Here is a 71,075-nt window from a genome sequence, read left to right on the forward strand (position 1 = left end):
GCATCATGTTCATTGGGAAGATGGCTTTTGTCTGTGTGTGCTAATTAGGGACAGTCAGACATAGGCGTGCTGGTGGTTGGTTTGTTTTGTAGGTGCGGATGCTGAGGTGGGTCTGGTATTGACCATCTCTGAGTAGGTTTATCTTTCAGCCACGACCAGGCCGAGAGCTCAAAAGTGAATGACATCTGTGCTCCTGGGATGTACTTAAAAAGATTAACAGATTGTAACCTAAAAGCATTGCATAACACTAAGAGTGGATGTCTGACAGTCCCCTAATACCTTGTTCAACTGTGTTCAGACAGAACAATTTGTTAAAATGGAGTAAGCACAGAGAGCTCTTTTTTTCTAAGAAAAAAAATCTCAGTTTGTAAGTCTTTCTAGGACATGGCAGGAACAAAAGGTCACTCACAGTCAGGCCTGTATCCGGAACTCCGAGGTGTCCTCTTAACCAGGAGACTGTAACAGAATAATATGGAACATTAGTCAGAGACTGAATTTTGACATCAATCAAATGAAAAACAAGATTGAAACCATTACAGTGCAGTTTGCAGAAAATCAACAAAATGTGTTAAACAAAAAAACAATACAGATGGACCAGCTACACAGAGATATACAGCAAAGTAAATCATTATATTCGACTGAGGCTACAATGGACTTTTGGACTTTGGGCTGGTATTAAATATGACATTGTCATCGTCCATAAACAAACCATGAAGACCATCGGACGTATTGTTAGATGCTGTGACCACCATGTCTATAATAGCAAGACGGATGTCAAAATGATGTCAGCCTAGAACTCCCCTCTCATTTTTGCCGCATATAGTCAGGCCTTCCAGAAAAGCCTTTTTCGAAATGAAGCTGGCCATCATCACAGGCACTTTGTGCATTCAGCGTTCACTGACAGCCAATATTAGCTCAGTTACTCTGTGCAGTCTACTCAGCGTTTGCATCTTTTGCTTGGCATCAGTGTATATAAAGGCAGGAGAGGAGATGCTGGCTTGCTGCCACAGCGTAAGTTACTGGCACGCCAAATCAAGTCTAATGCTTCACTCTGAGGCCCACACACCATCAGGTCTAAACTTAGTGCAGTCAAGAAGAGGAGGGGGAGTGGGTTGCCATTTAACCATTAATGCTCTCAGCAACGTGCACTCTCGCTTTTAATTCCATCCGCTATATGGGATCCTTGTCATGTGACACGGTGACTCGTTGCGGACAAATGCCCCAGCTCTTCTTTCCCGTTTTGTCAGCATTTACATCCAAGCTGGGAATATAAAACTCCCCATCCTTATTCAAATATGTTATACAATACACGTCCATCCCTATTCAAATACATTATAATACACTTCCATTATTCACTGTTTGGTGATCTTAAGAGGCCCTACAAACTGATGAAATTAGATGATCAGTACTAGGGCTGGGACAACGCGTCGACGTAATCGATGACGTCGACGCAAAAAATACGTCGACGCAAAATATGAGCGTCGATTCGTCAAGCATAACGTGTGCTGCTAAATATTTTTAATTTTACACCTTCAGTGTTTTTCATACGTTGACTAATCTGTGGCTGGGCACCACGAAATCAAAACCGGCCACCACACATTGATGTTCTATGTTGTAGGCCTGCTATTTAAATTAAAGATAAGATAAAATAATTTCATTGAGCTGCACTTGCCACTTACTCACACATCCTTTCCTCGCCCCGCCCGCTCTCTCTCGTAACGAGCCCGCTGCTCCTCCTCTGCATGTGCATTTAACAAAATATTCACGATTGTTGAAGGATTGTTGTTGCCACATAGAAGCACTGCATAGAACACAGTGGGCTACATTGCTATTAAATCCGCTTAGCATCGTGACCATGCTGCGCAAATTTGTTCAAAACCGCTGCATTAAAGTTAAAGTAAACTCTGCTATGGTCTTATCACAACATAGTACATTGAGGAGACTAAACGAAGTTAAGTTACAGTATGCAATCAAGCAGTAACCTTATCTCAAAACTAACGTTAGAATACTGTTTGGATGTCAAGTTTAGCATGCTTACTTGCAGCTGCTTGTATTACTCATGCAGGGCTCATTTTATTGACTCTGTTTGCAAAATCCAGATGGAAATGGAAAAGTGTTTTCCAAGACTCAAAAGTGCTTGTCCAAAGGAGAAATACAAACTGTTATTTGAACTACGTTATGAATTGCATCCACACATGATTCCCACAAGAACGTCTTAAAATGACTAACTGAAACTTTATTGAATGCTACCTCTGACTCTGACTAAGAATACATTACTTTGCACTTGTAGTTACTTGCACTTCAGTCTTTTATTTTGGAATCTTAATAGCAATAAACATATATTGCAATGTTAAATAATTCATGTTTTTTCATTCTGATATGTAAATAAACATGTATAAGTTGCTATTAGTGAATTAATGGGGAGATAATCGAATCGAAATCGAATCGGACTGAAAAAATGAATCGTTAGATTAATCGATGCATCGAAAAAATTATCGCTAGATTAATCGTTTAAAAAATAATCGTTTATCCCAGCCCTAATCAGTACCAAGGCATTTGGTATGAGTGTTCAGTGCATTCAGTACAAGCTGATCAGAAATAGGTGGTCATACCTGACTACTTTCACCATTTTGGGATTATAATCATTCAGCAGTGATAGCAGAGTCTCCATGGTTCTGCCTGTTTCCACAATGTCCTGAAACACATACCATAAGACAGACAGCTGTAGCCATACCACATCTTAGGCCTACATAAAAGAGAATTTGTTACCACACAAATGATAATCTTACCTCAACAATCAGCACATTCTGTGGAAAGAAAGACAGTTGCATCAGATTCAACCATGAGTACAACAGTCAAAAATGCTAGAGGTTTACAGCTGTTAAACTAAACTTACCTTCCCTGTCAGGGCAGACAACTCATCGCCACCTATAACTTTCACTTTGTTTGTTGACCGGTCATTCTATAAGAGCAGAACCAGAAGAGAGAAAATGAGAGAAGGTTCATGCTCTGTGCGCTCAACATGCAAACTCTGTGTTCAGTTCAGTTCTTTTACAGAACTAAATGTAGCATTGTAATTTACAGAACAGAGAATATGTGTGAACACAGAATGAACAATGATAGGCTACTGCTGTTCAATGATTTTTCAAGTCAAGAGGGAAAAGAAATAGAAATGTAGATGGGGCACTCACTGAGTAGCTCTTAAGTCTAATGAAATCCACAGTCAACGGTACAGACTTATCGCAGTTCTGATTAAGTGCCTTGATGAAATCTAGCAGGTCAGCAAAGAATTTATAACCACCTTTGAGCACACAAAGAGCAACTATATGATGTCCTCCCATGTCTCGAATGATATCTCGGGCCAAGCGTTCAGTCCTAAGTAGAATTACACAAAACAAAGATGGGGGAAATGTTGACAGAGAGGACAATGAGTATAGGTAAATCAAATGGTTTCACCTGGAATTTACAGTGTAAACAATATAATTCACTCCACAAAATTTCTGAGGCGATGAGTTCCCTGTGCTCTTTCACTCACCCCTCCTTCCTTCCCTCTCCCTCTCTCACTCACTCACACACACACACACACACACATTTTCAATTCAGGTAGCCTATAGATGAAATAATATTGCAGTCGAAACGGCATATGGTCTTATTACAAAACAAGCAGTTCAGTAGCAACCATCTAGCCTACAACATCGACGATTTAGCATATATCAAACGTGAGATGTGATCAGTCCACTATACCTATCCATGATGAGACCGTGCGGAATGATGACACGGTCTAAATCCTCTTCGTAGTGTTTGGGGACACAAAAGAGACCCAGCTCGTGTCCCTTTTCATCGTCCGATATCTGCAAAGAGGAATACAAATTTGGCTTTACAAACCCAACTAATTTCTGAAGACTTGTCAAGCAGCTATTTCTAAGGACAGCGCAGCCCGTGTGTGTGTTGGGCTAAGTAGCTTGACAGGTTTAACCAATGGCGTCCTCTGTGAAATAAACTGGTTAAGGTACCGTTTTGATTCTGTTCAAACTAACACATGCATGCTAGTATCCATGTGTGGAACATATGGTGCATTGCAGTCTGGCAATATTCGGCTTGCCTACCTATTTGTTTCAGCTCAACTTGTCTGCTGATACTGTGTAGCCAACATCTAGCAGCTTCGATTCGCATGTAACAAGCCACAGGTAACGTAGTCTAGGCTACATTGTTCATGAAAATAGTCGTTGAAGAACCACACCTTATGAAGATATTTACGGTCGTTCAGTGTTACTAGGACTATCACCAGCAATAGATCCATTTAACCAACCAAAGGTGGAGCCTAGGCTAGCCTACAACACATTATGCCCCATCATTGAAAACGCAGCATCTTACCTGTAAAAAGGACGCCATCCTTGCAGGAGCTCGCCCTTGAACTGTAAACTACGATACTGTTTGTGGAGTCATAACCCGTCAAAACAGGGCAGAGCCTTCAGTTAGCCTACGCCTTCAAGCATCGACTACTTACTTAGCGTGGTCAAGGGTGTGTGATGCTCCCTGCAGTTTTAAACCCCCACGTCACAATCCAGTTTACCTAATAATCTGATTTAGACGCTCCAACCTGTGCTTTAGCTACAAGGCTACGCCTTTATCGACCACACACACTGACAGTTTCAGAATGTGCCCGTTGTCTATTATTCAATTGTCATTTTCCCTGTCATTTGTCATGCCTGGACCTATACCACAATCCAGCCAAACATCTCATTCAGACACTGTCCAACTTAATAAATTACACTGACTGCGCTTGTGACTGCCGCAACATGAGCAATTGTACCCATGTGATCATCCGTCCTTCCCAATGTTGTCTCTGTTTCTCAATCACGCAGCACATGTCTTTGTCAGTTCACATTTCCAGTCTCCTACTTGTGTCCCTGTCATAGCCTACACACACAGAGAGAGAGAGAGAGAGATTTGCACACAGTCTTGGCTGTTTACCAGTTAGTCAATTAGCCTAACAGTAGCCTAGCCTATTTGACCCCAACCCTATGGCAGGGATGGGCAAAATACATTAAAATGTATTTTAAAATAAAATATCAAATATACCCTAATTTTCAGTATCAAAATAAAGTACATACTGTACATACATACATAAAATCACAAATATCTGTTTATTTAATCTATTCCTTCATCAGTACATTGACTGTTGATTTAAGTGGATTAAGTGTTGTTTGAGAGCAACAGCTTTTCTCTGCCTACAAGAACTGCCATGCATCTGCAAAGTCAACAGATCAACTATGCTGAACAGGGCAACCACATAACCGGTTCCAGGCGTTTCGATTGGATGATCATGTCAATTTGCCGACTGATGATTAAAGTTCTCAAAAAAAATAAGTAGCCCAATGTTAAAGGGAACATGCCAGAACAACAATACTCAACCTTTTATTTTACTATTTAATTTGCCCTTTTTTACTTTCATTTACAAAAATCCCCTCTTTAATGTCAAAGTGAATGCAGATTTCTACAAAGTAATGTTAATTAATTAAAAATATTTAATAGAAAACAAGCGATTGCATAAAATTAGCCCCCTTTAAGTCTCCATTTAGTAGATGCACCTTTCGCCACAATAGGAGCCTGCGTGGATAGGTCTCAGCTAGTCTTGCACATCTGGATATTGCAATTTTACTCCATTTGTCTTTACAAAACTACTCAAGCCCTGTCAGGTTGGAAGGGGATCGGGTGTGAACAGCCCTTTTCAAGTCCACAGATTTTCTATAATTGAGGTCTGGGCTTTGACTTGGCCACTCCAGAACATTCACCTTGTTGTCTTTAAAGGAGAATTCCGGTGTGATATTGACCTAAAGTGTGTTGAAACATGATACCGAGTGTGAACGTATGTCTCATAGACCATCTCGGCTTGTCCCCTGCACTCCAAAATCTGGCGCTAGTTAGCCGATGCTACCAACAGCTTTTTAAATGGTGGTGCTTCGGCATCGGGCTAGCCATGCAAATAAATCACTGTTTTACACCGTTTACGAGGCTCAATGTATCTCCACACTTCATTGGTAGACTTCTGAGGGCCCTGACGTTTAAAACGAGACATTGAGAACTTTGAAAAAGCACTGGTAGTTTACTTACAAGACGATTTATACAGACAGTATCTTCACGAAGTTTAGCGTTTGCAGCCAGCTTGAATTTAGTCACGATAAGTCGCGCGACAAGTAAGAATGAACAGGTATGATAAGGCAGTGGTTCTTAAACTTTTTGTCTGGCGACCCCACAAAAAAGTATGGCGAGGTCTGGCGACCCCACTTTCCCCAAACCCATTCCTCCCAAGTCCTTACTCAAATACCCCCCTCAAACGTTAACAAATAAATCAAGCAAAAACTAGAAAGCAAAGTCATTTGTTTTATTTACTCCATATGAACAAGAACCGAGAAAACCAAACAATCACGATTAAACAAGTGTAGGCTGCCGCCATATCAGATCAGAGCGCTATGTGCGGTTTACTGGTTTACTATCTTTAACAATTTCAATGGGAAGGGTGGGCATGCTTCCTTGAATATATAGCAAGTTAATTCTAGGAGGAATGCTGCATACGGCGACACGGAGATTTTCCTCCACGGTGCTGAGCCGACATCTGTATTTTGAGATGTCGTTTCATTTTGACAGGTTTTAAGCTTTCATTCACCAGAACATCGCCGCAAATCACACATTGTGGGTGGTCGAGGTTATCTTTAACTTGGCAAGTGAATGCATATTTCAGAAATTATTTCTGATAAAGCCGACGCGCCGTTTGTTCTTTTTTATTCTCACCGGCCTGTAGACTTGTCCCATCCAAGGATCACGGAGGAGTAGACGCACTGGTAGATGGCAATTCCGAGCTTTTGTTAATTTTTTTAAGCAGCCACCTGTCCATTTTGGCTAGTAGGCTACCTATGTCTTGTTTTGTTTTACTTAAAATAGCGGGAACAAGTTGAGTTTGCATAGTGGGAGCAGATAGTTACATTATTTCTATCAGCGGACCAGTAGCCCATAGACTGAACCAGATTTCTTAACTGCGTGTAAATAAGAAAAAGGCAGAATTATTATTTTCCTTTGCTTCACCTAATAATAATTTCAGACTGAATACAGAAAATAATTGGCGACCCCACGGAAGTTTTTGGCGACCCCATTTGGGGTCGGGACCCCTAGTTTAAGAATCACTGTGATAAGGGATCAAATTCCAAAAATAATTCCGTGGAAATGCATGGATTCCAGTTGCTGCTACTGGAAGAAACTGGAATACATGCATTTCCACTGAATTATTTTTGGAATCTGCTCCCTTATCATACCTGTTCATTCTTACTCGTCGCTCGACTTATCGTGACTAAATTCAAGATGGCTGCAAACGCTAAACTTCGTGAAGATACTGTCTGTATAAATTGTCTTGTAAGTAAACTACCAGTGCTTTTTCAAAGTTCTCAATGTCTCGTTTTAAATGTCAGGGCCCTCGGAAGTCTACCAATGAAGTGTGGAGATACAATGAGCCTCGTAAATGGTGTAAAACAGTGATTTATTTGCATGGCTAGCCCGATGCCAAAGCACCACCATTGAAAAAGCTGTTGGTAGTATCGGCTAACTAGCGCCAGATTTTGGAGTGCAGGGGACAAGCGAGATGGGCTATGAGACGTACGTTCACACTCGGTATTATGTTTCAACACACTTTAGGTCAATATCACACCGGAATTCTCCTTTAAACCATTTCTGTGTAGTTTTTCGCTGTATGCTTCGGCTCATTGTCTTGCTGGAAACTAAATATTCTCCCAGGTTCTCTTGCAGACTGAATCAGATTGTCCTCCAGGATTTCCATATATTTTGCTCAATTCATTTTACCTTTACCTTTACAAGCCTTCCAGGCCTGCTGTCGAGAAGTATCCCCACACCATGATGCTACCACCACCATGCTTCAAATTAGAGATGCATTTTTGGTGTGTTTTTTGGTAATGTGCAGTGTTTGTCTGCCAAACATAGCATCTAGTCTGATGGCCAAAAAGCGCAGATTTGGTCTCATCAGACCAAAGAACCTTCTTCCATTTGACCTTGGATCCTTCCATATGTCTTTGGGTGAACTTTAGTCGATATTTAATAACAGTTTTGCCACTCACCCATAGACGTTTGACTGGTGAAGAACTCAGGCAAAAGTTGTTGTAGGCCTATGCATAGTTTATCCCATCTCACCTGCTGGAGCTTTTAAAGGGATACGCCACCATTTGGGGAATTACACTCATTTTCCACCTCCCCTCGAATTAAACAATTGGTTTTTACCTTTCCCCAGTTCATCCAGCTATTCTCTGAGTCTGGCGATACCACTTTTAGCTCCAGCCTAGCATAGATCATTGAATCGGATTAGACCTTAGCATCTTGGCCGCTAGCATCACGCTTAAAAGTGACTAAGATTTCCAGTAATTTTCCTATTTAAAACTTGTCTCTTCTCAAGTTAGAAAGTGTAATAAGACTAACGGGAAATGAAACGTGGCGATTTCCTAGGCTGATTTGACATGGAACTATACTCTCATTCCGGCCCACTGATCTATAAAGAAGTTCTTTATAGATCAGTGTTCCGGCCTAATAATCAAGGAACGTTACGAACGTAGGCCTACCATGGGCACATCAGCACAATGATATCACACAGCACCTGAAAATAGTCCCCTTTGGCTATAACTTCGTCTTCCAGCAACAAGTTTGAGCTGCAGCAGACAAATTAGGAAGTGACTGGATTATTACGAATGAATGAGTAAAATGTAACAAATTGCTTTACGGCACTATACACGCCAGGCAGGGGCGGAGCTACGTGGTGGCCGGGGGGGGGGCACTGCCACCACTGGTCAAAACTCGGCCGCCCTGCTTGCCCCCCCCCCCCCAGCTTCCTTCAGTGAAAAGTAAAAAAAAAAAACGATTACTGACTGTATTGGAACATTAATACATTTCAAGTGTGGAAGCAGCTTGCCCTTCACTTGCCAGCAAAGCAGGGACTGAACAGGGATTGAAAGTGGCCATCTGTTAAAAACACTTGACAGTAGACTACTACTTAACCTCAGTAACAACAGGTGAGTTGATGATGAGTTGGAACATTAATGTTAATAAGATGTTAGAATGTGTCACGAATCATGGCAAAGTGAGCTGCGTTCGGCTGGGGCTGTTAGGTAAAGGCTAGTCTCTGACATTGACGCATGGGGCTGATCAAAAATAAGCGGATTCCTGCGGTAACACGGTTACAAAAATATTTCGATAATATTCGGGTGAAATGTAAGCAAGCATATTAGGCACATATATCCTGACAGCTCCAATAAAAGTAGACTAATATGCCCTAATTTAAAATATGTTTGTTTGTTTTCTGTGCTTTCAGACATGATTCATCTTCAATAGCACAATGGCTTAATTTCTTAATTCCGAGCTAGACAGTCAGCCTTAGTGAAAGGCTAAATCTAAACAATTACAATAAATAATTTCACTATTCCCATGTTAAAGTACTTGGAGTGGATATCAGAAAGAAATATAGTTTTTGCCATCAGTATAAGATTAAATATTTGCATACAATATTAGTATTTATTATTGTTGTTAGTATACATGGATTTCTATGGAACGTCACGAAAACATGCGTGCGCAACCAAGAGGCAGAAAGCACCACAGAACAGCATAGAGAAATGCAAAAGAGCAAAAGAATAAAATGAGTTTTTGTGCTGAAAACTGCACCAATTCGAAATCACGATGGCTAGAGAATGTTAAATATGTTCAATATCCCTAATGGAATGCATGTCTTCGCCAAAAATGACAAAATACGATGTTATATTAATAATCCAAATAAACGTCAAACTTTAAAATATAGTCTGAAATGAGATGTTATTATCATTGAGACAACAGGGGTATACAAAAAAATCCGATTGTAGCTTACAGCAGCCGACTATTTAGGTTAAGTTTATAACGTTGTGGACTGCCACCAAGCGTCTTCTGCCTCGCGGCTGCGCGCGCATCTAGTTTTGTTGGTAAACGGGAAACCCATGTATTTATTAGTGTTATTGTTGTTCTTTGAGTTAACGTCATTTGAATAAGACTGATTAAGTAAGGTGCATTATCATAATGTACTTTTTTATAGCATTGGCCTATTTATGGAAAATGTATTGAAGTGGACAACAAACTGTTTAATGGAAAGCTTCAGTGTTACAACTAGGCCTATTATGATGTTCAAACTGTGGAGTTTTGTTGGTAGGCTGTTACTTGGTTTCGTGGCATATTTGAAGTATTTCCTCTGCTAAATAAGTTCAACCAGGTCAACTATATTTCTGAACTTATATATTTATTGGAAATGTGGACAGTATTTCAAATACCCACCATACCATTTACATTAAGATTATGATAATTGTTGTTTCTTCAATGCCACATTTGTTTAAGCAATATAGCACGGGTGTTGTTCGGCCGTAGCCGGAGGCCGAGTGGCGCAGGCAACAACAGCCGTGGGAATATCCATGACCAATCCCACGATCACGAGTGCTATATTGCTTTTATACAACAATTCTACCACAAACTAAATAATCTGAAAACACCCCAATATTGTTTGAAAATGTTAATATCGACATCGTTCTTACGCATCAAAAAATAGTTCCCTTTTCAATAGACAGCGTCTTGGTTGCTAGGTTAACCAACATTCCAGATCCCTCCTTTACGTGTCTTCTTGAAAGAAAATGTGAAAGTCGGGCTGAAATCACATTCATATCTAGGTTTGCTGCATGCATGTTACAAGGACACTGGGCCATGTCATGTAAGGGACATGGTACTGCAAAAAACGGAAATATAGCCTACATTGCAGAACCACTCAACTTTATGAATTTATGGTGAATAAATGTTACACTACTGTGCACAGCCTGACGTGACGATGCTAGCGTGTTAGCAGCAGTTAGCTAACTATGCTAACGTTAGTTATCTACACGTCTCCTCCAAGTGACAATATTATACACAATGCTGGCAATGCTGAGAACAACTAGATGTACCGCGTAGCGGTACAAAATATGACCGCCGCTCAGTCCTGCACATCCATTCCGCGAAAATAAATCATATTAATGAATTTGTCTCCATCTTCTACTCCATCCCCCACTCTTGAAACTTTTGTGTATGCTTGTTTCGAATGTGTGTTTGCACACATTCCGCACACAAAGTAGCCTACTGGCGCTGCAAAGGTGAATAGATTTGTTTCTGGGCCAAAAAATCTGTAACATTGTTATAAAACCTTTAAAATCTCTAAACAATCACAAGTAGGGCAGTTCATCATAGTCCATCCATTGCAACTGGACTGATGAAAGGTACACCTGTAGGCTACATTGTATTTGGGAAAAGCAGAAGGTAGCAGCATAATGTATTTATTTATTTATTATTAAACTAAAACAATCCCTGTCAGTTCCATGCAGTTTTCAACAGCTATCAAGAAGAGAGGTCATGTCATGGATTTTTGTGAATGTTTCTTCTTCTACATATGCATAGGTTTAGTCATCTAGTTCAAATTATATTCAGCTTTATTGTCAATGCACAAATTAAATACCAGTAGTCTAAAACAAAATGCCGTTTTACCCAGTGGTGCAAATAACTGACATGTCCAAAAGGGCCTTCATGAAATGCGTTGCGAGACTGTTCATACACATTTTAACGGGCAAAGTTGAAGAGCTACTCTCCGTTATTGTTTGTGCAAATAATATGCTGATTCATGTTCCCTTGCATTTTGCAACCATGAGGTCCATGGTTAAGCTCAATCTTTTGACGCAATCTTTTGATTTTCACCCAGCCTAGTCCATGGTAGGCGCCCGATAGAAATATTGTTTAATTTTGCGATTGAGATATCCACGCACTGGCGCCCCCCCTGCGACGTGTTCGCCCCCCGGTTTTAGAGCTATTCTAAATGCAAAAATGCATAGACATTGCATGACAAAACCGTGACTGTTAACAAACTATAAGCTATATAAGGTAGGCCCTATGCTAGGCCTATTACACGACACAAATTGTCACCAGGCTATGCTGGCGACCCAAATAAAATCTCCGTTGGAACCAATGGCTTACACCTTACAGTATCAAGCTGCCACCTCTTGGCGAAAAGTTAATAGTTTTGCATATCAGTAGTAATACATTTCACGTAGCTGTGAATCACGGAAAGGGCGAATGAAGTGGACACTTCTAAATGGAACCCAACCCACTGTACAGTAACTCAAGGTCTGTGGCTAAAGCAGCCATAATGAAAGCGTTATCATTGTTTGGATACTTCACACACACGTGTTTTTTAATCGCATAGACTACAACTACCAAGCTGGAATCAAAGCACATCGACTCCCCTCTCACACCCTAAACACGCACTTCGAACAAACAAAAAGCGCCTCAGTCTCACGGAATAGCCATAGGCAAAACTGTATCTGACCGGTGTAACGTTGGTACTAAATCATCCATCGCAAAGAATGATTTTTGTAGCACGTGCAACAAATATGTGTAGGTACAGCCCTGCCCTGAATACATCTCAACGTGCGCTCTAAAACATCTGGTTTAAATGGAGATGTAGATCATCACGGGATCATAGACAGGTTATCTTTCAGGTAGCCTAGGCCTATATATTTTCCATTAAAAAACCATCACGTAGCGAACGTGTTGTGGCTAACTCACTTAGCTCCTGTTAGTAGCCTAGGTTATGGTCATAAGCAAATGAGATGACAGTCGAAAGATACAATTAGTGCTGTTATCGATTTGCTTGGTAGCCTATAAACGCATTTATGGTTTTCTACAAATACATCAATAATCAAATTGGCCTCCATCACTCAACCATGCTAACGGTAACATTATTTTACCTACGTTCTGCTATTGATAGGATTAACGTAGCCTACCTGCAGTAAAAAACAAGCATGTCCGATAAACATTCTCAGATTTATTTCGGCTTCAAGAGGAAATGGGAATTACATTTCATGCAGAAATCATCCTACCCTTAGACGTTCTCTGCGGTAAACTACTGTAGCCTACAGTCTTGTCCTTGTAGGAAGCATAGTGTCTTTCTAACCCACTTTAGATTAACTTCCAACAAAATTACGTCTCACTGCAACGATGCGCCATCTAGTGGACAAACGACTACTTATCGCCAATACTGGAAATGCAGCCATGATGATGATGATGAATATTTATTTTGGCTTTCTTTTAATCCTACTGAATTTGTAATTATGTATCAGCCGTTCTAATACCGATAGTATGTGGGTGCCTGTGTGTGTGTGTGCATGTGTATATGTGTGCACCACCATCTACAGGCCAATGAGTGTAGAGTCACTAAATGTACACATAACTTAATTTTTTAGACCCCCCCATGGATGAAATTCTACGAAACTTGGCATACCCCCAGAGAATGTCAGGTTAATCATACACATAAAATTTGGTGCAGTTCTGAACGTCTTTACTGAAGAGAGGGGCGATTAAAGCAGAATGATATTGCATTTTCATTTTTTACCGGGGGGGTGCAAATCACAAATGAGTGATTATGGGCTGAGTTGATGTGGGCCCTTGAGACCAACATACCATAAAAATTTCTTCATCCTCGGTGCCACGGTTCAGGTAGTTATTTAGGAAAAACTGCATTTTTTGGGTTTCGGGGGGCCCAGCGCGGAGGGGGAGTGGCCCCCGGGGACCAAACGAAATTTTTCCGTAAAAGTCTAGTGGGGCTACATACCCACCAAATTTCATGTGCCCCGGTGTTTCGGTGCCCCGGGTATCGTTGACCAAAATTTCAGGAAGTAGATGACGGAAAAAAAAAAAAAAAAAAAAAAAAAACTTTGACAATCCCTATATGACCGCTTCGCTAGCTTCGCTAGCGGCGGTCATAATTAGCATCCTCGTTTATCTTACTTACATTAAGTTGACTGTGTGGCTTAATCCACAGATGTGGTGAAGCACTGTTTCGTTATGGTTTGCTAAGGAGTAACCCTTTGCTTGAAATAGTGGAGAGCTGGGATGAGAATATTGTGTCAAATCTTCGCATTGTATAGCGGAGTGATTTATTATTAGCTGTGCAAAGTCTGAGTTGAAATGTCCAGGGATATTCCAACTCATGGAACGTCTCTCGGCCAATCAGAAACAAATAAATAGTTCCATAGAACCCAATTGTTGAATGTCCTAGACTCCCAGTGTGCTCCAATTTTCTCCCTAAAGTAAAATATTGTTAATGTGATGTGTTGAAGTGGTGCAGTTTTAAAATGAAATTTAAATTTCAGGATGAAAATGACTGAAAGGTGTGTTTTGTACTAACAGATGGTATTTTCGAACTTTTTGCAATTCCAGGTTCTCCTTTAGCTAATCATTAAGAACGACATACAGTATATAATGTATATAATCATAATATAATCACATACTGAATTTTACAGAGTGGGCTATCATGATTCAGTGATAGATAGATAGATATATAGTAGGGATGTCCGATATTGGCTTTTTTGCCGATATCCGATATGCCGATATTGTCCAACTCTCAAATTTCGATTCCGATATCAGCCGATACCGATGTCGATATATGGGTTATTTTTCCTCAAAACTAATTTAGGTAACATCACATATCTCCTGTTGTGGAATTAACACAACATGCTTAATGTTATTGTGATGCCCCACTGGATGCATTCTTGAATGCAACAAGGCTTTCCAAATGTTAACATTGTCTGTGCAAAATAAGAAAAATACTTGCAACATAGCAGAATGTAAAGCCAACTAAAATAACAGGCATAGTGTATGACAGGCTACCCTTTTTCTGTGTTAAATGAGCCTGCATTTGTAGGATGCTTCATGAACTGTTTCTTTAACTAAAACTCAATCACCTTAATTGAATGAATGCACAAATATGAGTCAATTACAATGTGGCAAGCAACTATACTGCACAATTTTGAAAACATTTGTTTGAGCTACAAAAAATACTTCTGGCTTGAGGTGAAGTACAAAAAATAAAACATTTTAAGGTGTACAAATCTAAGCAGCCTTTGTCCCTAGCCCATTACTTGGGCTAATGCAATCATTGAAATTATAAACTGGGCTCAATCAGCACTGCTCTACATGAGCAACAACAAAGAGATGCAACATTAAGGTAGTGTGCAATAAGAACAAGGAAGGCACAAAGTTTCAGTCCAGACCTTCCAGAGTAGTAAACAAAGTCCTCCTTTAGTATTAGTCCAATGAACGGGGCTAAAAGACTGACTGGCCTTCATAACGGGCCATACCCACAATCAGGCTTGGAATTTCACCATTTTAGGGGCAAGGCCACTTGGCCTTCAGTTGGGCATATTTGGTGGGGGGCACAAAGGCCAAAGTTAACTATAGTAGGCTATAAAAATTATCAAAGTTGTATTCACTGCAGTAGACCTGCATCACTGTATGAAACATTACAAAAACATAAAACATGACATATTACATATAACTGTAAATCATCTGATCATCTAATATTTTCAGATATCTAGGCTATATTTAACATTTATTTTATATTTGGCCTGTTATGAAATCATGTATTGAACAATTTAAGCACAGCTCAGCTTTAAGAAACTCAGATGCATGCTTAGCATTTTGTGATCATTAAGGCTACTTTCACAAACTCTTATAGTCAGCTGTCCTCTGATTTACCGATATCTATAGGCGACATTTGTAATATTTGTTTTGTATTTGGCCCATTATGAAATAATGTGGAACAATTTAAACAGGTCCGTGTAACGATTTGCAGTGCTTTGTTCTATTTGCTCCATCCATCTGATCCAAATAAAAAATGTGTTCAATAATCCAATTTTCAATTTTTTTTAACTGGTCAGCAAATAGATAATTGCTGCTATTTTCTAAATGTGTCATTAGTCACGCAAGATAAAGAAAACAGAAACTGGATAGGAAACAAAAGTAAAATTCAGTTAATATTGGATTTTTGCCGGGTTTTTTTTAATGTTTGGGGGGGGGGGGGCTGATACATATTGGCGCGCGGTGTTGTAATCACATTTTATCAGCGGATGTAGAGATAGAGGGCTATCAAACACAGTTCAGCTTGCATCAAGGTGCCAAGCGATTGATAATGTCAGCTCGAGATCAGAACCTCAGATGCAGAGGGAGACATTGCTGTGTCCTGACACTTATGAGTAGGCCTACCTATGTTCTGGGAGGCTTTGAAGACCTACATGAGCATTACCAATGGACTTGAGCCCTAGCCTACAGGCCAATGTAGGCTATTTGCTGTTGAAATTAATAAATGGATAAACTGATAAATTAGGCTCACTGTTGTGTCTTCGTTTAGCCTAATGAAACCTAGTCTATAGTGTAAAGCGTTAAATAAGCAAAAATGCCATGTCAAACAGTGCTTGGGGTATAGCCTGCCCGGTATAGCCAAGACTGACGTCGATGGCAAAGCATTCTGCTTTGGGGAATTATTTGGTATGGCATGGCCATGGTATTCAAATAGGCCTACTGTAGATATGTTCAACATAGGCTGAAAGTTATGTTTAACGTGCCTTGTTTTAGTTATTAATCTCTAAAGTAATGTCAAAATCACAAACAACTTCAGGCAGCGCTCTCTTCCACCATCTAGCCTGGCCCAGCAAGATGGTGTTCTCCCCCCGGTGCTCGTGGTTCAGTCCAACCACAAGCGCAAAAAAGGGAAATTGGAAAATTGACGCATCATTTCAATTTTTAACTTCTGAACAGAAAACCGTAACTCTGCTCAATTGAAAATCAAAATAAGCAACAATAACCCATTTACTGTGCCGTCCTAAAGAATGGATAACGGATTTTTCAGCCTATTTTTTATATTTTTTCATGTGAATTCTGCAAATAGAACATAGCACTGCAAAGCGTTACACGGACCTAAACACAGTGTAAAACTTAAATCCCAAATTTGGAGACATCCATGTATGTTGAAATTTACTGCAAATTCAAAACGGGATTAGTCTAGAACGGCTAACTGTACAGGGGACTGATTTACACCTTTCTGTTCGGTAAGGTCTGCTGTTTATTCTGATATATGGTTTGTCATATGTTAAACGAAGGGTTCTGAAGTATTCCACCAAGATGAATGGGTAGGGAGATGGACGCAAAACCTTCAGTAGAATTTATGATTAAATTGAATGATATTATTTACTTTTCTCGCGAACCGTTCACCACAGCAATTAGCGGCTAACATCGTTTAAAAGCTGAGAAAAAGCTCTTTCATGTGATATTTGTGATGCCTGTGTGATGAGTAGGCTACTTCGCGAGTAGTTCAACTGAGATGAATGGGTTAATTTGGACGCACTTTCTTGCGCTGTCACTTTCCCCACTGCGTAATTTGGCCATAGGCCATAGGCTAAATATATATCGCTATTAGTAGGACGTAAAGCAGAATATTTAAAGAAGGGGGCACCAAGGTCACCGTGGCCTGTAAACCTCTGATTTTCAAAGGGGCGTCACGGCCAACGCAAGGGGCTACGACGGCCATGGCCAATTCCAAACCACAAACATAATGTTGAAACAGAGCGAGCAAGTTTGTTACTGCAGCTATCCACGCTTGTTTGTATGCTTCAAGACGCAGCTTGATGAGGTCATCATCTGTGCGCCGGTAAACGCTTCAGGAGCGCATAGGCACTATTTGGGTGTAACGCAAGGATTATTTTATCGGTTTTAAGGCAAAAAAAATCCGATAACGATATTAACAGATATTAAATTTTTATGCTAATATCGGGCCGATAATATCGGACATCTCTAATATATAGATATAGATAGATATATACTTTATTGATCCCCTATAGGGGAAATTCAAGGTCCCAGTAGCTCAAGACATCACACACAACATACACTACAACATAAACAGGAAATAATAAATTCACATTACTAATAAGGACAGTAAAAGATACTAAATCAAGGATCCACATGAATGTACTAAGGATGTATAATCATGAGGCATTTGCAGTAACAGGGCAGGGACTGACCTTGTGTTTCAGTATGCAGTGGTAAGGTGTGTTATGAGGTGTGTGTCATGGTGGTAGTGCAAATAAGTCCAACAGTGCAACAGCGCAGGGTGTCATGGTGGTAGTGCAAATAAGTCCAACAATGCAACAGCACAGGGGTTAAGTCTAGAGACCAGCAATAAATATGGACAATATAAGAGACCAGCATTAAATATAAGAATTATAGCAGCAGTGCAAGGATAGGTTGACGTATTAAGGTTTGATGTAATAGGGTATCAGCCATTGGTCAAGTATGAAGATAGACCACAGTTCGGACTAGGGGATGGAGGGAGGGGTTGTGCATGTGGGATAATATAGCCAGCAGACAGTGTAGACAGTGTAAGCAGTAACACAGTGGGCCAGGGGACAGCCTGTACAGTCAGAGGACCTGGAAGTGTAGAGGAAGGTGTAGAGGCAGATAGACTATGCAGACAAATCTATCTCTCCTCTTCCCTTTAGTGAAGCATTGAAGAGTTGTATGGCCCTGGGGACAAATGACTTCCTCAGTCTGTTGTGCATGCAGTGAGCGTAGTCTCCAACTGGTCAAGCTCTTCTGCTTTATGTTAGTCTGTGAAGTGGATGACAGTCATTGTCCAAAATGTTGATCAGTTTGTTCAGGGTCCTTTTGTCTGATATTGAAGTGATGCACTCCCACAACAGAGCCAGCTTTCCTTACCAGCCTGTCTAGTCGCCCAGTATCCTTCTTCTTAGTGCTTCCTCCCCAGCATACCACAGCATAGAAGAGGACACTAGCAACGAAAGACTGGTAAAACATCCAGAGGAGCTTGCTGCAGACGTTGAAGGACCGCAGCCTCCTCAGGAAGTACAGCCTTTCTTGTAGAGTGCTTCAGTGTTGACCAACCAGTCCAGTTTATTGTCCAGGTATATCCCCAGATACTTGTAAGTGTTTACCACCTCCACATTGACCCCCTCAATGGTGACTGGCAGCAAAGCAGGCTTAGACCTCCGTAAATCCACTACCATCTCCTTGGTCTTAGCAGTGTTGAGTTGTAAGTGGTTGAGTTTGCACCATTGCACAAAGTCCTCCACCAGGCTCCTGTATTCCTCCTCCTGTCCATCCCTGATACACCCCACAATTGCAGTATCGTCCAAAATTGTCTGCATGTGGCATGACTCTGTGTTGTAGCAGAAGTCAGACGTGTACAGGGTAAACAGGACTGGAGAGAACACTGTTCCTTGTAGAGCTCAAGTACTGCTGATCACAGTGTCAGAGAGGCAGTTCTTCAGTCTGACGAACTGTGGCCTCTCTGTTAGATAGTCGGCAATCCAGAATAGAGGGGTTGGATGGTGTTAAAAGCACTGGAGAAGTCAAAGAACATGATTCTTACAGCACTTTTCCCCTTGTACAGGTCGGAATGCGTCTTGATAGTGATAGTCTTATTTAATCTTACAGTAACTGGCCATTAATTGATATCAACAATCTTGACACAGGACCTATAATAAGCCCACTAAAATAAGATGACACTACTGCATTGTTTCCAATGTATTGCATAATCCCCCATACAACCCACCTGTAGGATAAACTGCCATACATCCAAACATTTGTTGGATTAAAGAGAATTGAGTCTTCTACATTTATTTAACTAAAGGATGCCTTGAATGCTTCAAATAGGCTAATGCAAAAAAAGCAGGACGGGCATAATTTTCTCTTTAATAATGCTCATGGTTAGCTGTCAAGTTAGAAAATAGCATCAGGCGAGTTCAGGTTGTCTGTGAATGGATCTATGCATTAGTGTTGACATAGTAGCGATGGAGTTTCTCAGACATTTGTCACGGCAGAGCCGCCGAAAAGAAGCAGAAAGAGAGTAAACTGTTGTCGGAGGAACAGAGAAAGAGGAAATGGCTGACTGACCGAGCAAGGAGTGTCTTAAAATATATACTCTGAAGCTAGGGGGAGCTCTGTAGAGTAGGGGCCTGTACTACGAAGCGGGGTTTCTGGCTTATGGGTAACTTCGAGAGTAACTTGATCACGTGTGGCGTAACTTCCCGATTAACCCGTACTACGAAAGGTGGATAGGTTTTAACCTTACTGTCTATGGTTTTAACCGAGGTATGCTGCCATGGCAATTTACGCTGCATCTCAAACCTGCTCCGACCAGGTTATGTTCTTGGTTAACCCGAGGTTTCCGTTAACCACACCCTTTATAAGTACCACCCCTCCACTAACAATTTCTCCCGAGACATGTCGGCGTACCTGGATGATCCATACGACATTGGAGCGCAAATCGTGAGGGACTCTCTTCGCAGGGCGAGGGGTTTTAGAGACCGGCAGAAAATATATATAGCCTACCCGGACGATATTCTCTATGAAGATATAGATTGTCAGCCGAGGGAATTCGTTATCTTTGTCAGATGATCTAGGAAGACGTCTCATAGCAATCCCCGTACGTGGACATTCATGTATTCAATCGGTGATGCAAGAATACTGTATGTCCTAAAATAAATCGGACATACACTGTTAGACTTAGGCCTAACTGTAATTTCCCAGTATCCTTACCGCAAAATGGCCAGTAAAATACCACAACATTATCATTACAGTATCACTACTGTATTTTGCATTGCATTATGGGCATTTTGATGACGTTTCATACAATTTATGGTAACTTACTGGGAAATAGGTAGTTTGTGGTAGCGCTACTGTTAAACACTTTCACAGTAGATAAAAACAACAGTAGTGCTACCATAACTTTAAATGTCTCCAGCAGCTGTTAAACATCCAGTTACTTACACAGTAAAATCGGCAGTGTAAAATTTGGAGTGTAAAATTCCATATGCACTTAGAGAGTTTATTTTAATCATGCAAGTGTAAAATAACCCTAAGAGCTCTGTCATTGTTGATACAGATAGTGAATATTGTATTTTCCCCTGTGTTAACTGAATGCCTAACAGTCTAACTGAAATATTTGATAGGTGAGCATCATAGAGTATTCAAGCTTTTGTTCCCAGAATCTTTTAAAATGATTGCACTGTTGCATTACATTGTTGCAGATTTGAAGACTGAAGCTAGTTACATTGTCACATTCTTGTATTGTGCATGTACTGTAAAGTATTCAATAAAAAAGTATTTTTAATTAAAAATAAAAATCTCTTTTTCTATATATATATATACAGTAAGGATATTGTACTGGACATTGCGGTAAGGACATAATACTGTTGAAGGAACTTACAGTTAGGCTACTGTAAAGGGATAGGTAGGTAACTCACTGGCAACACTGTTGCCAGTGAGTTACTGTAAAATTAAGTCTCAGTAGGGGCATACTGTACACTAAAATTGCGGTAAGGGTATCTTACTGTACACTAAAATTGCGGTAAGGGTTTCTTACTGGAAAACACATCTACAGTAAGGCTACTGTAGAAGACTACTTACAGTAAGTCACTGGCAACAGTGTTGCCAGTGAGATACTGTAAAAATACAATAAAAAGTCTAACAGTGTAGGCCTACAGTATGCTGAACATCTGAGCAAGAATAGCCTAAAATAAATCGCACATAGCCTACAGTAGGCCTAATAAATAAAAATCACCATTTTAACAAACTTGTTGAATTGAATGTCATATTACTGTAGGCTACCCTGCACATACACATTTCCACAGCACCAGAATCCGACCGAATGCCTCCCTCAACCCCCTCCATAATCGGCCTTCCACTATTATTTGCGATGGCCAACTCCTCTGCTATAAAACACTCTGGTGCCTTACAGTAGTGTTCAAAGACACCTTTTTCTTGTTAGCTGTAAAACAGAGGTCAAGTGAAGGCTATAATCATAGGCCTACATGTTTTCATAATTAAGAAATATTAATGCAAGCTATGACTATATAAACCACTATTCTGAATAATGTGTTTGTGTTTCATTTTCACCTGCTGCCATGTGCGTTTGGCAATGGTGTTGCATCTGAAATGTTCACAGGATTAGGCATACACTAAATCAGTCAATGGGGCTACTTAAACATTCAATTATCCTTATTACTGTACTCTATATGCCCACTTCTAAATTGTGTTGCATCTGTAGGCATTTCTATGAACTCAAAATAAGCAATTTAATTATTTCAACTCATTAAATACATTCCGCAAGCTATTAATCCTCCGTAGCCTATGTGAAGATCATGTGGAAATAAAACTTTACTTTTAGGCATTTAGGATCTGCAATACGTTGCCAACAGCCTTGCCAGCTTGCTTTGTTCACTGCCGACGTATTTGATTTTTGTCGTAGAGTGGGTTTTAATTCCTCATAACTTGTCATAATAATTGTGCATTCCCCATCCGTAAAATAAGATGAACGCGTCATCACTGAAAGTGGTGATTTGCGCTGCAATCCGCCCCTTTTATGTGAACGCGCACAAACTCCAATGAGGTTAACCCCGGCTCAACAAATCAACTTCATAATCAGCGTCGTAGTACCGATTAACACCACTAAAGATAACCAGGTTTTGTCAACCCCGGTTTAACAAAGTAACCCTGCATGGGTTACATCTGGGTAGGTTAAGCTCCCTTCGTAGTACAGGCCCTAGGTTGCTTTACACATCAGACTTCCTATAGGGTGGGTGTTGCTTACCAAATGTTGTTAACAGATTTTCTCTTTCAAGATAGTGTAATTTCTAAACAACCATATTCTATTGAATCTTCGTTTAACAGTCCTCATCTTAACACCACAAATAGATGCATAACTGCTCAAAAATGTCCTTGCCTCCTGTTCCACCACCAGCAGCCACAAATGAAGTGCCTACACCAACATGGCTTCTGTAAGGCAGGGATGGATTACTGCACGGGCCTACCGGGCCCAGGCCCAGGGGCCCAAGGGGTGAGGGGGCCCTGAAGCCCAAGCCTTTGCATGGAGTCATTACCTCAATATCAACAAATCAGGATGTAGGCTATGAATCTGATTGAATTTAGTATTGGCCATCCCCAAAATGCACCAGAATACAGGAAATCACATCAAACAAATGAAAAAAAATCTGGGGGAGGACCCCCAAACCCCCCCTCCCACACATGTGACAATTAGTGGGGGGCCCTTACTACATCTGGGCCCAGGGGCCCGAAAGTTCATAATCCGTCCATGCTGTAAGGGCACCAAAACCATCCACAGGCAATACCTTCAACATATTTAAACTGGCCAACTGTTTGTATTTGTTTTTTATTCTTTTTTATTTGCTAAATGTTTCTTTAGGTAACTGTAGAATTGTGCATGATCTAGAGGGAGTACGGTAAATCTGTTGTAAACAAACATCTCCTTGGCAAGTTAGCCCTTCCTGAGGGCAGGGAATACCCTAGTACAGTCCTCCCCATTCAGCATTCCTTAACAGTTTTCCTGAAGATGAACAAGGTGCTGTTTATATTTTCTCCTCATGGTTACTATGACTGTAATTTTCTCAACGGGCACCAAAGTTAATAATTTCATAAAAATTTTTAACAAACTGCAACATGAGACAAATTAATAAACACAATCTAAGAAATAGGACACACACTGTTCATTAGGTTTGAGGAATGAGTGAATGAGCCATTTGTTTGGGTTCCTGTGACTAAATTGGTTGAGGATGGTGCTTCCAAGGCCAAGGTCATAGGGTCGTTTCCCTGGGAGCACAAGCACTCCATCGCTTCACTGTCCTGTCAGACTAAAGTATCTGCAAAATGATTAGTCTGTGTGTAGCTGTGTACTGTGAATGGAGTGTAGAAGACTACTGTCCACTGCTGCCAAGTGCACTGTCTCTAGTGGCAAAAAGGCCTAACGGAAGTTTGAACACTCGGGGAGTGAAATGCTTAGTCAGGTTCACTGACTTAGAACCTGTTTATACTTTTAATGCATCTTGGGTGATTGGATCATACAGTAAGTGGATAGCCAAGACACATCACTGTTGTATTCACAGTGTTCAGGCAAGGTGCTGCTGACTGTTGTTGCTGAAGTGGTTTGGGATACATTTGACCATTGTTTGTAGTGTAAACACTTGCATGCCCTGATGCATTCCTGTTAAAGGAGACTTACAGTGGAAGAAATGTTGGCCGTAACAAAATCTGAACAAGTAGTCAGCAGTGTCTAATACAGGTGTAAACAGCGATGCATCTTCAGGCTGTACACTTGTGATCTGATCACACCTTTGTAGACAGGGCCTTCATTCAGTGAATTTAGATGTTATTTTCACTGGTGTTGACACACACACACACACACGGCTACTAAACTTTTGTCTTGAATTGATATGTTTTACGTGAGGTATTATTTTATTTATTAAATAACTAAAATACATTCAACTGCAATTTAGGGAGTGAGGAGACAGAAAATGTGAGATCTATCTTTATTCATAGAGATAGCAGCATAGTTTACAGAAATATAATTGCAGGAGTATACAAATGTTCATATTAAAGCAAAATACATGTATATTTATATGTAAAATTCAATAATTAGTTCACATGGTTGTTCACATGATGGTTAACACACACAAAAACACACACATACACACAAAAACACACACATACACACACTCACATATGCCCACACACTCACACGTAAACGTTTGCTGCTATAGTGTCCAAAATGATGGACAAATTTATGTCAAGCAAATGACAACCAAATAAAAAAGAAAAAAAAAATATATATGATGACATGTCCTCTCACCACTACACTCAAACACACACACACACACACACTCATACACAATAAGAGCATACAATCTGCTGGTGGCAGGGCAGAGTTTTTACTTTAATTTGTGTTCAGAAGCCAAACTGTTCACAGACTCCATGTATGGACTGCCCAAACAAACATTAGACGACTTCACCAGCTTCTCAACAAATATCAGAGCATCAACGTTTCACCTCCTCAGTTCCCTTCTTATCCCTCGTGACAAGCAATCTCGCCAAGGCAACTACAGATCTGACAGATGGACGCCCATCCCTCTTCACTTACGGTTCACTCCAGCTGAGCTGCATAGCAGTTTCAGGAGATGGTCACATGCACTTCAGTCAGTCACTAAAATGCCTAATCCAGAATGGGTCAGTAACGCCGAGAGAACAAAACCCACACTAAATGTTAATGTTGTTTGTTATCTTTTGAACTCATGTTTTTCTTCTTTTTTTTCTCTCCAAGTTTAACAACGAAATCTAATGTCTTGAATATCTAGTATATACAAAAGCTTCATAAAAAGTATGAGGGCAAGGCTTGCGAAGGCACAAAATACTTCAAGAACGAACAAACAAACAAAAATATCATGTATGCCAAGTGATAAACAGGTTTTCAACTCGACAAATGTTACAATGGTATGAAAGATTGAACTTTTTTTCCTGTTCTTCGTGATCTTAAAATGACAACTATTAAAATGACAAAAAGCTTCAAAAGACATACATTGAAGTAGTGACATCAAATGGTGAAATAAGAAACAGAATTTTAAAAGGATTTCTATTTTGAACATAAAGGGTTTTTTTTTTCCTTCACGTTCTGCTGCCATAACATCTTCTACAAATCGAGTGTAAAATCATGGTTGGTCCAGAGTTAGATGTAGTGTCATTTTGATCTCTCCTACACCGTGAGGTAATCAAGCACATTCTCTAACACCCTGAAAACCAGAGTGGCTTGTTAAGGATCGGTTTGTTGGTTTGTCGGTCGGTCAGTTGGTATGTTTGCTTGTTTCTATGGCTTGCTTGCGGTCCCCGAGCCGAATGTGCTTTGCAGTAAACCTCAGCCCGAGGGGGGGGGGGGGGTATAATCCCGCCGGGTGCCGAGAGGAACTCTACAAAAGGACAACAATCACAGTTTGGGTGCACAGTGATGGCGACAGTCGCATTGTCTCGCATCACAGAGCTGACACGGGGGCTGAATGCTGTCGTCAGACCGTCGACATGGCTAGTCTGCACAGGGTAAACCCCCCTGGGAAAATCTTCTTGTTTGCCTGTGTATGTGCATTTACAGTATGTCTATTTGGTTCAAATGTACATGGTACATTTCATCATTTCACCTTTATGAAAAAATACTGCATGTCAACCCCACACTCAGGTGAGGAAATAAAGACCCATCAGAGAGAGAATGATACATGAACAAGTAAAGTCAAGGTGATGAATGTGTACCGGTAATGACGAAGATAATGGAAACGACAGGTATGCCTGGCTTGTGAAATGCACATTATAAAAAGTAAGGGAAAAATATGACATGGTCTTGATTCTGAATGAAAAATGAGAACTGTAAACACTTAAATATGTACACAACGCAGGATACGTACAAGACAGAGTTAGACACACACATATAGACACACACGCAAGTCACTTTTAAAGTCTTTTCTAGCACAGTTGGACATGACGGCCCATAGGACTAAATGTCCCCCGAGATGTGGCACTAACTTGAGTTACCTGGATGAAAGGGGTTCTGCCTGAAGGGATATGTTGTCTCCTTCATGGGGCCGTCTAGGTTAATATTTTGCTATTATGTTTTCGAAAAAACACAAAACCGACAACTGATATGACCGCAAATGTAAACATCACAAGTGTCCATATAGTAACTACACGTAGCACTTTTTAGGTAGATCAGAAATGGCTGCCGATGTCTTAGGAAACCAAAACAAAAGTTTGCTCTGTGAGGCCCAACCAAATAAGCCCTCCCATCAAAACTCCTCGTTTCTGACACACAAAATAGCCACATGCCAGATGAACGTCTACACCATTAACTACCACTACAGAAACACACAACTTTGTTAAATAGTTACAAATAGCAATATGCTGTATATCCTTCTATTCAACAAACACACACTTATACATCATGTATACATTGTACACACAGTACTCATGTGTTTGTGTATGTGCACAAATAGTCGCAAGAGCACTGAGTTGAGAACCCCTACATGCACACTAAAGCAGTGTGGCCTACAGCTGACTGGAATGAATGAGAAGCTATGTACCTCTACCTTCAGATTTATCTATAACGGGCTATGCGGATAGCTAGCCTCATCTCACAATAAGTCATGTATGGACAAGCACATCCCCCTCACCAACCCACATAAACACACAAGTGGACACACACACACACACACACACACAGGAACACACACAGTACAAAAAGAGTTACAAAACGTTTAGACCAGGATGGCAAAAAATAGAGTATGAAAATGTTGGGCATGCAACAGTTACCAATGGAGAGAGATAGTTGTTTGGTATAAAAATGAAAACACAAAGCCCTAGAAGTCACTTGGAAACACAAGAGGCCTTGGGCCTGCTGTGGGCCAGAGGAGGATATCTGCTCCCCTAAGGCCTCTGGCCATGCACAGCCCTCTAAAGTGCTAAAGATTACCATGGTTAAAAAATGTCAAAACAAAAAAAAAAACCATTTAAAAAGAGTACAAATCTTGATAACAATGAGCTGCTTTCTGTAAAATGGACCACCAGGGGGAAAAAAACTAGTTTAAAAACTAGATAAAAAGAGGACATGAAATGAGAAGTGTTGCGTTAATGAATTTCACAGTTAAAAAAAAAAGAGGGAAGAAGAGGCAGTGAAAAACAAAGTGCTGACATGAGACATAGGTGTAGTTTAACACTCCCCCCCATGTGATATGCTGACAGGCCTAACTCGCCTCTACCCACCCCCAACAGGCCACACCACTACCAGACCAAACCTACAATGGTCCATGGGCTTCAGCCTCATGAGTTAGTCACATGACTCCGTCTCGCAGTACGACTGACTCCACAGTCGCCACACTGATGTGAAACGAGTAGATTTACATGAAGGCCTCTCACAGCAGCTCGCGCCACTCAACGCACGGAGGCCACATAAGCTTTAACTGGTCGCAATGCCCACCTCAGCCTCGCGGAGCTAAAAGTCCCCTGACAGGCTCTTCTCTTGCTCCTGCAGCGTCTCCAGGATGTCGTCGATCTTCACCATGTTCTGGGTGTCGCTCAGGCTGCTGGACTGCTCTAGGAGGGTCTGGATCTGGGCGCTGCTGGGCATCGAGCCCTGGTTGGGACTGAGCCCCCCGTGGCCCATTGAGACCAACGGGTTGGCTAGTGAAGGACCTTGAGGATTCATGAGCTGACTGCAATCTGGAGGGGCAGGAGATCACAAACCCAACATGTGTTATCCATGCATACAGGCCATGTCTCTGTTACAAATTCTGTATTGTCTATTGTTTCTAAGCTCAAATCTTCATTGTTAATATCAGGTCTTGCTCGTTACTAACACAGATCTCATCTTACATGTCGTTGCCAAGCCAACATATTCATGTTGAATCGAGCCTCAGACACTAAATAAACATTTCTGTGCTGGCTGACTGGAAAATGTATTCCACATAAGTTAAAAAGAATACACATTGTTCTAAAGATAATATTTTAAGTAGACTATTATGTATAAGGGTCATTCTATAATCCAATGGCAGCACTTACGATAAGAGAGTTGACATTTTCCATCATTTTGTGGCTTAACTCTACATGCGAACCTCAAACTAGTTACCACTTATGAAATCAGAATTTCATGGATTTTATTACCATTTTAAATAAGCAAGAGATTCACTCCAACATCACAACAGAGTTGCCAAATAATTCATTTACTGTTCCAAGTCCTCAAGATTTTGTGCAAATTATTTAGAGAAGTAGTATTACATCCTTCACTGCCTATCCAAAATATCTCACCAGAGGAAGTGACATCTCTTGGTGCAGGCATCATGCTTCATATTAAAAATCTTAGTGGATTTATGCAGTTTTATACAGAGTTGACATGAATATTGAGACGGATAAAAAATATATTTTTTAATACTGAAATTTCACATAATACATAAAATAGACATTCTATGCAACTGGTTTTATACCAGTTAATGGATCAATCCCAAAAAATAGACTGTTAGACTTACTAACAGCATGTTTATTCAAGTTGAATGTTTGAATCAATAGTCGGGGGCAGTCAATAATATGGAGGTTGTCATTTAGTTAATATTTTATGGATAAATTGGGTCTTAAAATATAAATCAAGCGTTGTTATGGTGAAAGGTTGTCATAATTTGCATTATTGTTTAAAACTGACTCAATAAAGATGTATTTTGTTGAAAATAATTTTGCTTGGATTAAATTATAGCCTTTATGTCTAATCCCACTGTTAAGTCAACTCATAGTCAAAAACATAGTAACTCAATTACTCAAAATGATAAAAAAAAAAAAACAATAACCTGGGTATGGTTATCAACCAATCATCAATGTATATTTATCACAAACCAAATGACATGGCTCACCATTGGGTAGTTCAAAGAGGAAGAGGCCAGACTGCTGAGCCTGACCAGGCTGGCTGAGGGCCCCCGTCATGGCTGACTGGAAGAGAGCATCAGAGGCCGCCTGTGCTGTGGAGCCGCTGGAGCTTTGAAGCCCCCCTACTGCCATGGTGCTCTGCCCAGCAAAAATGGCCGCAGTGGTGGCAGTTGGAGACATCTCCTGGCTGTTCACGCCTCCTTGCAGAGCTGTAATGGCAGCCTGTGGCAGAAAGAGGCCAACGGTGGACTGGTCACCAGAGCTGACGGACACGCTACCAGAGCTGGGCACCACCTGCATGGGCTGCTGGTCCTGAAACAGACCTGGTTGTGAGGAGCCACCCTGGGCTGAGGGGTCGCCCACCACCGCACTCTGCTCCTGGAAGGACATCGGCTCTGCAGTGTCTTGCTGTCCCACGGAAACCATGCCAGTCTGGGAGAACAGCAGAGGATTCTGGGAGGCCTGGGGCTGAGGGACAGGGGGTTGGTTGGAAGCGGCTTCCACACTCACACTGGCACTGCTGGGCACCACCTGCATTGGCTGGTCCTGAAAGAGGCCCTGAGGCTGGCTGTTGAATAGCAGAGACGAGGGCAGATCCTGGTGGTTCAGGGGGTTGGTGCAGAACAGCAGGCCTGTTTGCTGCTGCTGCGGTTGCTGCTGTTGTTGTTGTTGTTGTTGTTGTTGTTGCTGCTGCTGCTGCTGGGGTTGGCTTTGGAACAGGGGGGCTGCCTGGGGCTGCGGTTGCATCTGCTGCTGGGGCGAGCGCTGCTGCTCCATAGGTGTGGACAACTGGATCTGCCCCTGAAGCAGCGATACCGCCTGGGCCTCGGACGCAGACGTCTGCATGGGGGTGATGAAAGCAATCTGCTGCTGCTGTTGCTGCTGAGTCTGATTGCTGTCTGTTCCCAACTGGCCCGGTAGGACACTCTGATCCAGGAAGAGGGCAGGGGGGGCCTGTTGTTGGTCTGCTGCCAGTATGGTGATGGTACCGGGGAAGAGAGCTGCCTGGACCTGTGCCTGAGCTGGCGTGGGTTTGGACCCGAATAGCACCGCCTGCTGACTCTGGGCTTCCGACATCTGGGTCGGTGTCTGGAAAAGCTGCTGGGGTGGGGAAGGATGGGATGGAGGCTGCTGAAGGAAGCTGGACGTCTGGATGGTCAAGAGTCCACCGGCTTGTTGGAAAAGTGCTTGTTGTTGTTGTTGTTGTTGCTGCTGCTGTTGCTGTTGTTGTTGGTGCTGTTGCTGGGGGGTACTATGGAGAAGGCCCTCAGAAGGGTGGCAGGTGGGGGGCTGCTGCTTAGGAGCCCCGCTGGAAGGGAAACTGGGGGTGCATTGCATTGGGATCTGCTGCTGCATGAGCTCCGACTGCAACTGCTCCAGGCTGTTAAAGACATTCTGCTGCTGCTGCTGCTGTTGCTGCTGCTGCTGTTGCTGCTGCTGCTGCTGTTGAAGGTTCTCAAAACTGTTTCGCTGCTGCAGGTCATTCAGAACGTTCTGATGCTGAAGGTTGACCAAAGTGTTCTGCTGCTGCTGCTGAATTGACTCCAGGACTTTGGGGTGCTGCTGCTGCTGCTGCTGTTGTTGCAGTGGGGGCTGCTGCAGGTTCTCCAAGACTTGCTGATGTTGCTGGATGTTCTCTAGAACTTTCTGATGCTGTTTCAAATTTTCCAGCACGTTCTGTTGATGTTGTAAGTTCTCTAATGCTTGTTGATGCTGCTGCTGCAGATTTTCCAGTAAGGACTGTGGCTGCTGTTGGTGGTGTTGCTGTTGTTGTTGGTGGTGTTGCTGCTGTTGTTGTTGGTGTTGTTGATGTTGTTGCAGTTGTTGTTGTTGTTGCAGTTGTTGTTGTTGCTGTTGTTGTTGCTGACAGTTCATGGATCGATCATTTCCTCCTAGCTGAAGGCTGTTCATGTTCTCCTGTACGTGTTTCTGCAGGGTGTCAGCTGAGGGCACAGGGTTGTACAGTACCGAGTTGAGCTGCTGCTGTGCTGCAGCTGCCACCAGCACCTGCTGCACCAGGGAGTCCCCGCCTGCCTGCAGCTCACGCACCGCCCTCTCCAGCTGAGCCACCCCGTCCTGGGGCAGCAGCGTGGGCACGGGGGACGGCTGCTGCTGCTGATGCTGCTGATGCTGCTGATGCTGCTGCTGCTGGGGCACGGCTGGCAAGGCCTCCAGCTGGGGCATGCTCATCATCAGCATGGCCGCCTCCTCAGAGCCGCTCTCCTCCGGAGAGAGTGTCTCGGGGGTCTCCCGCAGGAACTGCTGCGGCACCTGGGGGGGCACGGGCTGCAGGACGGTGGCGTCCTCGGACAGGGACACCTGGAAGGAGGAGCTGGGGGCGATGTCTTGTTTCTGGATGGTGCTCAGTGGCTCTGGCGCAGCGAACATGGGGGCCTGTGGCGGCTGGGTGGCGGCCGGTTGGAGGGGGGCTGGACTGGGGAATGACTCACTGCTCGAGGCTGGGAGGTTAACATTTACCTCCAGAATTTGCTGTGGGGCTCCAAGGACGTCTTCTGGCTGGAGGGGGATATCAATGCAAGAGAAAGTTATGAAACTGCTACTAGCGCAAGATGGACAGAGCTGGACAATAACACTGAAAACATCTACAGTACCTTAAAGACATTGGATGCTGGGGCATTGGTGGACACCTCCATAGGGGTGACCTCCTCTCGCTTCAGAGTCAGCGGAGTCATCATGTTGCTGTCAATATTACTGTTCCCAGTTTGCATTGCTGTAAAAGAACAACATATCCTTATTATCCAAGATAGTATAAAATATATCACTAAGGAATCACACAATCATGTCTATTTGTCACATTTAGGACACTGCCCCATGGAAGATATCAGGGATCAGTTAAGTCAGAGCACACAGTCAGAGGTCAGTGGCCTTAGCTCGTACCTTTCACGTGGTCCTCAAACGGGCAGGACTTGGCTGAGGTTGAAGCCTCAGACTTCACAGGCACATCTACCGAGGGCTCTGCACAGAAAGAGAGGCCTTTCATGCACCGACACTTCACTGACCTTTCACTCACCCTCACACCCTCAAAGGCCTGTAGCACCACAAGGACACGGAGACACCCACACACACACACACACACACAAACACACACACACACTTCAATGTGTTTTTAGCACACTGTCTCACATATGATCTAAGGCCCAGTAAGAAAACCAGTGACCATCAAAGACATATTTAAAAAAAAAAAAAAAAACTCTTCAACCCCCTACAACATAAGCACACACACAGGCAGAATGACACAGAATCTTCCAATGGCATGAGGGTTGACTAGCTGCACTGACCGGAGTGGGGAGTGTAAGTGAATGGCTGCAGTTCATTGGTTCTCCCCGCGTTGGTCACGACACAGATGCCTACTGCCACTGGAGAGGTGATGCTGAGGTCCCGATATGGGGGTACCTTCACTATCAGGTGATTCTGGGGAAGTAGCAGAAGTAGTAGTAGTGGAAATGTAGATAAGACAATTTGATACGTAGGAAATTAAGGACAAAGACAAACACAGCGTGTTTACCCCTACCACCCCCCCCCACACACACACACACACACACGCACACGCACACGCACACGCACACGCACACGCACACGCACCCACACACACACACACACACGCACACACACACACACACACACAGCCTTGTATTGGCAGAGGCAAAATAAAGACCCAGTGGCTGTCTCCATAGAAACAGCAGTGTCTACCTGATGAAACAGCTCCATGTCGATCTCAGCCTCCGCCTGCCAGCCGCTGTCATCTGAGGAAAGACAGGCATGAAGAATTCACTCGCTCGCTCAGCCCCTGGCACGCCTGGCCAAAAAAAGACTGTGGCGCACGACTCGCACTATTCACAATCTGACTGGGGCTAGACAAGACACGTCTGTCTGCAAGTTCTCGTTCAAAGGAAATAAGAGCAGCTATTTTTACACCCAGCTACTACCCAGCCCTGAAAAAAATAACAGTTTATATATTTTTTAAAACAGACACAACTACAGTATAACATGACTGATGACTCAATAGTGTATTCCAACATGTACATCATAGTGCATTTCAAGCACAAAGCTCTGATGTGGGATGCATACAACACAGGGCACTTTTGGCCCTTGGATTTGGACTTCACCACCCCACCTGAGCTGGTCTCCTGGAACAGCACTTTGGTTCCCTTGAGGAAGTTCTTGCCGATGATAAAAACCTCCTCTCCCCCAATCACCGAGCAACTGTGCAGGCTCTTCTTCAGAATCTCAGGCACACCTGCTGGCTGAGCTGCATACCACAAACACACACACACACACACATATATATATATACACACACACTCTGACTAAGGAATATGCAAAAACGACGCAGGGAAGCAAATCAACACTGCCGCAAGCTATTGTATCAGTGTTCCATTGTTGTATCACTCTGCCTGACTATGGTTAACACTCTGCACGTAGCAAAGCTGTGCTTGTATCTGCCCTTGTAGCCCTGCATTATTTATTCATCATTCAGTGGAGGTATCTGCAGACACAACATCAGCTTGTGTCTGGGGCTCAGTGGAGCGGAGCCAAACTGGCCGGCCTCCAGGGACCACAGTGGAATAGAAAGCCACCGGTCCGGTTTAGCGTGGTGGCAGGTGACACACGCCTAAGAGAAGTTCCTCAACAGTCAGGTGACCGTTAAGAACCGTCAGTACAAATGAAAGGGCATTAAATAGCATCACAAGCACATCTGCATTTGTTCTATCTACACACCACTACTTCCTTTATCTTCATTGTCACGTATTCAAGTGGACTCCCACTGCTGCTATTTTTAACACTAGAACTCGTAAACACCGCATCTTAATATCTGATCAAAGCATCGTGTGATGACAGGAGAAGACAGGATGTTGTGACTAGTCTAATGGTACAGTAGCGTGAAGGCGCAAGAGAACACATAACATTGTGAAATCAATCAGGGATTATGTTCAGTGTGCTTGTGCAAGATCAGACTAATAGTGTAACAGAGCTACGGAGGGAGTCAGAGAAGGGAGTTGAGCGGTCACAGCGGGCAGACTCACTGCAGAGGATGGGCGAGGAGGTGGTCTGCAGCACGAGCATGGATCCGTCGGGACGCGGGATGTTGACGCGGAACGCCAGGCGGGCGCGCGTGCTCTTCTTTTTCGAGCCCGCCACCCCGATGCGGGCCTCTACGTCCGCATTGCGTAGCTTCAGGATGCCGACACAGTCCACACTGCAGAGGGCCCAGGCAAACACAAAAGACATCCTCTGAGCACGGTTCACTAGAATACGTCCAAATGCACTAGCAACACCACATAATTATACAGTGTCCTGCCATACTTATGAGCACGTGGGCCGCCGAGCAGGGTTGTGCACAATTCGAATTGCAATTCTTTTTTTTTTTTCTTTTTTTTTTTTTGCCTTTATTTGGACAGGACAGTGGAGAATGAGACAGGAAGCAAGTGGGAGAGAGAGATGGGGTGGGAATCGGGAAATGACTGCAGGTCGGATTCGAACCTGGGTCCCCGTGGGCACTCGGACCCGTATATGGTACGGGCGCTGTAGCCTGCTGCGCCACAGCGCCCCCCCCCCCCCGAATTGCAATTCTGCTTCCTGTTTGCTACCTCAATTGAAATGCAAGTGAAATTCAAGAAATGAATTGGAATTTAAGAGCCAGTTTCAATTAAAAATTCTGGAATTTTGCACAAGCCTGGCGCCGAGAGACGGGTGCAAGGAGAACGGGCAGTGGTGCTTACGCCAGGGTCATGCTGTTGGTGGGCTCCAGGCTGACTTCGATGACGGTGGTCCCCTCGATGTCCACCTCCTTGCAGGCGGTGGTGTTGCGTCCCGTCACCCTGCAGGCCTGGTAGAAGCCGTGGGGCTTCACGCGACCCGTGTCATTGGCCACAAACACCTGCAGCACCACCGGCTCGCTCACGCCCTCCAGCTGGACACAGAGACGGACGTTAAAAAAAAAACCTCAAACTCATTCAAATGAAACGCCGCTCTCGCTTCGCTGCTGATTACAGACTTCTATTTTGTTCAGGACTTACGAAGCGTAGCCATACTGGCTGTGGAAGTAAAAAATAGCACTGACCTCCTGTCATAATGAGCAAGTGTGTCAGATTTAGCTAAATGCCTTGTCTGCACACCCTCACGTGCAGTCGTGCGGCCTTAAAATAACACATGGAATTCTGTCCCACACACACACACACACACACACAGCCCAAAGTTAGACACCACGCTGAACCTGCTGTGTCCTGAGAGAGATCTCTGACTTTGCTGTGCAGTGAACAGGCTGACAGGGGTGGGGGGGAGGGAAGATGATGGCTTACCTTGACGGTGGGGAAGCCCTGCTGGGTGCGGTCTTTGACGGATCCCCGGCTGCCCTCGGTGAGGTAGCGCGCCCGGTGCTGGGTCTCGGGCTGCACCAGGATCTTCAGCTCCTTGCCTTCGCTCTTCGGGGGGAACTGCGCCGCCAGGACACCCGCCCGCAGAGGGCCGCCCGCCTCCAGAGAGCTGCGTGCAGACACAGAGCCGGCCGAGTTCAAACACAACATGTTGGCCTGGCTAGGCCAAGAATGGCTATGCTTAATCCCCCCCCCCCACTTTCTAACACTAAGCAAGAGGATTAATCGCCGTCCAGCGTTTGTGTGGGCTGAAATGTCAGAGAGGCCACTATGCCACCCCCACCCCACCCCCCCATCCGGGCAGGCCACGCCTCATGTGCCACCAGGGCCCAGGAGGCATTCACTGCTTTGCATTGCAAACCTGCTCCCACTGACAGTCCACGATTTTGGTTACAGCCTTGACAGGCTGAGAAATATCAACACTGTTGGTACAACAGGGAATACAACTCACATGACTCAAACAGGTTTGCACCAATTCTAGGTCTGTGGTGCGCAGAGGGCAAACAAAACCAGCTCAGAGGTCAGTGTGTGTGTGTGTGTGTGTGTGTGTGTGTGTGTGTGCAAATGGTTGTTGCCTCCAGCAGACACCAGACACCTACCTGGTCTTGGGGCTGGCTTTGGAGTCCGAGCCCAGCTGGGAGAGCACAAAGTGGGGTGCGTTGGCGCTGTCGGCGTCAAACACCTCCATGCTGGGCGCCTGGGCGGCGACGGGCTTGGGCCCGGGCCGCTGGCGTGGCGTGCGCTTGCGCGACTTGCGCGGCACCTCGGTGTTGTCGTTGTACGAGCTGCTGCTGGCCATGCTGAAGCTGGAGAGGGACTCGTCCAACCACATGCTGCCGCTCTGCTCCGAGTCAGGCCCCGCCGCTGCCGCCGCCTCCTCCTGGCACGACATGCGGCTGTCGTCCAGCAGGTCCTCTGGCGGCGGCGAGATGTTCAGCACTGTCCGCCGTTTGGACGGGGTGATCTGGCTCTGCTGAGGCCCTCCTCCTCCTCCTCCTCCTCCTCCGCTGTTGCTGCCGTCACCAGACGCCCCAGCGGCCGCCTCCACCCCGAGCCCCGGGGCTCCCGGACCTCCTCCTGGGACCGGACCGCCCGGGCCCTCGCCCAGGAGCTGGGAGCACTGCTCGGGAGCCGAGGCAGCGGACAGCATGCTGGGGCAGGAGGAACCAGGGAGCGCAGTGCTGTTGCCCCCTACTGGGCTGGAGGAGACGTTGCAGGACGAGGCAGCATCTGTGACGTGGTTGACAGACAGGTTAAGTGCAGTCACAGACAAGCAGCCTGGCTAGCCGTCCCATTCAAGCAGTGAAACTAGTGCGTGGCTGGTGGCGCCTCTCTCTTCAACCTGTCTAGGTCTCTAGTGATTGCGGTTTAACTCCCCTGAACATATAAAACGTCTATCCAAAATCTGTGTTTGTGTTTATGTCTCTACTGCATAATATAATATGTATACATTTATGTGTATGTCTATTTGTTTTTTAAGTGATGTTTTTTCTCTTTGTTATTCCCTATTATGGACCAAATGTTGCTGTTAATTCAATCTATATATTAAAAAAACAAGGCAACATGCTTAATGTTCAAGGCCAAAATAAAAAGCAAAACTCAGAAATGAAAAAGGGGGCTGGTGAAATTTAAGCAGCCGCCTGTTAAACAATATCAGGGTCTAAAATGCTATTCTCAGGTGTCAACTGAAGCATGCCAATTGGTAGATTTTGGTTGGGACTGAGCGTAGCCATGGAGACAGAATAAACAAGCTTCTGACCTACGAAGCAGAGAACTGCAGACCATTTTATATTGCAGACTCTCCCTGATTCAGAGGCAACGCCCTGGAATAAAAACGAGACAGCCAATGAACAACAAGAGCTGGTCAGTCATACGAGTCATCCAGAGAAGACACCAATCAAATTTGGTCCATGCTGTTTGTGTTTTTGAAATGTACATTTGTAGCCTAGTGTTGAGGGTTTAATGGTATGTACAGTACATTCACAGAACTGCAATGCAATTAAATTGAATGCGAGAAAGAAACACTATGAAGAGCCAGATTGATATATCAGTCATTTAATTCAATAAATGGTGTGCGTTCGTTTAGGTATCCAGAGCAGTGCTTGTGTTGTTTCCTTCACTTGGTAGCTGTTGGTTTTGCTGGTTGCTTGCTTGCTTGGCTGGTTGCTTGGCTGGTTTACCTCTACTTAGTGCTGCCACAACACGGACAGTCTGACACTAGTCTGGGGGCAGCTTGTTTTAAGATCCCTCAGCTTCCTGCCAAAAACAGGAAGCAGTCGAGCATGAGGACGCCCTCTTTAACACTCCATTAGCATGTAACCAACACAGTAAACACCCACCACAGTATCGCCGCTGGACCACCTACACAAGTTTGGTGGTCCGGTCACATTATCTGTTATCAGTGTGGAGTCATTTCTATGGTAATGAAAAGGAAATGGCTTGACCCTCGCTAGTTTAATGTGTCTCTTTTCCTGCTGGGTAAACGGAATAGAATACGTGCATCCCACACTTCACACCTGCGCTACACTACCTGCCTAGTTCCCCTATGTGAGCTACAGACACCCGCATGGGCTCCTGGGTGCAGAACTAAAGGCTGTGAGCAGGACTATCTGATTCGGCTCTCGGCACAGCCGCATGGCGCACAACAGACAGAGTGCAGCCAGAATAGCCAGTAACAGGAAGTGAACATCACAGTACCAGGAAGCCTGTCATCTGTCACCGAAAAAAAAGGCAGCAAGAGCAACGGACATAGTTCAGCCACGGCTACTGGCAGGCTGCAGATGGCTAACAGCGAGCACTTGACAGACACACAAAGTGTTATGCGGAGCAGGAAGCTAATTGAGCATTCATGAGGATGTGTGTACACGACCACACAAGGGCGGCTTGCAAACAAACACAGACAGGCTGCCACATGACATATAGTAGCATTAATGCGTCACTCTGTTCTGTTTAGTGCTGGTGTATAGTATGTAGTAGCATTAACAATTCACACTGTTTAATGTTTAGTTCAGGAGGAGATGCACTTCAAAATGCACAGTACAAAGGGATGCAACTAGACTTTCTGATTAGCTCTAGCTGGGATCCCGAGTGCTCAGTCTCTCTGTGAGAGGGAAGCAGGGTGAGGGGCCAATGGCCGGGGACGTACCTGCGGCCAGCGCTGCCGGAGGAGGAGGACCGGCCTCTCCTCCACTCTTCTGACTCATGGCAGGCTTCTCCTGCTGCGAGGAGCCAGGCAGCTGCAGCTCTTTGGGGAGCAGGTCATACACCGACTCTGTGTGAGAGACAGGGGGAGGGAAACAGAGAGTGAGTGAGAGAGAAAGAGAATGAGAGACAGAGTGAGAGAGAGAGGTCCACCAAAAATAGAATGTGAGTGAGATAGACCAGAATAGAGAGAGAATGTATGAGGGAGAAAAGATAGACCAAAGCAGAGTGAGCGAATCAGAGTGGCACAGACCAGAATTCAAAGCAAGAGAACAAATGAGATTGGCGACAACAGGGAGAAAACAAGATCGAGAGCAAGACAGACCGGAGTACAAGGAGAGTGAGGGCAGGGGGAAGCAAAAGATCAAAAGAGTGGTCTACTAGAGAGAGAGAGAGAGAAAGAAAAGAGAGGGAGGGAGGGGGGTGTAGACCAAAATAGAGGGTGAGAGAAAGTGAGATAGCCCGGAATAGGGAGGGAGAAAGACAAAAAACAAGATAAGGCTACAGAGAGGAAAAGGAAAGAGAGCATGAGAGAGAGAGAGAAACTGATGGGCAGATGGAGGGTGCAAGATATGGAGATCCTGGCAGATAACATGCAGACGTGCCCTTTCACAATGCCAACATCTACCACAGTAAACATGTGCCCGGTCCATGTGCAGCCCTTTGAAAATGCTCCTGGTGCCCTGTGCAGTACCATCCTTCTACCAACCCCCCAAAGCCTTGTATGCAAGCCCAAAGGACCCTATGCACCCCAGTTCTGAGCATGGCCCCGCTGTGCGTGAGGGCCCTGTAAGACAGGAGAGAGAGAGAGAGAGAGAGAGAGAGAGAGAGAGAGAGAGAGAGAGAGAGAGAGAGAGAGAGAGAGAGAGAGAGAGAGAGAGAGAGAGACGCTCGCCTGGAACTGCAGATGGCGCCGTGAGCAGCGGGTGAGTCTGGCCTTAGCTCCCCGCGCGCTCTGAAACACAACACCGGCATTCACCATTGTTCTGGGGCTCGCCGCACTCCTGGCCAAACCATGACCACCAGCCGAGCCCAGCCCACTCTCCACTACACACACACACACACACAGACATCGCTCACACATGACTCACCGCAGCAACATCATTCAGACATGGAATTCAGTTCATACCACACACACATCCCAAGAACAGACGCCATCGACCAACCACCGCCACAGATGCCTTAAATGCAAACCATCAGCGGTTGGGATTTAACAAGCTTCTGGAAGTGTGTGGCTTGGGCACCACTGTCAGGATGTGTGTGTGTGTGTGTGTGTGTGTGTGTGTGTGTGTGTGTGTGTGTCTCGTGACGCCCTCTGTGTCTGGCTCAGAATACTGATGAGACCTTGGCTGTTAAGAGGGAGACGTCAAGGCCGGGTTGTAAATTACCATGACGACTACGCTCACATGATCCACAGACACGCACATGTCGCCCAGGCCGCTGCCAGGTGACGCTGCCTGCCAACCAGCGGCGTCAGACCAGCGTCCGCGTCTGTGCTTTGTGCTCGATGGGGAGCCGCCGGGCCGGGCACCCTCACGGGCCAGCACCATTAGAGCCGAGCAGCAACAACACAGCCGGACACTGACCACTGGAATCACAACACAACACTTAACAACCTCCACAGAGAAAGAGAGCCAGCAAGGTATGGCAATCAGAGCAACAGCGTTGCCACATAATTCCATTATACAGAAGTGGAGCTTAAAAAGGCATATAAAAGTGTGAAAAATGTCTCTACAACAATGGCACAGTCAACTAGTACAAACATTTCCTTCACATTTCTGCTGATAAAAACTTTCAGGGAGGCATAGACTGATCGATCCCTGAAAGTATGTAAGTACAATAGACAGGCGGCTGCCTAGACGCTAGCTCACTCCAGAATGTTTATAAATCTCAAGCAACATTCCACACCAAAATAGCTGCTCTAAACCTATGAGACTTTAGAACCTCGGGGCCTACTGCTCGTGCTCTGCGCATTTGTTCCATAATTAAAGCCAGTTACTGTTGAACTGAACCATATGAGACCGTTAAGATGTCACCGCAAAAGCCAGTTGTTTACTAGACACTGGACCTCACTTAGTGTTTTTACAATATCAGGATGTCTCCAATGCATGGAGGCTGTCTTAAAGTGTCCATAAAAAAGTTCTAACCAGGCAGGGGGCTGCAGAAATATCTGTGCATTTTTGTTAGCTTATTTACTTTAAAAGGAATCATTGCCTGTTCTGTGCATACAGTATACTCCTACTGGGTGGGGGCCGCCATCTTGCCATCCTCCTCCTCCTCCTCCTCTTCTAGTATTCGTGCTTGTGTGTGCGCTCTTAAAAAAAAGTTTATGTGCCGTGCTGAGACAGAATGTTAAAGGTTGGCTGCCTCCTGTGTGTGTGTGTGTGTAAACCAAGGGAGGTGTGCATAAAGGACTGCGCGACCACATGTGCTCAACCTCACGCAGTAGGTTTCAAATCGCACCTCTAAACTGCGTGGGCTATGCAAGATCAGTGCCGGGCTGTGTGATTAAAAACTCAACACTGCAGTCCGTCTGGTAAACGAGCATCCCAGCTGTTATCAGAAGGCATGTTGAGGCGCATGGTTTACATGCCACTCTTCTCGCTGACATGCGGCGCTTCTTTGTTTACGTCCCAAGACGAAGAGTTACACTGGCATCTCAAACAGCAGGGTCTATTGACATGAAGGAGATACGGGGGGGATCATCTGGCCACCCAAGTTGACCTCATTACTACTTAATAATAAAGTTATTGAAACAGCTAGGTAGATTAATGTTGTCAGCGACATACAGTTCACGATGAACAGACTCAGAGAAGGCCTTGCAAAGAGGGTGTAACACTTATCACACTGCCATAACATTGTAGCAGCAAAGAGGCTTCACCTCTGTGTCAGTATATTTTCGATTCATCGACTGACACTTGCACTGTGCACGTAGCTGATGATGGCTAGTAAGCTAGCTCCCATCAGCGGTAACGTTAGACAACTGACGGTTTAACCAACCTTGCTAGCGAGCTAGCCCTGCGCAGCTAACCTAGTCGTCAAGTTCGCTAGCCTGTTTAATGTCTGGCGCTTTGAATTATCCATGGCCTCTGGTGTTAGTAGTACATTTGTGAACAAATATATCTAACATTAGCTAGCTAAATAAAACCAGCACTGATGATTTACCCAATTAATGAGGTATCGGTTTACTTAAGCGACATCAAACAACAAAATCCTGAGATGTAAAGCGCCTGTCATACAACACGCCTCCCTCCAAGCAATGTTAGCTCGCTCTGTAAAGTCGTTAGCAGCCCATTCTATGACTGATGTTTGCAGGCTGAACGTGATGCCCTAATGCTGGTTCACAAAGTCAGCAATAGCAATATAAGTTAGCCACAGCCGTGAATTGAGTTCATCAAGGAAAATAATGGTGAAATAGAAGAGTTTAAAAATACAGCGTCACTTTTAAATTGGTCGTCTTACCTTTAGAGTAGAGGGATTTGGGGGAATTAAGGTCGATATCCGCGCTTAGCAGCGATATAAAATCAGAGGGCATAGCTGGCTAGTGCCTCATGAGAGAAAATGAAAAAAGACGTCCCCCTCAAGAAAACAAGCGGCTCACACAACGCAGCCTCAAATTTCAGTAATACTGGAGATGAGCCAGGACAAAAACAGAAAACAATGACTACTGCACTATTGCTACGATACCGTAACTACGTGTGTGCTAGCTAAATGCATGTAAACCTCACCAGGATGCTAGGACAGCTAGCAACAGCTAACAACCCACACACTGTTTCCCCGAACGTCTCCTCCCCCTTTGCCACGCAAGCGCGTTAGCCTCTAGCTGTTTGGAGGTCCACCTTGGTGTACAGTCACAGCGTAGATGTAGCTAGGATAGATCTGAAGGCCTTATGAGGCTTCAAGTTTCGAATGATGTATTTAATTGCCTTCTTCTGTGTGAACTCCCTAAAACACAATCAATATACATAGAAAAATGTAGGCCTTATATTGGTTATCTCACTACTTGGATCAAAGTAGGCTAGGTTATCCTTTTGGCAGAGTAGGCCTAGTATCAATGCCATTAGATAACCAAGGGTCATTAGTATCTCATTAGTTTTTGTTGTTGTTGTTGTTTTGGTCGGTGTGTGAGAGAGTTTTTGCATTGTTTACCTGACATTGTAATATTGCCAATATGTCAGTGAGGGGAATTGTTTCCATGATACAAGGGTTTGTTAAGGTAGCCTATACAGTTGTTTTTGTAATGCATGCAAAAGCAATTCATCCAAGTCGTTCTGCAAAGATGAATGCTGGTTCACTAAAGCTAAAGTCAGCCTGTTTGACATCGACAGGTAGGCTGTTATTTGTAAGGCATAGGATGCTTGCCTCATTGAAAACCCATTCTGCACAGCCTTTGTTTAGTACCCCCTCTTGAACTCTGGGTGGAGCTACAGCTTAATATGAGTATTTTTTTTGTTGTCCAGCAGTTCTGATTTTGAAGAATTTATTTTGAATCTTAACCCATCATCATCTGTTGCTCAATTTTAAGAAAACAGATTGATCTGGCTAACTATGGTGATGTAAATGTGGTGTAGAATAAAGCATGATTTGTGCAATTCCTGAAAATGTGATCTCTGTGGCAATCACAGGAAGAATCAAACATGTTCCAAAAAATGCATGCAATTATTCTCTATGTTAACTTGCAACCTCCTTGCAACTCCTTGCAACTCTATCTCAATAACCTGCTCTCCCACACACACACACACACACACACACACACACACACACACGCACACACACAGTCCTGAGTCCTCCTCAGCCTCGGTTCCCCACCCCATCCCCCCATCTTCAGCCCCTATTGTGCTCAACCACTGTGCAGTGTGACACTATTGCTGGTCAATGGAAAGCAATGTAGTTTGCACAGAAATTCCCCTGATAATGTTTGCAGTGTCCTTGAGACGCACGTGGTTCAATGAGAGGGTGCCTACGAATGTGACTGGAGGAGAGGAAGAGAAACGACAAGCGAAAAAAAGAAGAGTGGGGAGGAGGGAAGATCATTTTGATCTTTTTTGTCTTCTTTTTCAATATAATAGATAGATGGAGATTTGGCTTGCTCATGGTGCTTTAGATGTTTTGGCAGTTACTGTGGAATGTGTCTAATTCCAGGGGGAGTAGAAGAAAGAGGCAGAAGGTGATGAAGCTTGAGGAGGGAGAGGGAGAAGGCAGAATGGGAGGGAGGGAGGGAGGGAGAGAGAGAAAGAGAGAGAGAGGGTGCATGTCTGAGTGTGTGAAAGAAGGAGAGGGAGACGAGCAAGACTACGCCTCTCGCCCTCCCCTCCCCTCCCCTCCCCTCCCAGGCTGCTGGCTCAGACGGCGGAGTGTAGCCAGGTCGCGGCGGCTGGATGGAGGCTCAGGGAGAGACCAGCACCACCGGTAAGGACAGACAGGCGTTACGGAGGCTCACACTGCGGGACGAACAAAAGCAGTTTACAGCCCTTCTGCATTGTCTTGTACAAAGAGGTGCCCTGCTTGTGCTTCAAGAGGACTGCCTGTAGAGAATGAGCAGCAATGCACCAGCAGACAGCCAGTGACAAGTGCAGACTGCTTTGTGAATGCTGCTGAGTTCAGATGCATGTGCATTGTGTGTGTATGTGTGTGTGTGTGTGAGTGTGTAAGTGTGTATGTATGTCTTTGTGATTGTGTGTACGCGTGCACACACATGTGAAGGCATGCACTGCTGCTTGAGCAAAAGGCATTGTTCCCTTCTGTTCATTTGTGAGGATTTGTATGTGGGCACATTAGCTGAGGAGGATTTAGAAGAGCATCTCTGTCATATGTGAGTGAGAGACAGCATTGTGGTTTGATCTTGGCGGATTGATCAAAGAGATCAGGTTTAGTTTACGTGCAGAGTCGAAAGATTGTACTTCCGATACTGTTGCCCACTACTTCTCTCCCTGATGTGCCCTGTACGGTGGACTAGCAGAAAGGGATGAGTAATGTGCCTTCATTAGTAGCCTACTACTGCAGGACAACCGGCACACTGCAGAAAAAAGGCAGGAATCGGGATGCTAGACTATAGGCTACTGGGTTAAAAACTACAGGATGCCACACATTTTATAATAAGATTCATCTTTCTCATGATTTTTTGAGGGGAGGTGTGTGGTCACAAATTAGACAAAGAACATATTTTCCCCACTTTCTGATAATGGTCACATATGTGTGATGTGTTCTGAAAATCATGTGCTGCAGCAAGCGTTTTTAATGTTTTCTTTGATGTTTCAAGAGTCGGTAGTGAGCAGCAGGTTCTATTACTCAGCGAAACCTTAGCCTGTCATGTTTACTCTATGACAGCATACCATTGACTCGGGTCCAACTTGATGCTGAACGTCCTAAGCAAGTGTGACGTAAAATATTGCAATTCAAAAGATGGGATTGTATTCGATGATGCCATAGTATGATGTCATGGGATGACATCATGATGTATGTTGACAGTTGCAAGCACTGTGATCTGTTGTATGCAAGTTGTGATAAAAAAGGCTATTGATAGCTTTTTATTTGAATATTTATGTGAAATGTAAGATGTAGAATATATCAAAAGCAGCTGATACAGTGAAATAGGACACTAAAAGCTCTTGAGACTTTCGAGAATACACAAAACAGGATTCTGAAAGCTTACACTAGACCGCAAAACAGCACAGTAGACCGAAAACAGCACAGTTATGATGAGATGTTGTCATTTCACTTTTTGTCACTGCTATACTTTACATGTACGTGCATTTAAACACAATTCAAATTTATACTGACCAAAAATATAAAATTTGCTTTTATGTATTTGTTGCATGTATTTTCTTACAATTTACAGTCCAATTTAAACCAAAGCAGTATAGGCCTACTTCTGTTTTTGTAAGTCTATGTTGAGAAATTAATTGAGGGTTGTGCTTTCCTTTTAAGAGTCAGAAAAATGGCAGAATTCCCCGAAGTTGTACGGAAGAAGCCCAGATGTAGGTGGAAAGCCCCTGGGAGGTTTGTAGGAACCAACAACTGGGTTGTTAATGGGACAATGAGGCTTCATTTTCACTCTGTAGCTCCTGGGTACTTTACCATTCTGTATTGGTATAGCCATTTGAGACCAAAATATGAGGTGACAAACTCTTCCTTGACCATTCATCACACAGAGCCTGTCAGAGGCTTCCAGAACCTTCTGAAGTCCTCCAGCTCAGCTAGCCTCACAACAGATGTATCCCACTCCCACTGTGCAACAGGGGAGCAGGCCAGCACTCCAGGGCACCACACAGGTCACCTGTTGTCCAGTGAGAGGAGACGTGAGTAAGGGTTTAAGATCTCTACCAGCTGTACTGAATTCAGCAGCACCATGTGTGACTCCTTGAGTTGGTATCTTGGCTATAAGTTGGCCATAACCAAACTCCTGGAGCTCTGTGGTAGCTTTGTTTTTCTTTTAGAAGACAAAACAAGTTAGACAGCAACTAACTAAGTGGCATGGAAATGGGTTCATAGCAGCATTAGCTCTTTAAGAATAGTGTTTGTCTTGTCTCAATGTGCCTCCCCTATGCACCAACAGAACCTCTCAGCAGTGTATCATCTCTTGAGGTGCACTTTGACCTGCTGGACCTGACGGAGCTCACAGATATGTCTGACCAGGAGCTGGGAGAGGTCTTTGCTGATTCAGACGAAGAGAACCATAACGAATCTCCAGCAAGTGAGTCTCAAGCTACAGACACTAATCACAGTTCAAACATACTGAAACTTAATATTTTACATGTTTACATGTTCCACCATCACTTCTGAGACTCAGTGAGTAGTTTAAAATAGGCCGACAAACAAGCGTGAAGGCGGTCAAAAATGGCGGCTTTCTCCTTCTGCTCTCATCTGGCTTAGCCGGCCTCTGCCGTCAAACCCATGATTATTTGATAGAGCAGAGAGCATGAGTGCAGAGAAATGTACCTGCTCAATATTTCATGTCACAACACAGTCAGAGGCCCCAGTCACCCTGCGCTGTACACCATGGGCTCTCTGGGCTCAGCCTAGTTCCCTCTCATCCACACCAGCACTAATCACCTGAGGCGTGACTCACTCCCCCCCCCCCCCCCCCCCCTCTAAATAGAACAGATCTCCAGTGAATGCCATTTGGCAGGTGTGAGGTCATTACATCACTGTATGAATCAGCTGAATAGAGCAACAAAACAAATGTACAATAGCGTTTTCATTGTAGTTATTTACAACATTGCTGACCTGAGTACAGTAGACTTACAAAACATTGTCTGTCAGATCCACAGCATCCCCCGCTGGTTCGCTTCCCCCATGCGGGCTACGTACGCTCTCCGTCCTGGACACGTGGGGGCCGGGCCGAGCAGCCCAAAGACAGGAAGCACCACAGCGACTCGGACAACACCGAACCTCTTCTGAAGATGGAGCGATCTCTGTCTCAGCAGCCCTGATGAGTCGATGGCCGCGGGAACCCGTCCGCTGCAGGAGCGCGGCCGCCCGCCGCCCACTGACCAAGGGGTGCACACAGGGAGCTTCCACACCCCCAGAGCCCTGTCTGGGACTGAGAGAGAGAGAAAGAGAGAACCAGAAGGAGAGAGAGAGACAGAGTATATGTGAAAGGAGAGAGAAAGAGAAAGAGAGACAGATAGTATGAAAGAGAGTGCTAGATAGCGAAGAGAAAGTTAGAAGTATAGAGGGAATGGCAGGAGAAGTAGAGGAATGTAGGAGATAGAGAAAGAGGAGAGAAAGGATTGAGTCCAGAATGGGTTTTTCTTCATCCAGTGATTGTAAGCAAGTTTCACATTTAAACAGTCGCTAAGGCCATGTCCCGCATGGATCCCAACATATTAACTGTGGTCTGCACATTGCTGACACATCAAGCAGCATACTAACAATCTCATCCTTTAGCAGACCAGTCCGGTTTAGACCCATAGAGGTGGTGGGCCAATCAGCAACAGAGCCTTGTAAAACCATCTCTGCCTTTGTGGGTGAGGGCAGTATGGCCAGCATAAGTCTTGGCAACATCATGACGTGCCCATGGCCCTGCAATTGGACATGGCCTCAGCGCTGTCACTTCATTAGTGCAGGGGCTTCAGGGCATAGCGCAATGCCCTACTGGACTATGGGCCACACAAGCACCTTATTAAAAGTGAGGTACATAGAATACTACTACCTTACCATGACAGAAATCCTGCCCGCTTGGCTGTAATGGTGGACCACAATCATGGCCTCTGGTCATGGAAACACTACCAAGTCCTGTGAGAAAATGTTAAAATATAGGTCGTTGACGTCTAAAGGAAATTCACGTTCATGTCCTTAAAGTATATAAAGGATTGCCAAATGATAAGTGTGTAGCTTATTCAGACCATATCTCCGTGAGAGGGTTCACCCCCTCAGTTTTGTGTGAAATGGTCCGGTCCCTAGTAACGTGGTCAGTGTTTTTGTTTTTGTTGTTTATGTATGCAAAACATATCATAAATTGTACAGGGTAAAAGGATAATTAGAGTAAAACAGCAGCGATTATGCAGTTTGTCGAGATCTGCCAGGGATATTGATGTCACAGGGGCATCCTTGGGAGCACTGGAATAGCATGCATAAAAATGTCTCAGAGACTCTTCCTGGCAAGCGAGAAGAGGAAGACAGGCTGGGGACTAACACAGGACTTAATATGACTCAAAGACTCAAATCAAAGGACATGTATGTGTCAAGAAATCAAAGGACATGTATGTGAAAAGGCCTTTTCTGCTTTTGCCCCGTTCATGCCAGTGGCTTATTCCACCTCTGCTACCTAGCTGCATTTTAACAAGTAGGGCTGAAAAGCAATCTTGTTCTTTCTTTCGCTCCTTTGGCTGCTAATGAAAAGCAAGTTAGTCCTCTCCATTACAGAGCTCTTTCGAAAGTGATACATACTGATACACAACATTAAGAATGCAATGTGATGTCACAAGAGCTAAGGCGTCATGCCTAAGAGCCATCCCACCCTCCTCCAATCAGGAGTCATGTGATTAGTATGCTCTTTGTGTCACGAGTGAAAGTTCCTCTGACGGGTATCCTAGATGCACACATGTGGAGCACAGTATACTAACTGTAAAATGCCGAAGAGCTCAGTAAGGAGATTTGAGGGGAGAAGGACTAGGCTGTATCCTTCATGCAGGGTCTATGAGGAATGTGTCTGAATGCAAGAGCACAGGGGTTCACACCTGTCCTCAACCCACAATACAGCTGGGAGAATAAAAGAGAGAGATGGAAAGAGTTGCATTTTACTAGATAACTGTCTATAATATCCAGTTATAATGAGGTGGAAATATCTATATACACATAAACTCATTTGAATGGTACTTTGAAATGTTTATTTGTTCACCAAATACTGGTATGTGTTTTGTATACATCAACACCATTTGTTTGCTTAAGCCGCCAGGCGGACCATCTTGTTTGTGCTCCTATGATGAGGAAATTTGACTTACAGGGAGGTTTTTCAGCATTTCCTTGTATAAAGCAAATGTACACATTAAACCATCTATGCAAACATATTTACAAATGTTCATTGAATGTGAAGTTATTAGGCATCTTCAGTGGTGATACTACAAATGATTTCCACAATCAGAGATAGAAGTGAAGTATGCAGATTTGTGTCAAATATGAAAAAAATGCAGCCAAGTCTACAACAGATAATTCTAAACATATCATTGACAAGGCAATTTCATTTTCTGACCTAAATAATGTGGACACTGAAACAAGGCTACTGGGACAAATATGATGTGTAGAATGCATGGGGATGTGGAGAAACACCTTCTTTAATCATACCTCCAGAGTTGATTTGGTGATATAAAATAGCTTCATTTTTGGTCAACAAAAACAACATCCTAGATTTATGAGAGTGAGCGAGCTGCCAAATTTGCCGACATTTCGCCCAAGCCATTCCAGTGGAACTGAAAAGGACCTTGTGGGGAGAACATCACCATGGCTTCCTGCCAATGCAGCACACCGGGAATATGCACTGCTTTCAACAGCCACTGGTAAGGTACTGCCATCCTGATATACTCTCTATATAAGGTATGCTGTAAGTGTGCATGAGGAGACAGAGTTAGCACTGGTCTGTGTGTGGAGGCACTGAAGCTAGCTGCAGACAAATCACTTCCAGGCGCACGTTAGCCAGGCAGCCCCCTGAACACTTTTCTGCTGACACTGTTTATAAGGGAAATGTGGAAATGCTACCACCATCTGAAAACCTACTTGCTGCTGTGTTGAGAGTACAACGTTTGGGCTATTTTGAGCATGACTCTTGCTGTCAGGCGCTAAGCTTGAACAGCGCCCCTGAAACTTAGGGGGGGGAGGGGGCGTGTTTGGCGGCTGGTCGAGGAGCACCAGGGCTCGTGGGGTGAGGGCGGTGATGGATGACAGTGCCAGTTTGTGGCCTACTTGTGTGCTGGGCCGTCTTCCTCCTCAGTGAGAGAGAAACGGAAAGGGAGAGAGAGAGGGAGGGAGGGAGGGAGGGAGTGAAAGTACTGAAGGAGTGAGGGGGGGGGGGGGAGGAATCCATTACCGCCAACCTGGTTTCTCTGCTTATTCCAACAAAATGTCCTGACACTAGAAAGAGGGAATGTTCCCATTAACATCATCACAAAAGCAAGTTAAAAGAAGAGGTGAAAAGAGGGGAGGGCAGAGTTGAAAGATGGACGTGTTGAGGCCATGGAGGGATAGAACTCTCCTTGTGTCTCACCTCCACCCCGGGCACTGGAGGTAGTTGCTGTACCTCCCAACCAGGCTTTGAAGTAAGAGACACAGTAGCTCGCCCTCGTAACACTGTTTTTGCTAAGCCGAGGAAGGCAACCGCGCTAGTTAGGATCATGCCCAGAGGATTCCTCCAGAATTGAGTTTACACATTTGAATCCAATTACAGTAGAGGTGCTGGTGTGTCTACCACTGAAAGACTTCTGAAGACTTTTGCCTCCATGGACTGTGTGGATCAAGTTTCGCTTCATAGTTTTATAAGCAGCGGTTTATACAAAATTGGTTTGGTATACCACACTCACATATTAATAAATAAGGTACTTATCCAATGTGATACACTCCTTAAAAGAGAAACAGTTGTCTTAACTGTCAATTGAATCTACATGTCTTCCTTTACAGTGCCATCACCCTCTCAATTCTGTACATTAGCCTGTACCATCGGCTAAAACTGGGAAAACAACACACAGGTACCAAATTGCCTACAGCATCACACAGAGCACCAAATCACTGCTGTTAAGGCCTCGGAAGATGTCTTTTGCTTTGAAACCTGTAAAATCAAAACTACATTTGCATTTAAATACACAAAGGGGCAAAGATTTGGCCATCCAAAGCCCTGCATTGTTCAGCTGAGCAGCCCAGAGTACCCCCCGGAGGCAGGCAGGCCGCTGGGGGATGGTGGCTCCTGGCCGTTAGGCCACTTGCTTCTCCTTGCTGGGCTCCTCCTCAGCGACGTCGCTGCGCTCCTTGTTCCAGTCCTTCAGGCCCTCGGGCAGGCTGGTGTCCTCCTCGAAGCTGCCCGTGCCCTCCACAAACTCCTCGTAGGTGGAGCGCTCCTCGAACGGCCGCGCACCCAGCAGCTCCAGCATGTCGGCCTTATCCAGGACCTCCTTCTCCAACAGCCTCTTCCCCACCTTTACCAAAACACACAGCGATAGACCACTTCTTTAGGTGACCAGTAGTAGCAGACAGTAAATATGTATTACCCTAACTATTCACATCAGCACCAAAGTTGAACTCAAGTGTGACATTTTTAAGTTAATAGAAATGCTCTGCATCCATTAAGTGAATCTAGTTTTGATATAGGGTAGCCTGTTTAGTGCGCACAAAGATTAACATCAGCCTGCACAGTGGACACTACTATGAATTCAACATTCGTCAGTCTGCAGGTGTGTGCTCGGTGTTGGTGTGTCTGTGTGTGCAGACTCTCATACCATCTCCACCAGGTCCTTCTTGTCCAGGACGAGCTCCATGGTGCGCTGGTAGGCCCGGTCCACCAGCTCGCGCACCTCCTGGTCGATGAGCTCCGCCGTGGCCTCGCTGTACGGCTTCTCCATGACCATCTCCCCCTGCCGAGGCAGGTCAAACGACACCTGGCCCACCTTGTCACTCATGCCAAACTGCACTATCTGAGAGAGAGAAAGAGACAAGAGAGGCTGAAAAGCAAGTCGAATGGGCACTGGAAAGATAAATACAGACTACAGAAAGGGGAATACAGACCTATATCAAGGGTTATTTATGCTTTAGTTCAGTTAAACAGGACAAACATCTTGATCTTCCAGAATCAGAAACTAGTTTCTAAGGCCCGTCAAGGCTCAAAAGTACACCAAAACCTTGCTCTTGAGAAATCTATGAGAGTACATGCACTTAAAGGGACACCAGGCAATGTTTTCGTGTTAATTACTCATCTTCTTAAGTCGGTATATGGTTAAATGACTCATTACAGGGCGAATGAAGACTCTCTCGCCCGCCCCTACTGCCTGTAGGAAGAATATCCCGCTTGCAAGTTCAGTGTATCGTACCCGCCGATGCAAAGAAAAGGAAAAGAGCTTCAGACCGATCGAGGGGGAGTTTCGTAGAGAAAAAGCATCAGGCTTGCCTGGTGTCCCTTTAAGGCTCATGCTGCAGTGAAATTGAGCAAGTGTTTAACGACATAAGCCAATTAAACTACAAGTAATGACATCATCTGTGGCGCTACTCTAGCAGTTCTGTCTCTAACATGTGACTCTCCCAGAAGTAATAACTGAAGGGAGTTCATTTGAATGTACAAGTAAATGCTGATGCGTCTGTATCCTTAAGCTAATTATTCCCAAATAAACAAGGGCTGGAGAGATGCAATCTGCTACTGTGAAATTGTGTTTCCATACCTGAGCGTAGGCGGACTGCGTGACCTTCTTCAGGTCGTCTTGAGCTCCCGTGGTGATGCGTCCAAAGAACACCTGCTCCGCCACGCGCCCTCCCAGCATCATGCACATCCTGTCGAACAGCTGCTCGCGCGTGTACAGGTACTGCTCCTTGGGCAGGTACTGTGCGTAACCCAAACCCTTTCCCCTGGGAATGATGGACACCTGTGGTGATGAGGAGGACAGTCATGAGTGGTGCATGTTTGAGGAACAATATAGCCAAGTAACCAATACTAGACAGTCATGAAAACAACAATGTATTCATTTTTTCATGAATACTTCAATTAACATATTCCTTTAGGAATTGTAATATCCACGTCTTATTAACATATTTGTTTACTTATAGAAGCATTTATAGCCGATACATAGGAAAGAGAAGTGTCTGTCTGCACTGATAGCCAAAAGTGATTGGTCTGTCTGAAGCGATATGCAGCACCTTCAGCAAGGGGTCAGCATGTTCCAGGAACCAGCCCACTATGGCATGGCCGGCCTCGTGGTACGCCACGGTCTTCTTCTCTGTGGGCTGCAGGACCTGAGTTTTCTTCTCCAGACCTAGTCAGACAGGGGTTTAAACAGCCAATGAGGAAATTGAGGCATGACAACATTTGTCTCTCTTGCAGCAGAGGGTAACTGATATGGAACTGATGGGAAGATTATCATAATGCGTATTATTGCAATACATTAGTGATAACAGTTATTGTGATCACTTTACTGTTGAAAGCAATACTAAACCATCCAATTTAGTCTGTGTAAGGGAGTGCAAAATGTCAATAACAAAAACAACTCACCTCCTATCACCCTGTCGATAGCCTGCTCAAAGTGCTTTGCATTGACAGACTCATTCAGATATCGGGCAGCGATTAAAGCAGCTTCATTACAAACGTTGGCGATATCAGCTCCTGATAGAAATCACAGGAAGTCAGACTACTGTTAGAGGGAGCACTTCCCACAAAGTCACAGCGGATATTATTTTACATTTCCTCGTCTCATGAGGGATATTTGTCAGCTGACCTGTAAATCCGGGAGTGGATGCTGCCATCCTCCGAGCCAGCGCATCCTTGTCCATGCTGGGGTCTAGTTTCAGAGGCCTCAGGTGAACCTTGAAGATGGACGCCCGGCCCTTGATGTCAGGTGGACCTGAGGGGCAGGCATGTTGTGAGCGCCAAGAATATTTTGGTTCAATCATTATAACCTATACAAACTAGGCTACTGATTGCTACATACTGTCATCTTTCTCAGACGCCTTAAAATAGTAGTAAATCCTTATGAGGACTGGAGCAAGGTATCAACCATCTTGATTACAGTTTTTCTCAATTGTTCACACACAAAAACTGGTACTTGAGACACAATGACCACAACATGTAACTCATGCACCAACCCCCTGAACCAATTCTGCTAAACTACAAGCACAATTCCTGCTTTACACTCAAATTGCAGTTGTAAAACACACTATTTTCACAACACTACACACAATTGTCTGGATTTGGCACAATTTTCATGAGGTGCTGTGGCCAGACTGAAACAAAAGAGAGAATGCAGCATAGTTGTTTTTATTATTTTTTTTTACTGTAACTGTATACAGTAAAATCTTCTGTTGTTTTGTATGTAGACCACTGTGTGTGCAACTTTATGTTGGTTGGGATGTACACGGTGTACATTGTTTTTGTGGTAAAAAATAAAATATATCTTTTACAGTGTATTTGTGTGTTCTGAGTATAAAAACAATATTCTCAAATATTTTACAGCACACTTATGTATGTATTGTCTGTAGTAAGTGTAACACTGAACAAAAAAAGTAATTATGATGAATGGAGAAGAAGTGTTTTCAATTCATCATAGTGTTTTACATTGAGCACACTAGTGTTCAACTGGTTCTTATAAATGTCTATTCATATGAAAACAAAATACCATTTTGAGAAGAAATAACATTGTTTTGAATGTAAAGTTTCATTTTGCAGGAGAATTGAGAGGTTTTGCCCATTGTGTGTGTGTTTTTTTATTTGTGTGAGAGTATTAGGCATGCTTCCAGAAAATGTGTGCAAACAATCGAGGAAAAACTGTAATCTGGAGACTAGTAGTCATCTTCACTTAGGGACAGATGGCTACATAAGACCTGCTCATCTTGGCAGGAGTCTGTGGCATTTTCCCTACCTTTCATCATGTCAACAACAGCAGCATTCCATATAACACATACACGTCAATGCATAGAAATTGTATGGAAGTCAGAGATGTGGGCTTACATTACAGGCAACAGCTCAAACAGATATGCAGGTCCATACCAATATAAATCTGCCTGTCAAATCTGCCAGGCCTCATCAGTGCAGGGTCCAGGATGTCTGGTCTGTTGGTCCCCGCGAGGACCACCACGTTGGTGCTGGTGTTGAAACCTGAGGAGGCGGGCAGACAGAGAGAGAGAGAGAGAGAGGGAGAGGGAGAAAAAAAAACACTTCAGGATCTCTGCTTTGTGCTTGTGTTAGAGATGGAGTAAACAGAGACTCCCTCTCAAAGTCTTACTTCCGGCCCTGCCAATAAAATGACCACTGAGCACCATACACACATACCATCCATCTCCACTAGCAGCTGGTTGAGGGTGTTCTCCTGCTCACTCTGCCCACCAAAATTCCCACCGCCTCTCTTCCTGCCGACCGCATCAATCTCATCAATGAAGAGGATGCAGGGGGCGTTCTTCCGAGCCATGGCAAACATGTCCCTCACCTATCAAAGCACGTGTTCCAAAACAACAGCTTACAAAAACATCCATCAACCTCAACCAAATCACACCTGCTTACTCGTACCCCTAGTAGAACACTATGAGACTGCACTGTATGTTGAAGTAAGAGATAGAAATAGAATCCCCATAACAGAACAGTTGTGAGGACACATTTTAAGTATTAGCATTTTCAACAGGCTGAATCAACTGCATGTGACACTCACCCTGGCTGGCCCAACACCCACAAACATCTCCAGGAACTCCGAGCCGTTGACTGTGATGAAGGGGACGTTGGCCTCCCCTGCAGTGGCTTTGGCCAGCAGAGTCTTCCCAGTGCCGGGCGGGCCAGACAGCACTGCACCCTAAGACAGCAGAGCCAGTTACAATTCAGTTAATCTCTATTAGGATCACATCAAAATAGTTAAAGGGCTACTGGATGTATAGGAAAAGGCGAGAGGAGGAAGAGCAAATCCATACTCATTGAATTGCATTCAATTCATATAATTCATCCAGTGCAGTTGCCAGTGCAGTTTCCATTCTTTTTCCTGACCAACTACATTTAAACTGTAAGCAACCTGACCTACCCTGACCTGATGTGTGCCTTGATTACACAACAACACATTGCATTTATGTAGCGCTTTTCAAGGCACCCAAAGTGCTTCACAGTGAAGGGGGAACCTCACTAACCACCAGCACATAAGACTGCTTCATCAAGGCACATGGTAAGCTATTATGATTATGTAAATCAGCAGCCAGATCAGTAACTGTATAAGCTTCCACTGGCACATTGTGGTGTACCTTTGGGATTTTGGCCCCTAGATCCTTGTATTGCTGAGGGTTCTTCAGGAAGTTCACAAACTCAAGGATCTCCAACTTGGCCTCTTCACAGCCTGCCACATCCTTGAACTTTACTTCAATATTGTCCTTCATCATTTTGGCATTGGATTGGCTCATGCTGAACAGCCCACCCCTTCCACCGCCTCCTCCTCCTGCCATTGGACCCCGTCGAATAGTGAAGAGCAGGAAGCCAATCAAAAGCAACGTAGGAATGATGCTCATGAGGAAGGACCTATAAAAAAAAAGAACAAATTACACATGGTGTTTCATGTACTAAAGCCACAGCAACAAAGCTCTACAAGAGTTATATAAATAGCTTAGTCAATTGCCATTCCTGCCAAACCCAGGCTTACAATAAAAAAAAGTTCTAAATGAACCCTTTCTGTACGGTTTAGTATAAGGTCATTGGAACGCTACTCCATGGTCACAACTCGGTGTCTGACAGCTCGAGGGTATAGTGTCACTACGGTCAACGTAAGAGAGCCCAGATTACCTAACTTCATTTCACATAACTGACCGTTTTGAGTTAATTCATGTGTTATATGACAAAAGGAAAACGTCAGTCCAGTTAACAAATGCAATCCATTTTATGTAATGACACATAGGACACTGTGCAAAAGGTTGGCAGTCAGTGAATCAGGTGTAATTAATTGTGCAGTTAGGCAGAATACAAAATAAGGCCGCATTAAGACACTACTCACCCATCACTCTCAGAGCTGTAGACCACCGCTACCCTGCGGGAAGGCTCCAGTCCAAGCTCTTGCTGAGCCGTCTCAAGGTTCCTTTCAAACGTGTCCACACTGCCAATGTTGAACCATACGTAACTCTGTCCACACACACACACACACACACACACACACACACACACACACACACACACACACACACACACACACACACACACACACACACACTTGGTTAATAGATGCAATGTAGAACTGTAGAATTTTCAGTGGCAACTCACTACAATATATACAACAACAACATATAGTCAGTCTTCTGATCAGACACTTACCCCATCTCCAGCGTCTGCTCTGGGAACTAAGATAACTCGCACATACTGCTTGTTGACCACCTCCAAACGGTCCACCTAAAACAAAAAATAGGACATCTCAAAAACTTAATTCACAGCTTCTCTTTACAGTTTTGCTATCAAACCCACAGGCATCTATACACCTGTGCCAATTAAGGCACACACTCACCAATCCTCTGTCCAGATACCGATGGACAAAATCTTTCCAGGTGATCTCCTTCCCTCTGTCTCTAAAATATAAATAGAGCATGGTGGCAGACACTCCAGCTGCACCAAGTGCTATGTACTGGAAGTCCTTCTCATCCCATGGGAAATCTCCCTTAAGAAACAGGACAATGAAGAAAGTGAATGAATGACACCTGACATGCAGTGCCAAAGGCGTCTGCTTTAAGACACATCTGCACAGGACTAATGGAAAATAGGAAAGAGAGAAATGAAAACCTTTTGGATTCGGCTCCACCAGTCTTTCTTCCCTCCTCTTCTCCCACCCCCACCTCCACTACCGCCTCCATCTCCTGAGCGACCTCCACCACTGCTGGAAGGCTCTGACTCTTTCGGATTTTCACCTACAGTCAAGGAAAATGTATGACTTTTGCAAAGAAAACATCGGTAAACAGCACAATTGGGCACACAAATACAGGGGGAATATGGGGGACGGGACAGTACAACAATTCACCTAATCAACCAACTGCCCCCTTCACAACGCTGTCTAGACACCAAGTAGTAGGATAATTGCTTACTTTTAGGAGATTCAGAGTATTGGAGTCGGTGGTTCAGGTGGATATTAGCATAGTATGCTAAGGGTCTTGAGTAATTCGATGCGATTCTCTGCACAAAGGAATAAAAGATGTTACAAAATAGGACAACTGCAGCTCACCAGGTAAAACAAACTTTAGAGAAGCTTAGTCATCATGACACAGCTGGTAACTTAACAAGACCTAGTATTCGTAATGACACAGGGAAACCACAAGAACTGCTGTAGCGTTAGCTAAAATCCTTTTTGATATACCTTTGACAGTTATCTGCACTTAGCAAATTAACAAGTTTTAACGTTAGCTAGCTATGATAGCTAATTTGCTAACGTAAACAATCCACAGACAATACACTTGCTAACTTGCCAGCTAACATTAGTCCACATAAGACTATCTATCGAATTTGTTAACAGGACTGTTTTCCTTTTGTCATAATATGAATTAACTCAAAACGGTCAGTTATGTGAAATGAATGTCAACTGGTTAGGTAATCTGGGCTCTCTTACGTTGACTTTAGTGACACTATACCCTCGAGCTGTCAGACACCGAGTTGTGACCATGGAGTAGCGTCCCAACGACCTTATACTAAACCGTATAGGCGAGGCAGCCGCCGACAGAAGCCCCATCATGAGAGCCATATTTCTGTCGCTGCTAGCCCGCACCCTCCGATCGAGTCCCAAACTTAATCTTTACCCCGCTCCTCTTCACCTCAGTGTGAATCGTACATTCCGAGTAGCTTGAATAACAGTGACCAACTACCAAGATGTCAACCATGAGGACCAAACACCTTTTAGGTGGTCACTGATAAGCCTAATGTCTTTAATTGTATACAACATTTAAAAATGTCTTTAAATAATACTCTTTTATAAAATGTTTACAGAAGTAATTGTCAAAAGCAGTGAGCATATTTAATGTAATTTCTAAATAAGGACATTTGTGGAATGGAGTACTATTACGATGTATTATCATCGGGCGCTGAATGGTCTACCATTGGTCCTTCACATGTGTCAGCATGGCCAGCAACGTGATTGGTTAAGAAATAAGCCTAAAATGAGGCTTATGAAACTTATGATGAAACATCTTGTAGGTTGAACCTGGTTGAACCAAAGATCTTATAATATCACAAACATTGAAATTGTTAACCCTAAAACCTAATTCGTTATAATAATTATATTTGGGGTGGAAAATAGTCCAGTTAAAGGATGCTGTCAAATGACATGTGTAGGCTAGACGAATACTTTTCAGTCAATAGACTATTTGGTTTAAATAAATAAGTAAGTAAGTATGTATGTATGTATGTAAGCACCACATCCTATTCAGCATCATATAACAGTTGGATAAGATGAGCATGGCTGTGGGATGACCTTCATTCTTATTAAAGCGAATGCTTCCCTCTGCTGGTGAAACAACTGTTGGTATTGCCACCTGATTGCAACAGGTTTAAAGGAGGATCTTTTCTCATATTATGTTTCTGCAACTACGGGCATAATTCTGCAACCATGTCCCAGCACATTTCTTTTAAAATGTGTCATATAATGCTTAAAAAATATACACACTGTGTTACTATACAGCTTGGTTTAAATGAAAGACATAAAATAAGCTAATTTTATTGCAAAATGACATTATTTCAAATGAAATTGTTTCACAGACAAATTACTCTAGACATATTCTAATATTGTTTTCATTACTCGTCATTTATATGATTTTTAAAATCAAAATGAACCTGGTCCTCACTTTTGAGTCCTTACCACAACTCTGAACATAAAAGTATTTTACAAAGCAAAACAAATCTAGTTTCAAAGACAATAGAAATGAGTGTTCACCTAGTAAGCAGGGTGCTTGCCTATGATCACTATCACTAGCCAATTGGACTGAATACAATTAGATGTATATGGTAACAAACTGTGATTTATCTGCAGTATTTGCAAAGATGTAAGGACATGTTGTAATGACATTGCTAGAAACAAATGATGAAACCCATTGAAGATAAACATTGAAAATAAACATGTTCCACATTAAAATCTTAATGACTACATTGAAATGATTCTACTTTGTCTTGAGTGTGGTGCTATATTTGACCCCCATTGTGAATCTAGGCATGCACGAGCCATTAAATTACTACATGACCCAAAATAAAAAGACAACTTTTTTATTTAATGAAAATGTTTATTTCTGTCTAAATTTCCAGCCATCTTTGTAAAATCAGGATTTTTGCACTGCTACAATGGTGTAACCTCAATGTATAGTCCCATCTCAACTAAACACATAACATGTGTCATTGTGTCCCACACAAAGACATATTCTCCAGTCACACACCTCCATCTCACAAAGCCTATCACAGATAGCCTAAAGTAGCTTACAGACATAAAGCCTAATTACTGCAAATTCCAGCCTATGCATGCACTAATTTTGTGTCCTGCATTAGGTGGATTGCTGGTGCACTCTGTTTTTTTTTTTTTTTTTTTTTTTCATGAAAATGCTGCTTCACTGCAGTCACTTCAAAGCAAATGCTGTGTGTGAGATGAATTACGTGATATTCTTGTAAAGCAGTCTTCTGTGTGCTGCTGCTATGAACTCATTCTAATCAGGCCTTTAAAGCACACAAATAAAACAACTCCCAAGACTAAACTCCATTTCCAAGCATAAGACAGAATATGTTCCCTCATCGTTAATGTGCAAATATAGCCTGGCGAGCCAGACCCACATTAAAATGTAGGGTCTGGGCACTCACCGTTCGCAGTGCTCAGTCCGAGGGGCGGGATAATCAGTTGTCTTTCAAATTCCCTCTGCACGCAATAGGACGCAATAGGATATTTGTTTTCAAGTAGCAGGGAATTCAAGCCAAACCGTTGCAACTCTGCCATCAATCATTATGTTAAGCCCACCAAACGACTCTATACACGATTTCAATGTCCTGATTAAGTTTCGATTTCTGGAGCTCACAAGCCAACAGAGAGTTGCTAGACTAGCCCGCTAGGGGCGCGTCTAGATTTCTAGGCTAGTGCAAATACACTTCTTCTGCATTTGTCAATGTTTCGTCTCCTGATAGTTTGTCAAGATTTATAACATGAGATTGTAAAAACAATATGAAGACATTAAATCTATAAGAAAATAATGACAAAATTAGCACCAAAAGGCATGTTCATGACATAGAATTGAAACCACACACTTCAGAAATAGCTTCCTTCCTTCACCACTCATGGTGTGATCCATTTATCCAATGTGCTCGTCTTACGAGTAGTAGGTTGTCCGAAAAAAACGCAAAATGACGCGACAGCACGCCCCCCTAAACTCGTCTGACGAGAAGCGATCTCATTCAAGTCAAAGGATCCCCAGATCACGGCGAGTTCTTACGACAAGGATGTTACGTCATCTCACAAGTTACGAGTTGTCACAACACAAGCCGTCAGCATGTACAAATGGATCGCACGATCAGACTCCTGAACAAATTGATCTGAACAATTGATTTATTTACAGTAATTTCCTGTGTAAATCACAGGACAGTGTTTTATGCAAGTTAAAACAACCATATCATATCCATACCATATTAACTGTCCCGTGTATCAACCTTATACAGCCTTGCAAAGCCAAAGTGCAGTATCTGCAAAAAATCCCAAATGGAGAAAAAGTGCTTTTTTGTTTGTCTTTCATACTGTATTTACAGTAAGCAGAGTAGGGCAGTATATCTGAAGAAATTTAGCAAAATCAATGTATAAACCTCGGCGAATAGCTGGGAAATTACGGTACTTTTTTGTTTTATTTTGTTTTTCTTTCTTTTTTCCTTTACTGGATTGAGCTACCTCTTTCTGTAACTTTCTGCCTCACCTGGAGCAGCCGTGGCCTACTGGTTAGGGCTTCGGGCTTGTAACCAAAGGGTTGCCGGTTTGATCCCCGACCAGTAGGAAAAATGTGGGCGGGGAAAGTGGTTGAGCACTGCTCTCCTATGCCCACATCCACGGCTGAAGTGCCCTTGAGCAAGGCACCTAACTCCTCACTGCTCCTCGAGCGCCGCTGTAGCAGGCAGCTCACTGCTCCGGGTTAGTGTGTGCTTCACCTCACTGTGTGTTCACTGTGTGCTGTGTGTGTTTCACTAATTCATGTATTGGGATAAATGCAGAGACCAAATTTCCCTCACGGGATCAAAAGAGTATATACTTATACTTATATATACAACAATTGCCACAAACATTGCTGTGTGGCAATAAAGTATATCTATCTATCTCAACTATATTAATTCATTAGGATGCAATCCACTTAATGGTGTCATTTTGTGGTCTTTGTCTTTGTACAGTTTAGCTGAATCAAACGTGAACAACAAGTGACCAGACAAACACACTTTTCACTGTGTGTTTACCTATGCTCTGAAACAGAGGAAATTTGCCCCCCAATCAGCTCAAACACACATAATATACACCAAAATACATGTGATGTGACTGAAAAATTATAATCCACACCCACACAACCTCTGATATTTTCTAGCAAGATTCAAAAACTAGTTATCTATTTTCATCATCTGTTCTCATCAAATATAAGAAACATAGTTCCTAAACACTCTATCAAAAACAATACTGCTATTCCACTAGACGCCACACTTTCTGTATCTTTCCACTGCGTTGAGTACATTGATTCATTACCTCCGAAAGACTGTGATTAAGTGCTTGAGCTTCTCACAGTGATGCTGTGAGAGATGAATTATAGCCTGCAAAGGGATGAGGTGACTGGCAGTTTTATCTTCAAGAACTTAGTGTCGTCAGCACCCTGCTGGTATCACTTCCCACCGCTCTACTCTCAGACAAGGCATTCAGAGTCTTCTTCATCTCGACTAGATCTCCGCTCCGCTTTTCATCTCAACTAGATCTCCGCTCTTCATCTCAACTAGATCTCCGCTCTTCATCTCAACTAGATCTCCGCTCTTCAGACCGATATCACCACCACTCAGGCCTACTCAAGGGATATCTAAGGACACACAATGTATAGAGGGCAGGATATGATCTGGCTAACTAAAGACTATACATTGTGCAGCTATTATGTGTTGCCATTGAGTGTGGTGAGTGAGAGATACGGCCACTCGTGGAGTGTATAGTGGGGAGCACGTCATGGGCAAGTGCTGATGTTTGGGATTGCTAAAACTCTGGCATCTTTCGCATGCTTTGGCACACATCTGTAGAGGTTGTCTATGTCCACTTCGCTCTGAGGTCACTGAGAGAGAAGGACAAATGCAGATAACAGACCAAAGACATATCACTGTCATTTCAAATCCATTTCCTTGTCTTTTAATCCAACTAGAATGGATAGATGGCAATTAGAGAGTACTTTCCCCAATTCTCAAACTAATCAATCATGCCCAGGAGACATCTCCATTCCCTCTCTTTGATATGTCTGATGGATAGACTGTCTCCTTGTTTTTCTCAAATGAGCTTTTGTGGACATGATTATGAAAACACTCTGTGAGTGACTATGTGTTTTTGGGAAATAATAAAATATATGGTACCAAAGCTTTCATCTTGAGTGAATAAATCTTCACATTCAATGTTATCAACAAGGTGAGAGGCCATGCTGTTGTATGTGTCTGATATGCTAAAATAGTTTGTATGTATTTATATTATGTCATTCATAAGAAATATAATATATATTATTGCAACAATGACTCATTTGTAATATTTGCATATTTTTCAAGATACAGACATTACACGGTCTACCAGCTAATTTCATCATGGATCAGAGCGTTTTAATGTGGACGTGAGTGTGGAGCTCTTCCCAGATAATAGTGTCCCATGACAATAGCCATGAATTGTGCTTAAGTCTTTTATGCTGTCCTGTTTATCCCCTGCTTTCGATCAATATCCTTCTGCAACTACTACAAGTATAATTACAAAGCATTGCATCAAGACCAGAGGATCTAAACTGCTCATTATAAATCTCTCTTATTGTCAAGCCTTGCTGTTCATTCCCTTGTAGAGTTGGTTCGTCCACGCATGTGTCTAGGGTCCAGTCATGGCACATGCAAATAATCACAGCTTTTCAACTGTCTGTCCTGCAGCAACGTCAAGGTTTCATGTGTTGGGGTTGTCCTCTACATGGAAAGCGTGTTTCCCATTAAAGGAGTGCTTGGTGCTCTGTGCGAGGTTGAGGTTGTATGTGTGCATGCGTGTGTGCCTCTGTTTGTGGGTGTGTGTGTGCTGTGCGCTGTGAGTGAGTATTATGCATGTGTGCGACACAGAAGGTGAGAGCTTGATTTGGTCTTTGCATAATGTGTGTGTGTGTGTGTGTGTGTGTGTGTGTGTGTGTGTGTGTCTGTGTGTCTGATACAAGAGTGAGCACCGGGGTGCTCAGCACTCTCCTGCAGCGATGAGCTCAGCGGGCCGCTCTGCCAGGTGGTCCCGGACCAGCTGCTCCACGTCCTCCTCCTTAAAGGATGTGCGGTGGGCGGCCAGTAGTGGATGGGACGTCTTCCTGCTGAAGGGGACGGGCTGGACCTCGGGCTCCTGCGGCTGGCTCAGGGGCTCCATCGGGTGGGGAGGGCTGGAGGGGGCCAGGCTGGTGGAAACACCGTTCATATAGGTGGTGTTTGGCCGTCCGACCCTGGTGAACTCGGGCATGGTGGTGGCGGGCGGGCTCTTCTTCTCTGTGGGGAGATGGACAACAGAGAACAAGAATTAAACTAGTGGAGCACCTCTGTGTGTCCTCATCTCACCTGACCTCATTTGTCCACCTGGCCATTACAGTTTAGGTCAGGAGTTTTGGGACTGTAGGCTAGGCACATAAAAACAAATCTTCCTCTACATTGTCTAGCCATTAATTTATAAAGACTAAGTAAAACAGGACAACACAATACGAAGAGACACTAAACCGTACAGAAGTCTTTTTGTCTTTCCAGCAAAATGTCACCCAGCGTGAGGTTTAGAAAAAGTCTGGTTGCCCAAGTGATGGAGTCTGAGAGAATGTACCGCTGTCGCAGGCAGAGGCGTGGATCATGCTGATGGTTCCATCGATGTAGGTGCTTTCCAGGGGTAAGGCGGCCGGCGGAGGCCCTGGGTTGTGGACGGCCGGCTCCTCCTTGGGCTTAGGGATGGCCAGCATGTAGGGGTGGACATCCAGGGAGAAGTTGCGTGTGTGCTTCTTGTCCACTGCGATGCAGTTGTGTGGAGGTAAACCTGGGAGAGAGAGAGAGAGAGAGAGAGAGAGAGAGAGAGAGACGTTCAGAAGGGACCCAATACAACCAACCACACAGTCATCTACACTACTGTGTCACAGGCTCCAGAGATTTGTTATAGACTGTCATCGATTTGAGTGATCTGTCCACACTGTGTCTTTCTTAGACCATGACAGATGGGATACTGTGAGCCACAGGCTGGTACTTCATCCCATCTACAGGACTGGGTTTCATCACACAATTTGGCATTTATAGATGATGTACTAACGCCCACTTCAGGCATATTTGTTTCACAACGTGCGCATAAAAACATGGCGAGGTATGAACAAAAAGGCCGCACTAAGGTACAACCCCAAATCAGAAAAATTTGGGACGTTGTGTGAAGTGCTAATAAAAACAGAATGTGATAATATACAAGTCTTGTAAACCCATATTTAGCAACAAGAAGGACATAGACAGCATACAAAATGCTGAAAATGAAAATTTGTACTATTTCATGGAAAATATATGATCATTTTGAATTTCATGTCAGCAACATGTTTCATCAATGACATTTTGTTTCATCATTTGTCCACTCAGGTTTACACAGTGATGAATACACCTTTACTTCTAGAGCCTCCCTGGGATTTTCTTTTTCATTCCCAATGTTGCCAGTTACCCTAACAAGTGAAACATTCCTCCTTTAGTTTTCTTTATCATTGCAAAACTTTTCCAGCATTTTGTTACCCCTGTCCCTTTTTTTGAAACATGTTACTGGTATCAAATTCAAAATTAACATATATTTTCCATAAAATAGTAAAATTTGCCATTTTCAACATTTGATATGTTGCCTGTGTCCTTTAGGCAACTAAATATGAGTTTACGAGATTTGCAGATTATTACATTCTGTTTTTATTTGCATTTTACACAACGTCACAACTTTTTTTCTGATTTGGGGTTGTAAAAGCGCTAACTGCCTGTCGCGAGAGCTGAGAATGGCAAACTGCGCTTTTCCGTGTCATGCATATGCATTCATAGGAGGGTCAGGGGAAAGTGGGAGTTTTGTGTAAAAAGATGGGAGAAGCATAAAATGCGTCTAATGATCTATTCCCCTGTATGTAGGAAAACTGCCTGTGAAAGCGCATGTCTATTTTGTGGTGAAATATTTCCGCCTTGTTAAAGCAGGTATTAATCCAAATTGCAGTTAAATGCATCAGTAAGAGAAACTTTCAAAGACAACTGAATCGCTATTCAGAGCACCAGTTTCACCAATCTTCCATAGCCTACATGCACAAGTAGTTTGAGTAGAACTAATGCTCTACATTATCTCTATCTGGCCCTCTTATCTTATAGCAACTTAAGTTCCTGTTCAGTATAACAAAGGCCCTGCGGTGGCTGGGAGTCCGCTGAGAGGACATTGCTGTCAGACAAGGATAGTGAGGAGAGGCCGCACCTTTACCGGTCGGTGGGTGCTGTGTGCTCTTGTTGTCCACTAGGGGGGCAATGAAGTTGTCAGCCGCCGATTTCTTCCATACAGGCTTTGGCTTTTCCGATTTCATGCTGTTCTCCAGACGGGTCAACGTCAGAGGCTCCTATACGCCAAAACACACACAAACACACACATACATGATACACACACACACACACACACACACACACACACACACACACACACACAAACACACACACAGACATATTTAGTAGCCAATGGTAATGATGTGTCATAGCAGGACTGTGAAATGTGACTGTGTGGATGGATGAGAAAGTACTCTATTATTACTTAGTAATTATAACCAGTCTGAGCTACAACCCCCTCTCCTTTATACAATGCTTTATCAAAGAAATATCTTATGGGCTTTCAGTGGAAAGGTTTGTATTGCCTTTTAAAATGACCCACCCTTTATATGAACTGTGTAGGCATGTTGAACTCACTAGAACTCTGTATTATCTGGGGCACTGTTGCCACTGAAACAGATACAGACTGCTTGGCCGTATCAAATTGGATTAGTTGTGCTTGTCATAATGAAGAAAGGAATAATTAGAAATCTGGTGCCTCTCAGTGCAATGGCTTATGGGGGGTTCTGCAAATGAAAACATCATGCCAGTGTGTCACTATCAAAAGCTGCTGTGAGACCCACCGCTCGGCTGGGTACACCTACAGGAAGTGCTGCCTCAGCGTCTCAGCAGTGTGTGAAACTCACACACACATCGCTGGCTCCCACACACTGCCCTAAATATTAATCCAGGGGAGAGCATTTCACAGGGCCTCTTAGTGCTCAGCAGGAGAGATGTCTCAATTAGAGGAGAGTGAACAGTTGAAGCAGGCTTCTTGTCTCTGTGGAAACCATGCCTATCTGATGGACATTGCACATTTTTACAGCGTCATTGGCATTTTTTTGTTCCAATGTACAGTAATGGTTGCCTATGTTACTTAGCAACTTCTCTAAAAAAAACTTCCTCTATACACAACTGGGAAGCACCTCAAAGTGTTGTGCTGTTACAACATTATAAAGGTCATTTGAACTCCTACTTTAAAAGGCTGTGGTAGTGGATTGGAACTGGGGATCCACTTCATTTTCTTGCGGGGCCGCTTGATGACCGAGGGCTCCACTCCCAGCTCTCCGACCCCCAGCCCCAAGGGGTCCATGTTGGGGTCGAGGGTCTGCATGCCCGAGTCCCGGACGGTGGGCGTGGAGTCGTGGTTGGACTGGGCCAGCGCAGCCAGCAGCTGCCGCACCACGTTGTCGTACATGAGGTCACTCTCGTTGGTGATGAAGTCCAGCCGGTTGAGCGACTTGATGTGGTCGCGGTTCTCGTTGCAGAACATGGCCAGGATGTTGATGTCACAGAACTGCGACTTCTGCCAGCGCCGCCGCGTCTTGATGCCCACCTTGTGCAGCTTGTCGAACACAAAGTTGGACTTGCGCACCACGAACAGGTGCAGCAGGTTGATCAGGATGATGAGGTTCATGGTGCAGAGCAGCGCGATGTCCACCGCCGCCATGATGCGCTGCAGCTGCACAGCGGGCAGTTTGCAGTTGACGCTCAGCCGGTGCTCCGGCGGGCTACTGGCGTCCGGCGGCTCGCCCAGCGCGCAGGTGAACTCGTTCTGCCGCTGCCAGGCGTAGTAGGTGCTCAGGTAGGTGATGGGGATGGAGCTGAGGCAGATGATGGCCAGGTGGCGCCCCAGGTAAAGCTTGGCCAGGAAGTTGCTCTGGCCGCGGCGCTCCAGGTACTTCTCGAACAGGTTCTGCTCGGGGCTCTTCTCCTTCTCGGCGTTCTCGATGATCTCGCGCCGCTCGCGCTCGGTGATGCCGGGCCCCTTGGACTGGATCTGCTTCTCGATCTTGGGCGCGCGGCCCTCGGCCGCCCGGTGGTAGCAGTTGTCGATCTCCTGCAGCAGGAAGTTGAGCTCGGAGGTGAGGCGCGTGGAGGCCATGAACTCCCAGCCCAGCGCTGGGATGTACATGATGCCCGCAAAGGCCAGCAGCGCGTAGGGCAGGAACTTGTGCGCGAACAGCGAGGGCCAGTGCGCGGGCTCCACGCCGGGGATGGCGTCACGCAGCTCCGTCCAGCAGTAGCCACGGGCGTACAGGGCCTGGTCACGCGTGAAGTTGTGGGGAGTGTAGCAGTAGATGCTCTCCTCTGGAGGGGACAAGACAAGAGAGGGTATAGGATGGAGCTACTGTAACCGAACACAATACACAATCTTCCAAACAATCCAAAAAATCATCACCCAACCCAGACTTTTCATTGAGTGTGTATGTAATTACAACAGGTCAGCATAGCTGATGAGAAGATACAAACAGGCCTCTCCTCTTGTGTTCTCGCAGTGGTCAGCGTCGGCTGACTTCTGACCATTGCTCCTGCAGACGGGGTTCCTATCAGAGCTAGTGTCTTCAGGGTCGCTGGTGAGACTGATGCTGATTCCTTTTTTGCTGAGCTCAGCTTCAGAGACGAGTGGGGCCTAATGAGCACCCTGAAAGCCTGCAGTGTGTGTGTGTGTGTGTGTGTGTGTGTGTGTGTGTGTGTGTGTGTCAGGGTGTGAGTGTGTGTGTCAGTGTGTTTGTGTGTGTGTGTGTGTATGTGAGAGAGAGAGTGTGTGTGTGGTGTGGTGTGGTGTGGTTTGTATGTGTGCTTGTACCTATACCCTGTGGCACTAGATTAATGAGCAGAATGTTATGTCGACAGACCAGAGGGACTCCATATGCCACAATTACATCCCAGAGAAATAAAAATGGCGTAAGTGCTGTGCCCTCTGTGTGAGTCTGCGTGGACTGCCCTGTGTAGCCGCATGTGTGTGTCAGTGCATAGCCTGCACTATACAGAACATTAACTTTCATTACAGCCAAATGGGAGCCTACACCCCCACAGATGTACATGGGATGGGGGGGGGGGGGGGTACACATAATTTACCAATAATGATAATAATAAGAGAGTGCATCATTTAGCAATTTATTAAATCTGCTGCTGTCTGTCATAATGTGAGGAACCTACTGCGGCGTACAGCAGGACAGAGAGAAGAGGAGGAGAGAAGTGAGCTGCAGATGAAAGAGAGGGGTGGGCAGAGTGAGAATGATGGAGAGGGGGATAGAGAACCAGATGAGAGAGATATAAATAAGCATGAGCACATATATTTAGAGAGAGAGAACAAAGAGGGGGAACAAAGAAAGAGAAGTGCCTCGAAGAAAGAGAAGAGTGAGAGAGAGCCTCAGTCACAGCTGGTTGGGACTGCACTCTGCAGAGACTCTGACTCAGCATTCACCCCCCACCCCCATCCACACACACACACACACACACACTAACTCAAGCTTTCCTCCCTCCCAGCCCAATCTCTGCAATGATCACTCTGAGAACACACCGCTGTGTACTTAACCCCTCGTGTGTCTGCTGAACAAAGGGGTCCACACAGAGTTGTTAAGGCAAATCCACTGGGGATTACAGGAAGTGATAGTACTTAGTGGTTGCTGTTACTTCTAGTGAGAGTCAGACTGCCCACCACCACAGCATGCTCAGTTAACCCTACAGATCACTCAGGCTCACACTGACAGGACGCTCCAGTGAGGAGTGTCTGAAGGCTGGCTGATCAGTGAAGGCTGTCTGAGTGAAGGCTGTCTCAGTGAACAATGTGGACGGCCAGTGTCTGTCAGAGATTATGAGTGTGCAAGTGTGTGTGTGTTAGTGTGTGCATGGCGTTTCAGTGCATACATTTTTGTATAGAAGTGTATATAAGATAGTGTGTAAGAGAGTGTGTGTACATTTGTGTGAGATTCGTTAAAGGTAAACTATGCAGTATTGGCAATTTCCTTACTGTTTTCTCGGTTTTTGCTTCTTTTTTGCTGGGTCTGTCATGACGAATGTCTGAGAAACTCCATCGCTACCTTTTTCTAGCCGGTGCCTGGCGTGTTGTGTATTTGAATGCAGTAAAGCAATTCGTTACACTTGTTATACTTCCTGACACTGAGGCCATCAGCCCGCTGGCCCACAGCTGCAAGGGTGGTTTTTCCGCTCACAGGCGCTAGGGGGAAGCGAGACGGCCACCATTCACCCCGAAAAAGTCATATAACAATTCCAATGACTCTGAAGCTGTTAAATGAAGGTAAATTAAGCTAAAAAAAACTTGCATATTAAGCTAAAAAACCTGCATAGTGTGCCTTTAAATGACTCCTCATGACCTTTAAAGGTAAGGTAAGTAATGCTTAAAGATTTCTAACACGTAATACTTCTTGTAACATTCAGCAAATATCTCCTCATGATCCACTAGCTCCCATTCTCTGAAAGATCACTGTCTTCTTACACAGCCCTGGCTCCGTCAACTGGAAACAAACAAAGTGAGGGCAGCCTGTCCCCCAAACAATAGTAAAACGCTGGGTGGAGTTTCTCAGGGAGCGTTGGAGGGAGGAATGAGCTGTATCGCTCTAGTGTGTTTTTGCTTGGTTTTTGCTTTGGTT

The 71,075-nt window shown here is 44.2% G+C and overlaps 5 protein-coding genes across 5 annotated transcripts in view; 1 reads left to right on the forward strand and 4 right to left on the reverse strand.

Annotated features, from left to right (window-relative positions):
- Nucleotides 1-4,763, reverse strand: part of hprt1l (hypoxanthine phosphoribosyltransferase 1, like) — a 5,864-nt gene extending 1,101 nt beyond the window's left edge. Inside the window, exons 1-7 of the mRNA XM_076300744.1 lie at nucleotides 4,375-4,763; nucleotides 3,745-3,851; nucleotides 3,192-3,375; nucleotides 2,897-2,962; nucleotides 2,790-2,807; nucleotides 2,613-2,695; nucleotides 410-456 (exon numbers count right to left, since the gene is read on the reverse strand). Coding sequence (XP_076156859.1) covers nucleotides 410-456; nucleotides 2,613-2,695; nucleotides 2,790-2,807; nucleotides 2,897-2,962; nucleotides 3,192-3,375; nucleotides 3,745-3,851; nucleotides 4,375-4,392 — 523 coding nt within the window. The 5' untranslated portion in view covers nucleotides 4,393-4,763. The remainder of the gene's footprint in view (nucleotides 1-409; nucleotides 457-2,612; nucleotides 2,696-2,789; nucleotides 2,808-2,896; nucleotides 2,963-3,191; nucleotides 3,376-3,744; nucleotides 3,852-4,374) is intronic.
- Nucleotides 4,764-24,245: 19,482 nt separating this feature from the next.
- nfat5a (nuclear factor of activated T cells 5a) lies at nucleotides 24,246-42,512 on the reverse strand. The gene is made up of 13 exons (XM_076265589.1): nucleotides 42,231-42,512; nucleotides 38,713-38,838; nucleotides 36,167-36,797; nucleotides 35,493-35,676; nucleotides 34,914-35,104; nucleotides 34,218-34,390; nucleotides 33,308-33,442; nucleotides 32,884-32,936; nucleotides 32,472-32,604; nucleotides 32,071-32,148; nucleotides 31,785-31,903; nucleotides 29,160-31,689; nucleotides 24,246-27,981 (listed from the first exon to the last, which is right to left on the reverse strand). Exons 1-13 carry the CDS (start codon nucleotides 42,301-42,303, stop codon nucleotides 27,755-27,757), a joined length of 4,653 nt encoding a protein of 1,550 aa, XP_076121704.1. The 5' UTR covers nucleotides 42,304-42,512; the 3' UTR covers nucleotides 24,246-27,754.
- Nucleotides 42,513-44,146: 1,634 nt separating this feature from the next.
- dbndd1 (dysbindin domain containing 1) lies at nucleotides 44,147-47,200 on the forward strand. The gene is made up of 4 exons (XM_076300754.1): nucleotides 44,147-44,177; nucleotides 45,920-46,066; nucleotides 46,324-46,465; nucleotides 47,005-47,200. Exons 1-4 carry the CDS (start codon nucleotides 44,147-44,149, stop codon nucleotides 47,198-47,200), a joined length of 516 nt encoding a protein of 171 aa, XP_076156869.1.
- Nucleotides 47,201-49,076: 1,876 nt separating this feature from the next.
- Nucleotides 49,077-58,747, reverse strand: afg3l1 (AFG3-like AAA ATPase 1). The gene is made up of 16 exons (XM_076265602.1): nucleotides 58,499-58,747; nucleotides 57,981-58,068; nucleotides 57,682-57,806; nucleotides 57,410-57,559; nucleotides 57,223-57,297; nucleotides 56,909-57,033; nucleotides 56,169-56,439; nucleotides 55,595-55,732; nucleotides 55,222-55,375; nucleotides 54,940-55,047; nucleotides 53,672-53,797; nucleotides 53,449-53,559; nucleotides 53,097-53,212; nucleotides 52,625-52,825; nucleotides 51,692-51,886; nucleotides 49,077-51,391 (listed from the first exon to the last, which is right to left on the reverse strand). Exons 1-16 carry the CDS (start codon nucleotides 58,628-58,630, stop codon nucleotides 51,170-51,172), a joined length of 2,337 nt encoding a protein of 778 aa, XP_076121717.1. The 5' UTR covers nucleotides 58,631-58,747; the 3' UTR covers nucleotides 49,077-51,169.
- A 5,574-nt stretch (nucleotides 58,748-64,321) lies between these two features.
- panx2 (pannexin 2) overlaps nucleotides 64,322-71,075 on the reverse strand; it is a 7,096-nt gene continuing 342 nt past the window's right edge. Inside the window, exons 2-5 of the mRNA XM_076300766.1 lie at nucleotides 67,655-68,769; nucleotides 66,554-66,716; nucleotides 64,940-65,119; nucleotides 64,322-64,617 (exon numbers count right to left, since the gene is read on the reverse strand). Coding sequence (XP_076156881.1) covers nucleotides 64,322-64,617; nucleotides 64,940-65,119; nucleotides 66,554-66,716; nucleotides 67,655-68,769 — 1,754 coding nt within the window. The remainder of the gene's footprint in view (nucleotides 64,618-64,939; nucleotides 65,120-66,553; nucleotides 66,717-67,654; nucleotides 68,770-71,075) is intronic.

This window comes from Alosa pseudoharengus, unplaced genomic scaffold (genome assembly GCF_046254945.1).
Source record: "Alosa pseudoharengus isolate Yale_2024_CS ecotype anadromous, Long Island Sound unplaced genomic scaffold, YU_APseudo_1.1 YU_APseudo_1.1_scf_10, whole genome shotgun sequence".
Taxonomy (NCBI): Eukaryota; Metazoa; Chordata; class Actinopteri; order Clupeiformes; family Clupeidae; genus Alosa; species Alosa pseudoharengus.

Excerpts from the sequence above, each read along its gene's own strand:
- nfat5a (XM_076265589.1), bottom strand. The coding sequence starts at position 42,303 with ATGCCCTCTGATTTTATATCGCTGCTAAGCGCGGATATCGACCTTAAT. Across the intron at positions 32,605-32,883 it reads ACATGGAGCTGTTTCATCAG|AATCACCTGATAGTGAAGGT; the intron begins GTAGACACTGCT and ends CTACTTCCCCAG. Across the intron at positions 32,149-32,471 it reads CACTTACACTCCCCACTCCG|AGCCCTCGGTAGATGTGCCT; the intron begins GTCAGTGCAGCT and ends CTTTCTGTGCAG.
- dbndd1 (XM_076300754.1), top strand. The coding sequence starts at position 44,147 with ATGGAGGCTCAGGGAGAGACCAGCACCACCG. Across the intron at positions 44,178-45,919 it reads GGGAGAGACCAGCACCACCG|AGCCTGTCAGAGGCTTCCAG; the intron begins GTAAGGACAGAC and ends TTCATCACACAG. Across the intron at positions 46,466-47,004 it reads AACGAATCTCCAGCAAGTGA|TAGACTTACAAAACATTGTC; the intron begins GTCTCAAGCTAC and ends ACCTGAGTACAG.
- afg3l1 (XM_076265602.1), bottom strand. The coding sequence starts at position 58,630 with ATGGCTCTCATGATGGGGCTTCTGTCGGCGGCTGCCTCGCCTATACGG. Across the intron at positions 52,826-53,096 it reads ATGCTGACCCCTTGCTGAAG|GTGTCCATCATTCCCAGGGG; the intron begins GTGCTGCATATC and ends TCATCACCACAG. Across the intron at positions 51,887-52,624 it reads CGCAGTCCGCCTACGCTCAG|ATAGTGCAGTTTGGCATGAG; the intron begins GTATGGAAACAC and ends TCTCTCTCTCAG.